Source organism: Silene latifolia, chromosome 9 (assembly GCF_048544455.1).
Source record: "Silene latifolia isolate original U9 population chromosome 9, ASM4854445v1, whole genome shotgun sequence".
NCBI lineage: Eukaryota > Viridiplantae > Streptophyta > Magnoliopsida > Caryophyllales > Caryophyllaceae > Silene > Silene latifolia.
In genome coordinates this window covers 47,576,071-47,637,018 of record NC_133534.1, presented here as the reverse complement: position 1 = coordinate 47,637,018, position 60,948 = coordinate 47,576,071, and the positions used below count along the sequence as shown (strand labels likewise).

General features: G+C 41.8%; 2 protein-coding genes across 2 annotated transcripts; one reads left to right on the top strand and one right to left on the bottom strand.

The window, feature by feature from the left end:
- Positions 1 to 7,188: 7,188 nt before the first annotated feature.
- Positions 7,189 to 7,727, bottom strand: LOC141601000 (uncharacterized). The gene is made up of 2 exons (XM_074421261.1): positions 7,713 to 7,727; positions 7,189 to 7,665 (listed from the first exon to the last, which is right to left on the bottom strand). The coding sequence occupies exons 1-2, from the start codon at positions 7,725 to 7,727 to the stop codon at positions 7,189 to 7,191; spliced, it is 492 nt and encodes a 163-aa protein (XP_074277362.1).
- A 21,047-nt stretch (positions 7,728 to 28,774) lies between these two features.
- LOC141600999 (uncharacterized) lies at positions 28,775 to 29,125 on the top strand. Its single transcript, XM_074421259.1, has one exon. The coding sequence runs from the start codon at positions 28,775 to 28,777 to the stop codon at positions 29,123 to 29,125; it is 351 nt and encodes a 116-aa protein (XP_074277360.1).
- Positions 29,126 to 60,948: the final 31,823 nt, after the last annotated feature.

Below are 60,948 nucleotides of genomic sequence, written 5' to 3'. Positions count from 1 at the left end.
TCTCGGATTGCATGGCTTCGAGCCATAGCTTTGAGTCGGAACAGGCCATAGCACCTTTATAGGTAGCGGGTTCATTACTCTCTAGGAGCAAAACATCATTCTCCTCGACCATACCAATGTATCTGTCCGGAGGATTAGAGACTCTACCCGACCTCCTAGGTTCCTCAGGAATATTAACCGTGTCATCAGTTGGAGGAACAACTTCCTCCATCTGTTCCTCGGTTGTTGGTTCTGGAATCTCCGACAGCTCGAAGGTTCTATTACTTGTCTTGTTCTCGAGAAATTTTTTCTCTAAGAACGTCGCACTAGCCGCAGCAAAAACTCGATGTTCGGTAGGCGAATAGAAGTAATGACCAAACGTTCCTTTTGGATAACCTATAAAGTATGTCTTGACCGATCGCGGGCTGAGCTTATCCTCGTGTCTCCACTTGACATAAGCCTTGCAGCCCCAAACCCGAATAAAGGACAAGTTAGGGACCGTTCCCTTCCACATTTCATATGGAGTCTTATCGACAGCTTTAGTCGGACTTCGGTTAAGTATAAGAGCAGCTGACAAAAGAGCAAAACCCCATAATGAATTAGGTACTACCGTGTGACTCATCATGGATCGAACCATATCAAGTAAGATTCGATTTCTCCGTTCGGACACACCATTCAATTGAGGTGTTCCAGGTGGAGTTAACTGCAAAACGATTCCACAGTCTTTAAGGTGTTGATCAAACTCATTTGAAAGATATTCGCCTCCCCGATCTGAACGGAGTGCTTTAACCTTTCTACCCAGTTGGTTTTCAACTCTGTTCTGGTATTCCTTGAATTTCTCAAAGGACTCACTTTTATGCTTCATTAAGTAGACATATCCGTATCTACTCAAATCGTCTGTGAAAGTGATAAAATATCTATAGCCATCTCTAGCGGTAATTGACATAGGTCCACAAACATCAGTATGTATGAGTCCTAATAGGTCACTAGCGTGCATTCCAACACCTTTGAAGGAAATTCGAGTCATTTTGCCAATGAGACATGATTCACACGTGCCATATGTAGAAAAATCGAATGCGGGAATAGTCCCATTATCGACGAGTTTCTTTACACGTTTCTCATTTATGTGTCCCATTCGGCAATGCCATAGATAGGTTTGATCTTTGTCACCAACCTTAAATTTCTTATTATTCACGTGTAATATTTCCGTGGTTTGATCTAAGATGTAAATTCCATTCATGGAAACCGCTTTGCCATAAATCATTTCATTGAAAGAGAAAATATAGCTATTATCCTTTATTAAAAATGAAAATCCGTCTTTATCAAGTACGGAAACTGAAATAATGTTCTTAGACAAACTGAGTACATAGTAACAGTTATTTAAAAATAACTCAAAACCACTAGGGAGTTGGATTACTTATGTTCCCTTCGAGACAGCAGCAACTCTAGCTCCATTCCCGACTCGCAGGTCCACATCACCCTTTCCGAGAGGTGTGATGTTTCTTAGGCCCTGCAAATGATTACACAGATGAGAACCACAACCAGTATCAAGTACCCAAGTTCCGAAACTTGCATGGTTAATCTCAATCATATGAATATAAGATGACATACCAACAGGAACAACGCGGCCTGCTTTAATGTCCTCACGGTACACGGGACAGTTCCTCCTCCAATGTCCAGTCTTGTGACAATGGTGGCACTCAATGTCACCGCCCTTGCTCTTTGCCTTGCCCTGTGAGCCACTAGTCTCACCAGGCCCACTCTTACCGTTTCCCGGCTTCTTGAACTTTGGCTTACCTACAGTTAGGTCGCCTGGAGCTTTGCCCTTACCTTTACCCTTGTTGGAAATCGTGAGAACATCCTGCTTCATGCTCCCACTCAATTTCATATCCTTCTCGGTCTGTACGAGAAGTGAGTGTAGCTCATGAGGACTTTTCTTTAAGTCAATCATGTAGTAGTTTGCCCTGGAAAGGGCAAAACCATCATGAAGAGAATGAAGCATTCGGTCAATGACAATGCTCTCACCGATTTTGCAATCAAGTGCCTCCAATTTCTCGACATTCTCAATCATGTTAAGAATGTGTGGGCTAACCGGTTGGCCCTTTTGGAGTTTCGCATCAAAGAAGCGACAGGTATGCTCATAAGTAACGATTCTCGGTGCTTTTGAGAACTCGTTAGTGAGCGTGGTGAAAATCTTGTTTGCACCATGGGCAATGAAGCGTCTCTGCAAATTGGTTTCCATTGCAAAGATGAGTACGTTCTTTATCGCACCCGCTTCCATGACGAAATCACTATAAGCAAGTGACTCGTTAACTCCCGCATTGGGGCCTGAGTTTACCGGTATTGGCTCAGTTAAGTACTTGAGCTTACCGTCGCAATGGCAAATTCCGTAGTCTTTGCCTCCCGATCCGCAAAGTTGGACCCATCATTCTTCAGTCGTGTGAACTGATTCATGTTGTCCATAAAAATCTTAAGCCAGGACTCGCGTCCAAGTGTGGCACTCGGCATTGGGATTTCGTTATTTCCAGCCATTTGTTGTAACAGTATTATCAAAATAAATGAATTCTACAATGCGAAAAGAAGAATAAAAATAATAAGCATGTGTATCGTTTTGATTTTAAGTCTTAATGCAAAACTGTTATAAGCGAAGACTCAAGCATTTATACAATTGACCTCCCTCAAGAATTATATAAGTGATCCCAAGACTCAATTATCTGTAAATTGATAAGCCAACCTTTTGGCTAATTCTACTGTTAGAATTCTTGGTCGATAAATTTCTGTAAATTCTATCTTTAGTCCATCATAATCACGAGAAACTCTTCGGACTATAATGTTGAGATAAACTAAGTCAACACAAACTACTTATCCAACGTAGAAGGGGTCATATTATGCCTACCGACGAAGAAGAGATTCATAGTTGTTTGCCCTTATAAAGACTAATCTCAATTTCCGTTTTAGAGGAAGATCCCATCAACTTTATTTTAATTCATTTTAAGTGAACTAATATTTAGCATGCATGAATGAATAAACTAAGGTGATGGCTTAATAAACATGTGACATCTGTATGTCTATGAAAACTAACATACAATCTATATGAGTCAATTTTCATGCATTTTAGTAGGTGGTTTGGTTTTAGGCGGAATATGATGCATTAACTAACATGTAAATGAAAAGCAATAAGAACAGTAAAATGTAAAACAAAATAAAGTCCTAGTGTGGCTTATCTACCAAAATGAACATTAAATACAATTTTGGAATCCATCCTTGGACCCGAGAAGCTTGTCTTGATGTTCCATCTTGGTCCATGTAGCGGGAGTGAGCTCCAATCTCCATCTTTAGTCTTCTTTGAAATTACAATAAATAAATTACAAAATAAACCTATTTACATTCTAATTTCAAAACCCAAAAACTAAAGAAAAAATAAAGGAGATTCGAGATCTCAAAGTTACATTAAAAATTATGTTTCCTTCATTACGAAAACATAATTTAACTAAGGCCACACTAGGTATTACAATTTACAACCGATTGCAAAAAAAACGTAAATTAAACCATTCAACGATTCATTCAACAACAAAAAAAATGCATCAACTAAATAAATTAAACATGCAATACATAATTCCTTAATTATGTAGATTAATTTCCACACCACCTATTTAGTTGATCAAATTAAGTGACAATTTCTCAATTATTCACATTAATTTTAATCTTAATTCACATTAAACTTGTAATATGAATTTAATCCAACATTATTTTAAACTTCTTTAAAATAATTAGGTATCTTAAAATTGTGAACTTCTTCACAATAATTAATTGGCCAAAATCAAAACAAAAATTTCCCCTCTCTTTTTTTTTTTTTTTTTTTCTTTTTTGGTATTTCAGCAAAACCGAATCAAAACAATTTTTTTTATACGGTATTTCTGGAAAAAAAAAACGAAACACAAAAAAAACAGAACCCCCTTTTTTTTTTCTTATGTACACGGCTGAAAAAAAACAGCCCTATATTTTTCATTTCTGCAAAATGCCCTAAATTGCAAAAACATGATATTGATGAACAAAATCGTTTATTGTTGCTATTAACAAGATTGGCATATTCACCTTATAATTTAAACATGTAAATTTATGAAACATGTTTCTAAACAACAATTTAGAACCATTTATGCCAAAAACAATATAGCAAAAAAACAATTTATCATCAACAACTAGACGATTTCCATTTACATTATAATTTAATCTTCATTAAATCAAACATCTACAAATTCATCATATAATCATTTTAACTGATTAAAACAACAATATGAAAAATAAAAATGGAAATCAAAATATCAAAAACGAAAAAAAAAAATTTCGGCTGAAACGAAAAAAAATTTTCACGGCTAATAATTTTTGACAGCCGAAACCCTAATTTTTTTCGAAACCAATTTTTTGTTTACATCATTTATGAAAATCATCAATAAATAAAATTCGTGACCTTGGCTCTGATACCACTTGTGGGAATTATCTGTATGCTTCCCTTTAAATTTAAGGATTATAACGAATTTATTATGATGAATACGAGTCATAAAATAAATTGCATAAACAAACTCGTAGATGAATAAGAAATAACCTTCGGTCCTAGCTAATAAGTAGACCCGGCAAACAGATCGGGTCGTGTCGGGTTCGTGTTCGTGTCACATATAAACGGGTCACAAACCCTCCAACCCAAACCCGACCCAATTAAATATCGTGTCGTGTTCGTGTCGACCCAGTTACATAAATGGGTCATCAAGTTTCAACCCTAACCCGTTAATTTTGTGTCGGGTTCGTGTCGTGTTTTCGTGTCATGTCCATATTTGGAAAGTTTAATATATTTATGTGAAAGAGGACCCAAAAAAAATTGGATTACTTTAGTAAACAGGTCATTCGTGTCGGGTTCGTGTTTAAAGAGGTCAACCCAAACCCAACCCAATTAAATATCGTGTCGTGTTCGTGTCGACCCACTTACATAAATGGGTCATTAAGTCTCAACCCAAACCTGTTAATTTCGTGTCGGGTTCGTGTCGTGTTTTCGTGTCGTGTCATTGTTTGCCAGCTCTACTAATAAGGCCTATGAACAATATCGCAATGATATTCTCCTATCAGTTGCACCCAAGATGATATGAGATATGCCCTTGTTCTTTTGCTAGAATCGATCCCCCAAATTAACTGATTAATTTTAGGTTTTGTGTTTTTCTTTGATGAGAAGAGGCTAGGTCAAAAATTAGGTTAGAAAAATTCTCCTCTTAATCTCCCTTTAACCGTGTATGTGGGAGTGATTAGGGTAGTTTTTATTTTTTTAATTTTTCGGCCCATATATCCGAAAATAAGAGGATATATTTCTTCTTATTTTCGGTTTTAGCAACAACCACAAATCAGGATAAAATCCTCTTATTTTTGGTTATTCTAAAATTATATATAATGTGTACATTTTATTAATTGTCATATATGTTGTCCCATTTTAATAAGTCCATACATAACTGATTGTAGTCGATTTATTAAATCCGGCCTGACAACATATATTATAACAATCTCGTGTAAAATATACTTTAACTATAAATATCGCATATTTATAATTAGCTAATTAAATATAACCGATTACATTTAATTACGAATTAACATTTTAATTCGTCCAAGCTAACATTATATACATTAATTAAATATAACATATTATATTCAATTTACGAATTGACAGTTAATTCATCTTAGCTAATATTATTTAATCGGCATTAAATAATCGTCTCATCAACACATTGACTAACTGTTTAGTCATATAAGGCATCAATGTGATTATATTTCCATAATCACATCTCTCAAACACAACCTTTAGGTGTGACTTTTAGGGACCAGTTGATCACCGCCATCTGTATGATAATAACGTCAAACTTTCTAGCAAGCCAACCGTTATTAGGTAATTGTTAATCAACTGATAAAATACGAAGTATACCCTTGTGAACCTATAAGAGATTTATAAATGTTATCACACTAATTTGTGGAGGACACAAGCTCCAACATTCCCATCCTCCTCCTCCTGCGTTCAAACCAATATCCCTGATTCAAGTAGATATTGACCATTAATTGTTACGGGTTATATGCAGAGTGACGATTTGATTTTTATCATGTTGAATTTAACATCACAAAAAAGAAGTCATAATATCATTTAAACAAGATATTATATAATTATATAATACCATAACAAAAGTAATAACGAAATCAAATTGAAATAAACGGAAAAAATGGAAATCAGAGAAAATACCTTAGGATTTTCAATTAGAGCTGCTAGGTTTTGTTGAGATAGTTGAATTGAGGAGTAAGAAGAGAGAAACGGATGACAATAAGTAGTTAGTTTAGAACAATATACAAAGAATGAGAAAGAAAAAAGGTGTGGCTGTGAGTGACGGAGAAATGGAGGGATATGATCAAAGGGGGAAATCCAACGGCAGAGAGAGAACCTGGTTGTGCACTATTCATAGTTACAGTGCGCACACGTTCCCTCTTTTTAAAGGGTAAGGATTGTAATAACATATGGGTTGTACTTTTTCACATACGAACTTTAATCTTTCACATACGCTTTTTACAAATTTACCTTTATCATTTTTTCTTATCTCCCTCACTCACAATCAATTTCTTATGTCTTCCCTCCCGATCACCGATCTACCATCCTTTCGATCACCAACCAGACCCACTGCACAATGCCACCATCACTACCCTCCCTCTCAAACCCCCTTCCTTTTTACGTGGTTGCATAGACTACATAAGCAACTGAAAAACCGAAAAGTATTATTCGAACAAACAGTTTTTAGATAGATTGTCTCATAATTGAAATGAATGATACCTACATATGACATATACAGATATACTGCAACAAAAATGTGTAGCATATGAGGGCATATGTAGTATCATAAATCTTAGAAATGGCATAAAAAGGAACACTTTCCAATCTCTCCAAGCCTCAATCAAGCCTGGGTGCACATATATCACCGTAAATAATTGATGCCGACAATCACCCCCGCATACGAGCTTCATCATGAAGATCTCATGCTACCTTCATTAATTTATGGATTATGATTGATTGTTCATGTTCTTTTTTGGTGAAATGTGAATCATATATTATAATAAATATAGAGTTGAAGTACAATCTCACACCAAATACAAGCTATTGTGCATCCACTACAACCAACATAGAAACATTTAAGATTATGGGACGCCTAATTGCATAGAGTTTCTCCTAACTTGAATATCCTCCTTCACCATAGCAATGACCGCGCTAGGCCTAGGGAGTCTCTGCTCAAGCCTGCAAATATTTCGAGCATACCATAAATGGTACACCAGACCCACCATAGCTGAGAGAACCATCTGCTTCCTCAGTAGGGACCTGCACCGCCATTTGATTCCCCATTCTAGAATGCCATTCTGAGGTAGTTTTACACCCAACCAATCCTGTAAGGAAAGCCAACATTGAGCACTGAAAACATAGTCATACAACAGGTGCTGATGATCTTCTTGTTGAGCCAAACACATATCACACTTAGCATCAGTGATAATACCAAATCTAAGAAGTCTGTATTTGGTCATTAAGCGCTTCTGTATAGCTAACCATCCAATAATTGAGTACTTAGGGACATTATAGCGATTCCAGATCAGAGGAACCCAAGACACCTTGAGCTGTACACCCTGTAACCAACGATACCCACTAGAAACAAAATAAATACCCTGGTCACTTTGCCAAACTCCATTACTGAACCCAACACTCAAATGATCCTTAACCTGACAAATCTTTCTCCAAGTCCAGCTGAAACTAGTAGTTGGATGATAGGTGAGCCAATCCTGACCTTTTATATATATATATATATATATATATATATATATATATATATATATATATATATATGATTAACCCACTTAATCCATAATAGAGCTGATCGTCTGCGGGCTTGGGCCGGACGCGGGTCGGGCCTACCGTAATAAAAAGTATCCAGCGGGCCTATTTTTTATGTCTATGTCCGTTATAACGAGCCTGTTGAAGTTGTCCATACCCGCCCAATATAAGTTGGCGGGCTTGTTGATATAGTGTTTAAATGCACCAATTTTCCTTTCTATTTTCATGTTTTCCGACTCAATTTGAGTCGGTTTTACGTGTCTTGCATTGCATTTTGAGGCCCGATTCCCTAGTCTATGATTTCGTGCCCGTCTCGCAGAATTTGGAGCGGAAATGGAAGAATCGGACCAAGCAAGGCCTTCGGATAGACTAAGCATGAAGAAGGAGGAGGAATTGCTGAGAAGGTACTCCCAGCCGTTAGGCCGGCAGCCGGTCAGCCGGCTGGGACTACCTATACACTCAACATTTTGGTAGTTTTTGGTGGAAAGTTACAGTGAACTCCCAGCCGATGCTAGCACCGGCAGCGGGGCACCCGGCTAGGAGAACAAGAGGAAGGAAGAAATTAATTAAGTTACAGAGAACTCCCAGCCGGTGCTAGCACCGGCAGCCGGCCACCCGGCTGGGAGCACATGCCAATCAAAGAAGTCAAACGAGGAGAGGAAAAAGTCAAGATGCACTCCTAGCCGGTGGACCACCAAATGGCCACCCTATCAAGACACTGATGATTGATTTCAATAAATTTCTTCCAAACTCCCAGTAGGGCTAAGCACCTAAGAAAACACCCGCTGGAGTACTATTCCGCATTTTGAAGCCTCTTTGTAATTTTCACCCTAATTGTATGCAACCTATAAATACCTCATTCCTTAATCATTTTAGACACAATACCCTAGATTTCAGAATTCTCTAATATTATGCAATATTTAAGCGAGTACTAATCTTTTCTTAATTACTCCTTAATTACATACTAAATTAATATAGATCTACTTAGTTTTAATTGTTTACATTTGGTTATTGGGTTGTATTTTGGAGATATTGAAGAATTTCTTCCTTAATTCAATCAAAGTATCAATCTTTCCCTATTGTTGGTATAATTCTCTTCTTATTTACTTTGTTTAAATCAATAGTTTACATTTCAATTCCTTACTTTCATTGTTATAATCTATACCATGCTTTCCATTATGTTTAGTTGTCTTTCTCAAATTGTTTGCATTTACTCTTTGATTATGTGTGAGTAGTGACCCCCTAGGGTTTAGGGGGATTCTAAGTGGGATTATAATGGAATGATTGGGTGATGAATATGTGGGTTGTGGGTAAATTGTTTAGTCCCCCTATACATGCATATAAGGTGTTTGATGATTTGCTTGAATGAAAGTTCATGGCTTTCTTCACTATTTGCTTAAATCCTTTGTTTATGAAAGTTTATGGGGGATTTTGATAGCATGATTAGGGGAGATTGTATGCTTGATGATAGTTAGGTGCAATCTTTAGAAAGGCCAAGACTTTGTGCCAATTTCCTTGACTAAGCCTTACCCTTGACTCCTTCATTCATCCATATTGATTTTCACCCACTTAGATGAACCCGAAAACTCTAGACTTTAAATCGATTGTTTACACCTCTGGCTAAGTACTTATTTTAGTCTATCATTAGTTTAGAACCAATCTCCCTCTATTTCCCGACTAGACTTGACTCGCACTAAACTAAATAGAAACCCCCACCATCCTCGTGGTTCGACCCCGATTACTACTACTTTTTAATTGGGTTTATAAATATTGTTGATAGTAAGAGTTGACGGCTTTGATGAAACAGGTTCTGGCTGCTGCACTTGCTCAATTGATGTATTTGATTTGGAATGTTAGAAATCGTTGTAGAGTGGAGTCTGTAATCTCTCTCCCTGTTGTCCTTATAAAACAAGTGAAGGTGTAATACCCCGTATTTTGTTATTAATAATTTATGAAATTTAATAATTAGTTAAAAGCATTTCTAATCATAATTACAAATAAAACGTTGGTTGAATAATAAATTAAGTAAAGCAAGTCGGGAATTTATAATATAATATGGAAATAATAAATATATAAAGATAATAATTATATTGATACTAATAATAAGTTATGGCGATAATAAATTAGTAAAGATAAAATAAGAGAATCCTACTTGTGGTAATAATAATAATAATAATAATAATAATAATAATAATAATAATAATAATAATAATAATAATAATAATAATAATAATAATAATAATAATAATAATAATAATAATATAATTGTAATAGCAATTTCTATACTAATTAGAATAAGGTAAGTCATAATAGTTTCCTAATTGACCTCATATATGTAATAATAATAATAATAATAATAATAATAATAATAATAATAATAATAATAATAATATAATTGTAATAGCAATTTCTATACTAATTAGAATAAGGTAAGTCATAATAGTTTCCTAATTGACCTCGTATTCTCTAAATCTTACACTATAAATACCACCTCAAATCTGAGAAATAATTCACAAATTAAAAAGAACAAGCTTTAGGAGACGGAAGAGGAAGGAATTAACATAAACCAATTAATCAACTCGAGGTAATTATCCGTCTTAAATCAATTTATATTCGTTTCATGTGAGCATCTTTAAGACAACCGTATGACTTATATAGAGCACCATAGGACTCGGGAATTGAACCTATAGCGACATTGGACTGCCAAGTTTATAACCTGACCATTGTTGACCGTCATTGACCGTGGTAGGGTGGTTTTTAGGGCAGCTAAAGGTGGCTGGTCAGGGGGATTTACGGGTTTGGTTGTGGGTGATTAGAATGGGTAATTAAACCCCTAATTGACCTTGCCTTGACCTGGGTATAAAGGGGTTGTGACGGGGGAAGGTGGTCGGCCAAGTTGGTGGTGTCGGAATGGTGGCAGGTGGCGGTTTGTGGCGGTGGTGGCGAAAACAGGGGATTAACCCGTGTTTGGGCAGACGGTTTTTGAGGGGGTTTTTGGTGGTTGTAGGAGGTCTGGGTTGGGGTGGTTTTTGGTGGCTTTTGTCGAGGGTGGATGGGTGAGTTGATTGGTGGTTGTAGGTGGCGGTGAAGGTGGCGTTAGCTGGTGGTTAGAGGCGTGTTTTATGGGGTGTCAGGTGGGTGTTGCGGTTGGTGTCGTGAGATAGGGCGTGGGTTTGTGGGTTGTTGGTGGTGGTGTAGCTGGCGGTTAAGGGTGAGTTGGGTGCGTGGGGTTGCAGGCTAGGGGTGTCGAGGTTGGGTGGTGGCTGTGGTGGCTTGTGGTGTCGGGTTTGGTGGGTTTTAAGAGAGGTGTTGGTCATGGTTTCTAAACCATGTTAAGGTGGTATGTGTTTGTAGTGTGACGGGTTTTAATTATATAATTAGCTCGGGTGAGTCGGGTTCGTAGTTAAATCGGGTTTTAATTATCATAAACCTTTAATAATAAATAATTAATTTGAATAATTAAATAAAAGGAGTAAATAGATAAATAAATGATAAATAAGTTAGTAATTATAATTGTTGTAATTCTTATTATTATATAGGTGACGGAAATTGTGAAGAGTTTATAATCGGATTTGTTCGCTTTAATTATTGGATTGCGTAATTGGAGTGCTTGCTTGCCAGGTAGGGATAATCCTACTCAACTTGACTTTTAATTATCTATGTTTGGTATGGTGGATTACTTACGTTAAAGTGAATTGATCGTATGTGAATTGTGTTGGTTGATATAATCGTAATTGTTGGAAGGGAGATTCATATTGTATATGTTGGTTGATAATATCGTCAAGGTTGGAAGGGTGTCTTATGTTGGTATGTGTCGGTTATATTGATGAGGTGAATTGGATTGTATCGTTGATTGGTATGTGGTTATTATAAAAGTCGTAAACGATCGGTTATGCGTTGTTGAGGGAGTTTGTACATTGGGGTGTTGGTAATATGTACGTTGTGAGGGAGGGGTACTATTACATTTTGCGGTACGTTGTTAAGGGAGGGGTACCAAAGTAATGTGAGCACGTTGTTAAGGGAGTTGTGCTAAGTAAAGAAAAAGGATGGGCACGTTGTCAGGGGGTTGTGCAATGAAAGTGAATTGAATTGGATTGATAATTGTATGTTCTTGTTGTTTAGTTTTATTCCTACTCAACCTCGCGGTTGACTGTGTATTCGTGAACACCTGCGGTGAACCGTTTTATGGGGAGCAGATTTGACAGGTACCAAAGATTAGCTGACTTGGGAGCTTATGGGAATGCGTGAGGACTTGGACAACCTACCTAGAAGTCTAGACCACATAGAATGTTTTATCACTTTATTTATTTCCATTTAATGAGATGTATTTATTTTTATATTAAGTTTTAGTTGATTAAAATTGTAAAACATATGTAATCATTAAAGTTTTTATTTAAAGTACTTTGGTGAGTTGGACTTTGTTATCTACTACCTCGGGAAACCGAGATGGTAACAGTCCTATTTATTTGGGAATGTCTAGCTAAAGGCTCCTAAATAAATGGGGGTGTTACAGAAGGAGACATTACAAATGAGAATAAGAGGAAGTTTAGTAATAGTTAGGCATAGATGTACTGAGGATTGGCTAAGTAGTGTTGGTCTGAGTTGTACTTAGCTAGAGAAGTGTTGTCTCGAGCTCACAAATATAAGTTGGGCTTTATTAATATATAACCTTACCTTTCCCAAAAAAGAAAGAGTTGACGGCTTTATATACTAAATTCATCTTACTCATCAAATGACGCCATTGACGGGGATGGCGTTAGGTTATATTTAGTTTATTAAGAGTTTTAGCTTTAGTTTTAGCTTAATTGTTTGTTTGCTTGAGTAGTTGTTTGTTCCCGTGTAGAGTGCGTAATTTCTGTCTTTCCCTAATGTGTAAAAACACTAGGAAACTAACGGTTCACCAAGTTGCATGCCTAGGAGAAATCACCACGCCTTGCTTTTCAATCCCGACCCCGAGAGGCTCTTTCGGACCTTAAGGAATAGGACCCTAGCAAGAGTTCGAAATTCTCCTCCACCAACTTTTGACCAAACAACTTGACCCACCCATCACACTATTGAAACACCAACCTTTCTCCAACCAACCATCACAATTGAGAGCCCTATAGAAAATCCCTTTCATAATTTTCCACTTCCAAGTCCACCTTAATACCACCCCCTCAAATACCAAACCCACCACCACCAATGGCGTTACGAGATCACAATCGCCCCAACCACAATGATTCTTGCAATCCAATTAATTTGGCACCTTGAATCCCAACAACTTCGAGATGCACCCCGCCCAAGTGGGGTTGATTGAAAAAGATTTGTTTGGGGGACACATTGAAGAGGATGCTCATGGCCACTTACGAAAATTCAAGAGGAAGGTTTCCATGATGAAGAAAAACGGGGTATCCGAAGATACTTTGAGGATGATGTTGTTCCCGTTCTCCTTAACGGGTAAAGCGGACCGTTGGTTGAACATTCACCCTCTGGACACCTTCACCACATGGGATGCCTTAGCCAAGGCGTTCATGGCAAAGTATTATCCCTCATCGAAGACCGCCATGCTACGCAATGAAATTCATACCTTTCAACAAGACGAGGGAGAATCTTTGGGTGAGGCATGGGATAGGTATCAAGACCTCATTGCAAGTTGCCCTCACCACGGGATTCCCGAGTGGTACGTCACCCAAACATTATTCCAAACTTTGCTACCTAGAACCAAAGAAATGGTGAATGCCTCCGCGGGAGGGGAATTCGACCATTTGAATGATGAAGAGGGGACGGCGTTGATCAAGAAAATGGTGGACTCGGAGGCCAACTATGGCTCTAGAGGAAATATTCTTAGGAGGAATGGCAAATATCCCAAGGAGAACTCCTCTAGTTCTACTGCCGAGACAAATGCTAAGCTCGACCTCCTCACAAAACAACTTGAAAAACTACAAAGAAACCAAGTTCACCAAGCCACCACCTCACATGGTCCACCTATGGAAGAAGTGGTTCAAGCTTCAAGTTGCGAGCTTTGTGGAGGGAGTGGTCATACTTTTGACATGTGTGGCAACAACTACAATGGAGGGCATAAGGAAAATGTCCAGGATGTCAATGCTTTTCAAAGCTATAACAACAGTATAAGACCACCGCGACCACCCTACAACAATCCTAATGTCTATAACCCAAACACCAACTTCTATCATCCGGGTTTGAGAAATCACCCAAACTTTAGCTACAAGAGTACCAATGTTCAAAACCCACAACATCTTCAACCCCAAGCCCCAAATAATCCACCCGGGTTCTCTCAACCTAGAGGTGGATATGAAAACCCAAGAAACACCAATCAAAACTTTGGCAACCAACCTCAAGGTTACCAAGATTTTAGAGGCAATCAAAACAACCAAGGGTTCTATCAAGGGAACCAAGTGAATCAAGCTAATCAAGGATTTGGGCAAGGGTATGCTCAAGGGTTTCAAGATCAAAGTCAAGGACCTAAATTCAACCACAATGGCCCTAGAGGAAATTACCAAGGGGGACAAGACACCAACACTCGGAATGACTATGGGTTTCCTTTGCCCATAGCCAACCAACCTTATCAAGAACCACAAGGTGACTGTTTTGGGTGTATTTTACGCAAGGCGAAATCAGGTCAGGATAGAGTCGTGTGCGGTTAACTAGCTCTAAATGGTCCGTTGGTCAGGTCGTCAGAGTTAAAATATAAAGCTGTAAGTATAATAACAACAATAATAATGAGACAAGGAATTTTGTACGTGGAAAACCCTTAAATGGGAAAAAACCACGGGCACCAAGCCAGGAGAGGATTTCACTATGTAATTGGGATAATAATTATATGATAACGACAATGTTTATATTTCTCTAAGTATTGTGTATGTGGATGTATGCTTCTTCTTGTGGGTTGCAATTGTCTTCAAATTATTCCTTATATAAGCTTCACTTGAACGACTGCCTGATGCTAGAATTAATGCGGATTATTCTCCATAATTGTCCATAATAATTGTCAATATTTCTCCCTTAATTACTGCATTTACTGCGAGATCTTTTCATTCAATGCTGCGCATATATTCCGTTTATAATATGAGCTTCTGGTCTGATATCGTCCTGATATTTTGACCGTTGTCCTCTCCATGGCCTGGCGCCTGTCTTCATGTGTCCTGATACCCTGATAGCCTAATAGTCAGGTCAAGATGAGATACTGATCAGGGACGTCTGCGGATTTCCAGGCCTAACAGTGACCCCTCTCAAAATGAACTTATGAAGTTGATAAAGAACATGCAAATGCAACATAGCCAAGACATGGCTAATTTCATGAAGGCTACTCAACAAGAAAATGCCAATCAACGATTTGCCTACCAAAAAGAAATGAGGGAATTGGAGGCTCGGTTGGCTTCTCATGCTCTTTCTAACCCTCTAAGACCGCCCGGTGGTTTGTTATCCCAAGGGCAAAGCTCCAAGGATGCCTCCACTAGCCATTAAGCTCATGTGGTAGTTTTGAGAAGCGGGATAGAGCTTGAAGATCCCTCCAAGCACCTTGAGGTGGAAGTTGACTCGGATCCCAAGAGGAAGCGCGTGGAAATTAATGGTGGAAGGGAAAGCCCACCAATGACATCATCGGCTCGGATGAGTGAAGCTAAGAAAGGGAAGATAACATGTGGAGAACCTTCAAGTGAGAAAACACAAGTGGAGAGGGATATCGATGGTTTGGTTGAGGATTTACCTTATGAAGAAGAAAGAGGTGAATATGCTACCGAGGAAGTTGTCCTACAACCCTCTACTAAGTTGTCCAGGCCTAACAAATGCCCCTTATCTCCTTATTTTCAGTCTGTCAGGATGAAAAAATGAGGAGATAACCTTATTCTCAGAAAGATTACCCAACGGTTAAGTTATGCCTAGTCAGTTCTTGTAACGGCTATTTTACTGCAGTTTATGATGCGTGTAGGCTTTACTGCAACTTCCTTAATGATTATCCATCTCTTTTGCGGTTGAAACTCTAATTTACTCCACTATAAATACCCGCTTGCTTCATTGAGTTAAACTTCATCAAAGTAATATTTCTTATTCCCCCCTTAATAATATTTTCTCTCTGGTTTCCTTAATTCCCAATTCTTCAATCTTCAATTAATCTTCATAATTCTTTCAACAATGGCCCCAAAAAAGAAGTCTACCAGGACAGCGACTCCTGCAACCCCTCCTTCCTAGAATCCAGAGGGAACTTCTTCTGAGAATTTGCCTTCTTCTTCTGCTGTTCAACCTTCCACGATCAGCAAGCCGAGTGATTCTCCGTTGGAGATGATCTCAATATTTCTTGGTGACTTCCAATTCAAGCCTACGAAGGCTTTGAATGAGGATCAGTCTCTTGCAAATCGTTTGAAGCCTGAGTTTGAGAAGGTGTTGAAGGATAAGGGGATCATCCCAGCTGATGCTGAAGTTTGGATCCCTGAGAATTCTCCTATCAGGGTCGACTGGGCTTGTCCTGGTTGGTTCTGCATTCATGACTGGGCTTTCAGGGCAGGTTGTAGGCTTCCTTTTTCTCCTCTTATGGTTGAGGTTATCAAGGAGATTGGTTTTCCATCTTATCAGCTGATGCCTATGGTGTGGAAGGTTGTGTGTTCCGTTGAGTATCTCTGTAAAAAGCACAATATTTCTTTTTCCCTTGACGATCTTAAGGCTTGTTATGCTGTCAAAACCAATAGTCCTGGCCGTATAAGTTTTAAGGTCAGAGCTTCTACTACTCCTCTTTTGAGCAATCTGGATAGCGGCCATGATAAAGGCTGGGCTGCTGGGTACATGTTTGTCAGGACCAATTCTGTGGGTCCTGACCTGGTGTATTTAAATCATGAAGCATGTGTTGCTGGGGAGTTTCTTAGCTTTTCTTCTGTCCTGCATGTTTTACTTGTTAGTGAAAAATAAAATGAAATTCATGCCTGAGTTATACCTTTTATGCGTGCAGTCGATGATTGGGTTACTGAAACTGAATATCCCACTGCCAATATTTCTGCTTTCCTTTCTATTCCTCCTTTGGAGAGGTCTTGGCCTCTATGTTGTGGGGTTGGCCATCTCCCTCGCTGTTTGAAGGCTGATGGTGCCGCTAGGGTGGCTAAACCTTCTGGGGCTGTTAGTGCCACTACTTCAGGCAATAAGTCTATCTTGATTTCTTTTTTCTTCTTGCTTTGGCTTCCTGGTGATGTTTAGTTTATATTGCTAATATAGTGTTTCGTGTTGTAGCCACCAGGTCATCTACTCGCCTTACCAGGTTTGGTATGGCCGACCTTTCAGCCAGGCTGGCTAAGATCAAGGAGGAAGGTTCCCAGGGAAGCGGAGATGCTGAACCTGTTATAGATTTGACTTAACAGCCTGATACTCCCAAGGTCACCGCTGTACCTGCTGAAACAAGTTCAGCAGCCCAAAAAAGGAAAATTGAAGATGTTGACATTTCTGCCCCAGTCAAGGAAGTGAAGGCCAGAGTGGACAATATGGAGGCTGCCAGGGTGAAAATCAGGGAATATCTTTGCGCTCCGATCGGATGTCATGCTCACCCTTGACCTGTTGAGACCGCTACTCGGGCGGTTGCTTGATGGATCATTCATCGACCTCTTGGCAGTGCCTTTCTTTGTAAGGGAGGTAGGCTGGAACAATTCTTATGTGTATTTTGTTTGGGTAGTTTTTATTATTGGGGTATATTATTCATACTCTTCTTCCTGTTTTTGGTCAGGGTGCTGCGACCTGTCTCCATAAAGCCTATCAGGCTACTTCTTTGGTAGCCAAGATTGATCTAATGAGATCAGATTATGATAGGCTGAAGTCTGAGCTGGATTTTGCACGAGCTGACCTGGCTGCTAAAGCTGCTGACTTGGTGAGGGCGCAGGCTGAGAGAGATGTTGTTAAGGCTGAGGCAGATTCAAGCAAGTGGCTTTTGCAGGAAGCTTTGGACAGAAATGAGGAGCTCACCCAGGAGAGGGATGACCTGGAGTTCAAGTTAGATGATGCTTCCCTCTATTTATATATTAAGGGGAGGGCTGCTGCTATGTCAGAGCCTGTCGAGGCCAGGGCGAAATGGAACCCTGAAGCTGAGATGGCTTTTGCTGCTTCAAAGTATCCTGACCTGCATAATATGGGAACTGAAAAAGAGGTGGACTCTCCAGGGGAGCAGGACGTTGATGTTGATCTGGCCAAGGGTGGAAGTAGTGGTACTGTTTCTAAGGAGAAGCAGTAATTTAATTTTTTAGTTGGTATTTGGCCCATCCAGGGGGGATGTCCCTGGACGAACAATTTTTCTTTTTTCTGTCTTTATCCAGGCCAGGGACACTATCCCTGGCCTTTATGAATATTTTGGTGCCTTTGCCCCAGGGGGTAAGGGCTTTATTAATGTAGGCATGGTGGCCTTTTTTGGCTGATTTTGCTTTTGACTTTGCTTGGGTCTGTGAGTTTCATCCTGTTGGGCCTGTTTAGACATCCTGCACATCATTTTTGTTTTATCTTGTTATTTTATGAGTAATTCAACCAAGTATAGTTTTTTGCTATAATGGTTGAAGGGGTGGGAAAACCAGCCTGTAAGGAGGGCTTATGTCCCCTGCCTAGCTGGAGGGCTTGGTATTCGGCCTGTCAGGAGGACATTTAGACTAAGTGGTTGGGAGAGAACACCCTTGTACCTGGCTTGCTGCGTCTAGCCGGTTGTAATCCGTGGTAGTAAATCTAGTCAGGTCAGGCAATTATTTCATGCCTGATTGGTCCTGACATTTACTGTATCTGGTGGTGGTTACCAACTCGTCAGGCACAGTCAAGTACAAAATTTTGTTTCAGAAATATATAGTAGAGTAGCCCTCAATCCTGAATATTTATGATATAATCACTTATCATGTATAATTGTTCAGGATTCAAGAATTAAAATAAATGGATTAGTTGAATATATAGATATGAGTTGCATACAAAGCATGTAAAACACGTAGTTTCTCAGGTAGCATGTCAGGTTGAGTAGTGATTGAATTTATACCTGATTATGGCCTGATCTGATCTTTACATATGGAATAATTTTAAATGGGTTACATTCCAGGATCTGGGGATCATCTCTCCTTCTAGTGTTTGGAGCATGTACGCTCCTTGTCCAACAATTGAGTCAATTAGGTAAGGGCATTCCAATGTGGGGGCCAGCTTGCCTGCTGATTTTTCTTTTTTATTTGGAAAAACTTTTCGTAAAACGAGGTGTTCTTCTTTAAAGACTCTGATTTTGACGTTTTTGTTGTAAGTCCTGGCAACTGCTTGTTGGTATGATGCCATCCTGATCTTGGCAACGTCTCTTAACTCTTCTGTTAGAACTAGGTTATCTTGCATTAGGTCTCTATTTGCCTCAACGTTATTCAAGCTGTATCTAGATGTTGGTACTCGTACTTCTGCGGGAATGACAGCTTGACAGTCGTACACCAGAGAGTAAGGTGTTTGGCCTGTTGATGTCTTTGGAGTTGCCCTGTCTGCCCATAGTACTAATGGAAGTTCTTCAGCCCATCTGCCTCGTCTTCTTTTTAGCTTCTTTTTTAGGCAGCTTATGACTACCTTATTGCTTGATTCAGCCTGGCCATTGGCTTTTGGATATCCAGGGGTTGACGTTACCAGGTTGATATTCCATTCTTGGCAAAATGCTTGGGTCCTTTTCCCCACAAATTGAGTTCCATTATCACATACTATTTCTGATTGGACTCCATATCTGCAAATGATGTTTGTCCTGATGAAGGATATTACTTCTTTTTCAGTTACTTGCCTGAAAGAGTCACCCTCAATCCATTTGGAGAAGTAATCAGTCATAGCCAACATGAATACTTTTTGTCCTGGAGCTACGGGCAGTTTTCCCACAATATCCATGCCCCACTTTACGAACGACCAGGGTGCGGAAATTGAATGGAGGAGTTCAGATGGCTGATGTATGATTGGTGCATGAATTTGGCAGGCTTCACATTTTGAAGAGTATTCCAGGCAGTCAGCCCTCAATGTAGGCCAGTAGTAGCCTGTCCTGAGAACTTTACTTGCCAGGCTCTTTCCTTCTTTGTGGTTGCCACAGTGTCCATCGTGTATTTCTTGAAGTACTAGTTTGGCTTCGTCAGGCTCCAAGCATCTCAGGTAGGGTCCAGCCTGCGATCTCTTGAACAAAGTTTTATTGATGATAGCATAAGTTGAAGCTCTAATTTTAAAGGCCCTTGCCTCATGTCTGCCCTGAGGCAGTATAACTCGGAGAAACCAATCATAATAGGGTTTAGTCCAAGAGTTATTATCATGATTGACAGGATTGACTTGTTCAGGTTTGGTGATGGCTGGCTCTAATAAATGAACAATTGGTATTTTGTCGAAGATTGTAGGGGTAAAATTTGAACCTAGGCTGGTCAAAGCATCAGCCTGGGTGTTCAGGTCTCTTGATATTTGATCTATGTCAAATAAAGCAAATTTAGCGGTAGGGTTTTTTGCATATTCTAAATACGAAATCATTTTTGCATCCTTAGCCGTATAAATTCCCTTTATTTAATTAGCCATTAGGAGTGAATCAGTTTTTACCTTTAGGTTTTGAACACCAAGGTCTAGACATACCTTTAAGCCTGCTATCAGGCCTTTATATTCTGCTTCGTTGTTCGTAGCTTTGAACTCACAGCTTACAGCCTGTGTTATCATATCTCCTTGTGGTGATTTGAGCACTAATCCTAATCTTGTCCCCCTGGCGTTGGATGCCCCATATATGAATAGGGTCCATTCTTGGTCTGGGGTTTTATTTTCTAGTTGGTTGACCTCTTTTATCAGGTCCGGTTCCAGGTTAGGGCTAAAGTCAGCCACAAAGTCTGCTAGGGCCTGCGATTTAATCGCTGCCCTGGGTTCAAAGGAGATATCGTATGTGCTAATCTGTACCGACCACTTGGCCATCCTGCCTGATAGTTCAGGCTTACGTAGGACAGACTTTATGGGTAAATTGGTCCTGACTATAATGGGGTGACTTTCAAAATAAGGTCGCAGTTTAGTACATGACATAATCAAAGCTAAAACATATTTTTCAAGCAATCCATACCTCAACTCAGCATCTAGCAGACTTTTACTTACATAGTAGACTGGATGTTGCTGACCATCATGTTCTTTTACTAGGATTGCGCTGACCGATGTGTCAGTGACAGACAAGTATACTGACAAGGGTTCTCCCTTCTCTGGCTTAGCCAGTAAGGGTGGAGATGATAAGTAGGATTTTAGATCCTGAAAGGCTGTCTCGTGTTCATCCGTCCACTAAAATTGTTTATTCTTTCTGAGGAGGTTATAAAATGTTTTGCACGTCTCGGAGGATCTTGATATGAAACGGTTCAGGGCAGCTACTCGTCCTATTAATTTTTGGATATCCTTGACAGATTTTGGTGACTGCAGTTCCAGGATAGCTTTTATCTGTTCAGGGCTGGCTTCTATGCCTCTCTTTGTGACCATATATCCAAGAAATTTACCTGCAGAAACTCCAAAGTGGCATTTTGCGGGGTTGAGTTTCATATTGTATTTTTCCAATATCTCGAATGCTATTTCGAGATGTTTTACATGATCTTCTGCATTTTTGGATTTCACCACCATGTCGTCTATGTACACCTCCATGATGTCACCTATTTGGTCTTTAAACATCATGTTGACCAGGCGTTGGTACGTTGCCCCTGCATTCTTCAGGCCGAAAGACATGGCAGTGTAATAGTATATTCCTCGGTTTGTAATGAATGCAGTACTCTCCTGGTCAGCAGGGTGCATCTTTATTTGATTGAATCCACTGGAAGCATCCATGAATGTCAGCATCTCATGACCTGCTGTGGCGTCTACCATGACGTCAATATGTGGCAAGGGGAATGGATCTTTGGAACAGGCTTTGTTCAGGTCAGTGTAGTCTACACAGACTCTCCATTTTCCATTCTTTTTCTACACAACAACTACGTTAGCCAGCCACTCAGGGTACATTACTTCCCTGATCATTCCCATATCCAAGAGTTTTTCTACTTCCTCGTTAATTATGGTCTTTCTTTCAGCATCAAATTTCCGCCTTTTCTATTATACAGGCTTAAAAGATGGGTCAACATTAAGTTTATGCGTAATTATATCAGCGCTAATTCCAGTCATATCAAAATGTGACCAAGAAAACCAAGATGATTTATTTTTAAGGAACTTTACCAGTTCAGGCCTGACGCTATCTGGGGTGTCAAATCCTACTAAAACATACCTGTCAGGGTACTCAGGGTCTAGGATTACCTGATCTGTTTCCATTCTGGGAGGTGCTACATAAGTGCTCCTGACAGGGTACTGTAATTGCTATGCAAGGGACTTACCGGCCTTGGAAGGCTTCAAGGCTGTTGTGTAGCATTCTTGGGATGTCTTGTGATCCCCTTTGATTGTGGCTATGCCCCAGTCTGTTGGTATCTTGATACACTAGTGATAGGTTGACGGTACGGCCTTGACAATATGAATCCAAGGCCTACCCAAGATCGCGTTGTAAGATGACAGGCAATCAAGGACTCCAAATTTCTCATAAGATGAGACTCCTTCCACGTAGGTTGGAAGGTGGGTTTCTCCTAGGGTGCTTCTGGTTTCTCCAATGAATACTACTAGGACACTGGATTTTTTGGTGATTTTGTCCTCGTTGATCTTCATGGCTTTCAGTACGTCTAGCATGATCAGGTTCACTGAGCTGCCTCCGTCTACCAGGATCCTTCTTACTGTGGCGGTTCCAATCTGTATAGAAATTACCAGGCCATCATGATGAACATCAGGGATGCCCACCAAGTCACAATCATTGAAAGTGATTGTTGGGATATGATCCGGCTTGCAGGGTGATACGGTCCTTGGCATCCTGGCTATCTTCTTTGCTGCTGAAGTTGTCAGGCCGCAAATTTATGATCCGCCAGATATGAATTTTACTTCATAGATTGGTGGTGGTGGAGGGAGACTACGATCCTGCTTATGCTCCTGATTCTCTTTATCCTGGTTTGCGTTCCTGCCTTTCGTCTTGATCAAGTCTTTCAAGTATCCAGATTTTAGCAGGTAAGCCACTTCTTTCCTCAGGGTGAAACAATCATTCGTGGTGTGTCCAATATCCATGTGGAATTCGCACCATTTAGAATTGTCCCTTCTGGGGTTGGGATTTTCTGACTTCCTGGGCCATCTGACAGTTGATCCCATGTTGTCAAGTCTCTGGATTAATCCTGCAATATCAACACTGAAGTTATGTTCGGAAATAGGTGGATAAACTTTAACCTTACCTTGATACTCATGAGCCAGTTTAACTTCTGATTGATTTGGCCTGGAATATGGAGTAGGCCTATAGTTGTTTCCTTTGTTGCTCTTCCTACTATTCCTTTTATGATCCTTTGGTCTACTGGGTGATCCAATTTTATAGCTTTTATCTTCCTCTAGCCCGATGAAGGAAAGAGTCTTGGCCTGAACGTCCTCGAAGGTGTGGCAGGGATATTTAGTGAGCTCGCTGTACAAGTCAGTATATGGTAGTAACCCCTGCCTGAATGCCTCCACTGCTGTTCCAACGTCACACCTGGGTATAGATACTTTTTTCTTGTTGAATCTTGAAAGGAATGTCCTGAGAGTTTCATCAGGCTTCTGTGTAACTCGGTAAAGGTCACTGGATCGTTTCTCCAACTCCCTGCTACTCGCAAACTGCTGGTTGAAACTGTGATCAGGTTGGCGAAAGAATGGATGCTCCCAGTTGGCAGGTTGATGTACCATTGCAGTGCAGGGCCGGTCAGGGTCATTCCAAATCCCTTACACATGCAGACTTGTCTAAATTCACTAGGGATAGATGCAACCAGTATTTTTTATTTATAAAGAGCCACGTGATTTTGTGGATCCGTGGTTCCATCATAGACCCTCATGGATGGAACTACTGGTAGATCTACTTTTTCTATTTCGTCTATGAAAGGCGAATCAGCATAGCTGTCAGGGGCAGCTTCTTCCATGTTGGCAGGTACTCCAGGTATCTTATCAAATTTTTCATTGAGTTTCTTGATCTCCTGAACCACTGCCATCATGATGGCTGATGCAGATTCATTGGGTTTTTCCTTGTCATTCTTTGGTTCACCATCACCATCACCATCAATAGATTTAGAACGACTCGGGCTCCCAAAACTGGAAAAATCGATATTTTTAATGATTGATGCAAATGGGGTTCCTGGTTGGAATCTAGAGCCTGCTCCTTAAGGTTTTTCTAATTTTTGTTTCAGGGCTGACTTAGATTCTCTTAATTGCAGGATTTCTGCTTCAGTTTGGGCTACTTTTTCTTTCAAGCTTTCCAACTCAGCGATTTGCTGGAGAGCTGTGTTTAATTGTTCTTCAACGGTGGGCTGGGCCATTTTTGTAGGATTTTTGAATTTTTGTAAGATAAGAAAAAAGGATTTAAAGAGCTAGATACCCCCACGGTGGGCGCCAATTGTTTTGGGTGTATTTTGCGCAAGGCGAAATCAGGTCAGGATAGAGTCGTGTGCGGTTAGCTAGCTCTAAATGGTCTATTGGTCAGGTCGCCAGGGTTAAAATATAAAGCTGTAAGTATAATAACAACAATAATAATGAGACAAGGAATTTTGTACGTGGAAAACCCTTAAATGGGAAAAAACCACGGGCACCAAGCCAGGAGAGGATTTCACTATGTAATTGGGAGAATAATTATATGATAACGACAATGTTTATATTTCTCTAAGTATTGTGTATGTGGATGTATGCTTCTTCTTGTGTAGATGATGTGTTGCAAATGTCTTCAAAGTATTCCTTATATAAGCTTCACTTGAACGGCTGCCTGATGCTAGAATTAATGCGGATTATTCTCCATAATTGTCCATAATAATTGTCAATATTTCTCCCTTAATTACTGCATTTACTGCGAGATCTTTTCATTCAATGCTGTGCATATATTCCATTAATAATATGAGCTCCTGGTCTGATACCATCCTGATATTTTAACCGTTGTCCTCTCCATGGCCTGGCGCCTGTCTTCATGTGTCCTGATACCCTGACAGCCTGATAGTCAGGTCAAGATGAGATACTGATCAGGGACGTCTGCGGATTTCCAGGCCTAACAGTGACCCCTCTCAAAATGAACTTATGAAGTTGATAAAGAACATGCAAATGCAACATAGCCAAGACATGGCTAATTTCATGAAGGCTACTTAACAAGAAAATGCCAATCAACGATTTGCCTACCAAAAAGAAATGAGGGAATTGGAGGCCCGGTTGGCTTCTCATGCTCTTTCTAACCCTCTAAGGCTGCCCGGTGGTTTGTTAGCCCAAGGGCAAAGCTCCAAGGATGCCTCCACTAGCCATCAAGCTCATGCGGTAGTTTTGAGAAGCGGGATAGAGCTTGAAGATCCCTACAGCACCTTAAGGTGGAACTTGACTCGGATCCCAAGAGGAAGCGCGTGGAAATTAATGGTGGAAGGGAAATCCCACCAATGACATCATCGGCTCGGATGAGTGAAGCCAAGAAAGGGAAGATAACATGTGGAGAACCTTCAAGTGAGAAAACAAAAGTGGAGAGGGATATCGATGGTTTGGTTGAGGATTTACCTTATGAAGAAGAAAGAGGTGAATATGCTACCGAGGAAGTTGTCCTACAACCCTCTACTAAGGTAACAAAGAATGCAAATCCCCCAAAGGTATCTCAAAACTCTCAACTTGTTTCTCATATTCCCTACCCCTCAAGAGCCATAAAGAGTAGGAAAAACTTCAAGTATGCCAAGTTTTGTGACATGCTTGAGAAACTGGAAGTCATCTTACCCTTTACGGAAGTGATATTGAACATGCCAACATATTCAAATTTTTTGAAAGATATCTTGACTAAGAAAAGGGTTTTGGGTGACCAAGAGATAGTGGCAATGGAAGAGGCATGTAGTGCTTATATCCTAAACAAGATGCCCACTAAACTTGGTGACCCGGGAAGCTTTTCAATCCCATGTGTAGTTGGTGGTGTTCCTATATCAAGAGCCCTTTGTGATTTGGGAGCAAGTGTGAGTGTCATTCCTTTAAAAGTTGCAAAGAAAATTGGCTTTCATAGTCTTGCTCCAACTACCATGACTCTCCAATTGGCGGATAGGTCCGTCAAGCACCCTTTGGGGGTGCTTGAAGACATACCCGTCAAGGTTGGAAAGCTTTTGATCCCAGCCGATTTTGTTGTCCTTGACATCCCAGAGGATGGTCATGCCCCCATCATCTTAGGTAGGCCATTTTTGGCTACCGGAGGAATACTTATTGATGTGAAGAATGGGTGGCTAACCTTCCGGGTTGAGGGCAATAATGTCGAATTTAACCTCCCACATTTGATGAAAGGACCCAAGATAAAAAGGTTGAGTACTATTGAGGTCATAGATGAGGTAGTTCAAGAAGTAACCCGAGAAGAGGCAGAAATGGAAGAAGTTTTCCAAATTTCTCTACATGACGAAGCAATGAAAGAGGATCATGATGTGGATGATAAACTATTGAAGAAGGTGGAGGACCTTCTCCCTCCAAAGGTACAACTAAAACCTTTGCCTCCCTCCCTCAAGTATGCTTTCCTTGCTGAGGGAGAGGCCTACCCCGTGATCATAAATGCTAACCTAAGTGAATCACAAGAAATGAAACTTTTACAAATTTTGAGAACCCACAAAGGTTCACTTGGGTATAGCATCAATGACATCAAGGGGCTAAGCCTGAGTTTGTGCATGCATAGGATTGTCTTGGAGGAGGGGAGTCAACCCAAAGTCTATGGTCTTAGGAGGATAAACCCTAAAATGGCGGAGGTGGTTAAAAATGAGGTCTTAAAATTACTAGAGGTCGGAATTATCTATCAAATAACGGATAGCAAATGGGTGAGCCCCATCCACGTGGTACCTAAGAAGGGAGGAGTGGCCATGGTGGAGCAAGAAGACGGGACTCACCTACCAACTAGGCCGTTTATGGGGTAGCAAATGTGTATTGACTATAGGAAACTTAACGCCGCCACCCTTAAAGACCATTTCTCCATCCCCTTTATAGACCAAATGCTTGAGAGACTTGCGGGACATGCATATTATTGCTTTCTAGATGGTTACTCCGGATTTTTCCAAATCCCAATTCACCCAGAGGACCAAGAGAAAACAACTTTCACATGTCCCATAAGAGTCTATGCATATCGTAGAATGCCATTCGGGCTTTGCAATGCGCCCGACACCTTTCAAAGGTGCACGATGGCAATATTTTCGGACTTCCTAGAAAAAAGCGTGGAGGTTTTCATGGACGATTTTAGCGTCCATGGAGACTCATTTGATCATGGTCTTGTCAATTTGACAAATGTGTTGAAGAGATGTGAGGAGCACAACCTTGTCCTAAATTGGGAAAAATGTCATTTCATGGTAGAGTAGGAGGTTGTACTCTGTCACATTGTCTCTCGAAGGGGTATTGGGGTTGATGGTGCTAAGGTTGTCGTGATAGAAAACTTGTCACCCCCTTCCAATATGAAGGGAGTGAGGAGTTTCCTAGGCCACTCCGGATTCTATAGGCGTTTCATTAAGGACTTTTCAAAAATAGCAAAGCCATTAACTTCATTACTCCTCAAAGATGTCCCTTTTGTATTTGATGAATCTTATCTTGAGGCTTTCCATAGGTTGAAGGAGGCATTGGTCACGGCTCCAATAATTCGAGCCCCGGATTGGAACCTCCCTTTCGAGATCATGTGAGACGCATCGGACTTCGCGGTGGGTGCGGTCCTAGGGCAAGTGGTTGACAAGAGACATCACGTCATCTATTACACAAGCGAGACCCTTGACCAAACGCAATGCAACTATTCAACAACCGAAAAGGAGATGTTAGCAATCGTACATGCCATTGAAAAGTTCCGACAATACTTGGTAGGCTCCGTTCGATTTGGAGATTAAGAACAAGGTCGGCTCGGAAAATGTTGTTGCCGACCACTTATCAAGATTGACCGTTGAAGACCATGGAATTCAAGACAAGAGTGCGCCGATTAATGAATGGCTAAGAGAAGATAGCCTAATGGAAGTTAGCTCCAAGACTCCTTGGTTTGCGGATCTTGCAAATTACCTTGTGAGTGGTTTCATACCGGATGAGATGGAACCAAGGGAAAGGAAGAAGTTAAGGCATGATGCCAAACGATATTTTTGGAATGATCCCCACTTATTTCGTAAGTGTGGGGATGGGATGTTCCGGAGGTGCATTTCTAGAGAGGAGGGCTTGAAGATTGTTGACCGAGTTCACAATTCCGCTTATGGAGGACACTTGGCCACTTCGAGAACAATTGCCAAGATTCTCCAAGGCGGATTTTATCGGCCCTCAATATTTAAGGACATCTACTACTTGGTGAAATCGTGTGATGCATGCCAAAGAGTTGGGAATATTGGAAAGAGGAGTGAGATGCCCCTCACCAACATATTAGAGATTGAGCTCTTTGATTGTTGGGGCATAGACTTTATGGGACCATTTTCCAACTCCTCTGGAAATGAATACATATTGGTGGCGGTGGACTACATGTCCAAATGAATTAAAGCGGTAGCCTCTCCTACCAATGATAGCAAGGTCGTCATGAAACTTTTCAAGGGAACAATTTTTCCAAGGTTTGGGACCCCGAAAGTGGTTATAAGTGATGGTGGATCCAATTTTCACAAGAGCACCTTCAAAGCATTACTAGAGTCACATGGAGTACGACATAAAACCGCACTTGCCTACCACCCTCAAACTAGTGGGCAAGTGGAGGTTTCTAACCGCCAAATCAAAGCTATCTTGGAAAAGGTGACTAGCAAGAGCCGAAAAGATTGGTCCCAAAAGCTACCGGATGTGTTCTGGGCATTGAGAACGGCATACAAGAAACCTCTTGGTACAACGCCCTACAAGCTTGTGTATGGCAAGGCATGTCATTTGCTCATTGAGCTAGAACACAAGGCTTGGTGGGCTCTAAAAGAAATGAATTTTGACTTTGATGCCGCCGGAGAGGTCCGATTTCTCCAAATGAATGAGCTTGAAGAATTGAGGTTGGAGGCTTATGAGTGCTCCAAAATCTACAAAGACCAAAAAAAGAAATGGCATGATGGCAAGATCATGAAGAAAGATATAAGTGTGGGAGACCTTGTTCTCCTTTTCAATTCCAAAGTTAAGGTGTTCCCAGGCAAGCTTAGATCGAGGTGGTCGGGACCCTTCAAGGCGACGAACGTATTTCCTTACGGTGCCTTTGAGCTTTGGAGTGAGGAAGGCGGGACCTTCAAAGTCAATGGGCAACGAATCAAATGCTACTATGAAGGAGATGACAAAGTCTGATTGAAGTGCTCTACCTTGGGGAACCCCTTTCCGAGGAGGAGACAACTTGAAAATCTTGAACAATGACTCGGTTTGGTGGAGTTCCTCAAGAACCACCGCTTGTATATAGCATGCATTTAGATAGATAATGAGAATTTTGGGACAATTGTACTTGACAATTTGGTTGATGACGGGATGTCGTCTTGAAGGAATTGGGATTTTGATGAAGAACAAGTGTATGACCTTCGATTGGCCTTTTCCCGACTTGATAAGTCGGCTTTGAAAGAGGAAAACACGCAATTGGAGGCCAATTGAAGAAGTGAAATGAAACAAGGGTCAAATTGAGGAAAATACGAGTGAGCGAACTCCCAGCCGGGGTACCGGCAGCCGGTCCCTGGACCGTCTGGGAGTTAGCTGTAATTTTTAGATGAAAATTGAGGAAAATGGAATTGACTATATTTCTAGCCGGGGCACCGGCAGCCGGTCCCCAGACCGGCTGGGAAGTCCCTGGAAAATTTTTGGAAAATTTTTGGAGAAATGAAGAGGTGTCTCCCAGCCGGCCCACCGGCTGGGAGTGCGTATACATGGGAAAATGGCGAAAAAGGAAGAAAAGAGGGATACCAGCCGGTAGGCCGGCAGCCGGTCCACCGGCTGGGAGCCTCTACTTGAGGAGAACTTCATGAAAAATAGAAGGAGAGGACTCCCAGCTGGCAGGCCGGCAGCCGGCCCACCTGATGGGACAACAATTGTAAGGAATTGAAGATGAGGGTGTACTCCCAGTCGGGGTACCGGTAGCCGGTCCATGGACCGGCTGGGAGTTCCCTGTAAGTTTTTAACATTTTTCGAAATTGGCTTGTACTCCCAGCCGGGGCATCGGCAGCCGGTCTTCGGGCCGGTTGGGAGTACCCTGACGGGTCATTTAACACAAAATTCATCACAATTTCTTTCACAATATCACACGACACCCTTACCATTCTCCCTCTAAACTCAAACCTTTCTTCCCCAAATCACCATCCAACACCTTCAAACACCAATCAAACACCGACAATTACTCACAAACTTCATTCCCTCCATTAACCCTCTCTCAAATACCACAATGGCACCCAAAAAGAGAGTTAGAAAGGGGGATTTGGCTTTGCAACAAGCTGAGTTGGTGGCGGCCGCGGCATCCGATATGAGTCCCGATTCGGCATTCCCGGATCTCAAGTTATCCTCCATCACAATGAAAGGTAAATTCCTGCTTTTCAAACAACGCCCCCTTACCCAACTCGTTTTATTTATAGACAATCTATGCGGGAGCTAGGGTTAGACCGAGTGACCCATGATTTATTTGAGGGTATTGGTATGAAGTTTATGTATGATATCCATGAGTAAACCTATTCTCGTCTCACTTGGGAATTTTTGAGCTCACTTAGAATTGACAAGCATCGCCAAAACCAAAAAGTCGCCTTTTTGCATTTCCGGTTAATGAATAAGGATTACTCCTTGACCCTACCGACTTTCACCTCTCATTTTGGGTTAGACCCAAGCCCCCCTCACAAAGCTCCCAAAACATTGATCATTGGGCTTTATGGAAGGCTATCATCGGCATTGACGATAACCCCCGCTTCAAAAGAGTGGCTAACACGGTCCACAATGCCGCCATTAGAATTTGGCACCGGTACATGGGGTGGACTATTTTCGGCCGTGAAGAGAATCACAACTTCCGAACGGAGAAGTTGGAAATTCTCGGGTCTTACCTTTGTTCCAACCCCACTACCTTCAAAATTGACATTGCTCACCATTTGGCCCTACACCTTCACCGACTAAGCAATTCCCGGGCCATACATCTCAAATTGTGGTGGGTGGACTCATCACCCACCTTGCCAAACGACTAATCCGCAAGCTAAATTTGAATAGGATGCGATTCATTATGGGGGATATGATGTTGACCAAGGATTACATCCATCACTCCCTAAATTGGATCAAGACCAACCCCAATGACCATTAAAAGTATTGGCAAATACGAGTGAGCGGGGTGGATAGAAACTCGATTTCACTCCCCAACCCCGAGAAGATGAGGTTGGTGCCAAATTCACCACATTATTTTCTTGAGATTGAAGATCTCGAAGACCCTATCGCCGCGCAACAACAAAACCCAAATCCTCTCTATGCGCGTGAGCGCCAACCCGTACCCGCTAGACCCACTTTGAGGTATGCTATGCCTTCCTCTCCTTTCTTTCCCAGTCCTTTCCAATAAGGGGAAGGGTCCTCTAGTCACCAACCGCAACAACCACCTCCCCTCCACATCGACCTCATCTCCTTCATGGAGGAGATGAATATTAATATGGCAACCGCCGCTAGTGAGCGGCTCGGGCTTCAACAACGCATGGACCGCATTTATTATGACCACTCTCTTGGTCAATTTTCGGTCTATGACGACTATATGAGGCGCCATTACAAGCATCCCTCAAACCTTCACCCCTCTTACTACCTAGCTTCGGATGGTGGACATCCAGAGGACGGGACCTTTCTCTACGGTGACATCAACTTGCGTCCCGATTACTATAGTGCCCCGGTCTTTCCCACCCCGCCTTCCACCCATGGGGAGGGACATGACAATAGGTGGTTCGGGGGTGCTCCTTCCATATTTGGTGAGGGAGGCACTAGTGGCTCAGGAGGGAACACGGGGGTGTTCATTGATATGACTACGGAGACGGGGGATTTAGGCTCGGACATGCCGATGAATGCGGATGATTTTATCCGTAAATCTGAGTTTGGAGCCAGGAATGATGAAGATGATGATAATGAAGACGGTGATGGCACCGATATTGAAGAGGCCTAGTAATGATGGCTCTCTTCTCTCCCTCTCAATCCAAAATGTCAAGTATGATTCCCTACCATCCAAACTTCTCATTCATATTTCAATTTCGTATACATTTAGTTAATTGTATAATATGTAGGATAGTCATTCATCTAGTCGCATTCATTTAGACTTGCATTAGATTTCAATTTTGTAAAATATTGTCACATATAGTAATTGCATCCATTTAGTTTCCCTTGCATCGTAATTTCAATACTGCATATAGAATAGTTCATGCATTGCATACCTATTTGAAAATCACAAAAAATTGAAAAAATACAAAAATACAAACATATGCAATTTTCTTTTCGAATCTCCTCCACACATTATGCAAATAAATAAGTGTGGGGAGGAAATTCAATAAACTAAGAAAAATTATGCAAAAACATGTTTTAAATTTTCATAATTTTGCCTCCTACACGCACTTCCTCCATCTCCGGATGATGTATATAACAAGTGTGGGGAGGAGGCCCAAAAAAATCACAAACATGTTATTTAATTTCGGAAAAAACCACAAAATACAAAAACACGTTATTTAATTTGAAAAAATAACAAAAATACAAAAAATATGTTTTCTCTTCTTTTTCTATTTCCTCCCTATATTTTGTTCCATCGAGGACGATGTAATTCTTAAGTGTGGCGAGGGAAATATCCACTTTGTGAGTATTGTTTATATTTGTACATATACTTATATACTTGTAAATTTAAGAAAATTCGAGAAAATGCCTAAAAATCGAAAAAAATTCTAAAATTTCCAAAAATATTGCATTGTATATATACTTGTTGTTGGCTAACCTTTGGCATAGACATCGACCATTTGAGGCATAAAGGAGCTAGAAGACCGCTTGGTAAACTCGTTCTAATCTCTTACTCCTTTACCGTTCTTTCTTTATATATTATATATCTCGTATATTTGAAAGAGGATGGGATTTTGTGCCATGTATGTTCCTTTGGGGAACTTTTGGATTGTTGGTATTGATATGCTGCTAGGTTTAGTCAAAATTATTGCATGTTTCCTTTACGTCATTTCCATTCCTTGCATGCATTGTCACATGTATATATATGTCATGTTTCCATCTTGTTGCACTTAGTTTGTATATAATGTTGTGCTTGAAATGTGGTCAAGGAAGGGAAGCATATACCCCAAGGATGAGATAAGTCCCAATCGTGCCTTCCCCCTCCCCGTGGCTTGCACCCGTGTCCTTAGGTTAGTCGTGGGAAATTTGGGACCCAAATAACGAGTCTAGGCCGCCCTGTGAGACCATTGACCGTAGGCTAGACCTAAGTCTCGACCTAGCTACTCATATGTAAGGATTAGAGCCTCCTAGGGTTGGCACATTCATACCCAACCCTCATTTAGGATTGTGAGCAGGTCTCCTCGCGGGACGTGTTATGTCTAGACGCATAAGTGTGTCATTCCGTCCATAGACCATGATTTGCATTTCATTTTTTGTGCACAAGTTAGGAAATAAAATTTGTTTTCACATGAATATGAACCTCACATAGCCAAATTTCCTTGTTTTGTCCCTTCCACTATCTCCATTTTTTATTCACCCCCTTTGAGCCTTAGCCTTTCCATTTGGCAAACCCACTAAAATAGCTACATTCCATATCCACCCTTCCTTGATCGAGAATTGGTCGGTATTGTAGTAGTGTTTTAGGAGGTGATTTGGGTCATAGTGGAGGATAGTGTACATATCCACTTGGGTCGAAATTTGGTATGCATTTGGCATTGTATATGAATAAGAGGTATTAATGTTGAAATGAAAAACGAAATAGAAAAGTGAAAAAGTTTTGAAAAATCCAAAAAGAGCTAGTTGTGTTGTATATATATGTGTTATGAAAAGAAAAAGGCAAGCAACACCCCTCCTCATCATTTAAAGGGGTAGAAAAAGCCGTTGCTAGAATAAGGGGCAATTTGATGTTTTTCCAAAGTGAGTCGGGTTTACACAATTTTTGCACGATTTTGGGAAACCGAACTCTTGTTAGGGTGTAGATGTTGCTCATTTGTTGAAATAAGAGGAGTATTTTCAAGTTTTTCTAATTTGATTTGGGTTTATGCAATTTTTGCATAGAGTTGGTTGTCAATTCTATGTTAGGGCATAGACGTGTCTCATGTGTTGCAATAAGAAGTGGGATGTGATGAGTCGACAATTCTTGATTTGAACTCCACATGTCCAAACGGTGCTTGCACTAATCCCATTTCACCCTACTCCCTAGCCCCGTTACAACCCCCATTTCATGACTTGTTGCATTGTTACATTTTGCATTTCATTTGGACGGTAGGACGGTCTTACACACTAGATTGCGGGCACGTTCTCACGAGTCGAAATAGGAGAGTGTTTTGGTTACTTTTTTTACAAAAACACTCTTAATTACTCCTTAATTACATACTAAACTAATATAGATCTACTTAGTTTCAATTGTTACATTTGGTTATTGGGTTGTATTTTGGAGATATTGAAGAATTTCTTCCTTAATTCAATCAAAGTATCGATCTTTCCCTATTGTTGGTATAATTCTCTTCTTATTTACTTTATTTAAATCAATAATTTATATTTCAATTCCTTACTTTCATTGTTATAGTCTATACCATGCTTTCCATTATGTTTAGTTGTCTTTCTCAAATTGTTTACATTTACTCTTTGATTATGTGTGAGTAGTGACCCCCTAGGGTTTAGGGGGATTCTAAGTGGGATTAGAATGGAATGATTGGGTGATGAATATGTGGATTGTGGGTAAATTGTTTAGTCCTTCTATACATGCATATAAGGTGTTTGATGAGTTGCTTGAATGAAAGTTCATGTCTTTCTTCACTATTTGCTTAAATCCTTTGTCTATGAAAGTTTATGGGGGATTTTGATAGCATGATTAGCGGAGGATTGTATGCTTGATGATAGTTAGGTGCAATCCTTAGAAAGGCCAAGACTTTGTGCCAATTTCCTAGACTAAGCCTTACCCTTGACTCCTTCATTCACCCATATTGACTTTCACCCACTTAGATGAACCCGAAAACCCTAAACTTTAAATCGATTGTTTACACCTCTTGCTAAGTACTTATTTTAGTCTTATCATTATTTTAGAACCAATCTCCCTCTATTTCCCGACTAGACTTGACTCGCACTAAACTAAATAGAAACCCCCACCATCCTCGTGGTTCGACCCCCGATTAATACTACTTTTTAATTGGATTTATAAATATTGTTGATAGTAAGAGTTGACGGCTTTATATACTAAATTCATCTTACTCATCACTTGTCCATGGGCTGACCAATTTTTAAAACATATAAGAGACCAAGTTAAAAAAAATGGTGTCTACGTGCAAAAACCAATCACTATAGTACCATTGTACATATTTATGCGATATAAATAGGATCTCATACCGAGAATCTCATACATCAAGTGTAGAATACGAAATAAGGTTGGGACTTGAAAAGTAGATTGCTTGCGTTTAAGATTAAAAGAATGAAAAAAATGGTTTAACGGCTAGTTTGAAGCATGGTGTAGATACCCAGTATCTGCTGAGAATCCAACAAACACCCGATGATTATCGGACTACAACATGTTTTGGAATCGCGGCGTTTGATCGACAGTTTGTGTACAACTTTACGTCGAAAAACTTAAAACGATTTCGAAACTAAAATATCTCAAAACATTTCAAAAATACCTGGAGTGTTTAATGCACGACGACAGGGTCGCAATGACACTAACTAGAGTCAAAACCGACACCGGACCAAAAACCGACTCAAAAATTCAAATCCCGACTCCAACAACGAGTCAAACTGAGTCAACCACCAAAAACAAAACATTTAAAATCTTCTACCTTAAGTTTTCCCGGATTCATGTTGGTCAAGTACCAAACATGTGACTACAAAACCTAGGATAGAACAAATCATGATTGCGTTTGTTGTGAAAGTGACAAGACAACTCGAAGAACCGCGATGTGGCTCGCGCCTCTTTGAGCAGCCCAAGTGGCCACGTCGCTCAAAACTCACACAACCACTCATTCTCCTATAAATACCCCTCAAATTCCACCCATTTAAGACTTACGCGAGTGTCCGCCCCCTCTTTTCTCCTTTAAAATTCTCGACTCGACTTCTTAAGTCACAATCCGACGCGTATTTACGACCTACCGATCGTAAATACAAGCCTTACACATTGTTTGGTACCGTCATCGTGCATTAAATAACTTGACCGACCATTTCGACCACTACACCATCACTAATATTAAAACACTCTTTTTACTTACCAAAACGGTTTTAAACCGAGTTTTTCCGATCAAACGAGTTGTTACACTTACGTCGGTCACTCGCCATAACCAAACATATAAGTATGAGGGTGTAAAAATCCTCTTTTATTATGTTTTCATTTGTTTCATGACTATAACATGCTAAAACGTGCATAACATGAACCAAAACATGGAATAAACGAGCCAAAACTGATTTTTGGCCTGAGACAGAAGCCCCTTAGGTCGCCAGCTTGCCCGCGCCTAAATGGGGTGTCCAGGTCAAAGATCAACCGTGTTTGTTCTCGTCATTTCCCTTTAATCCATTTTCATATTTGTAATCGGTTTTCACCATTTCAAATATTTTCGAACCCTTTTTTTTATTTCATGCTATTTGTTTTAACCATAAAACATTTTTCACCCTTGGTTCCTCATACCATGACTGTTAAATCCGTGTTCCGGTGATAATATTTGGTTAATAACATTTAAAAGGTATTTTAAAACCTTTTATTTCATTTCTTTACATTTCCAAAATAAACATATTAGTCACCAACACGAAGTCATCCTTGGTTCTACATACCAAGCCGGATTTTAACCCGGGTACGATGATGAGTATCGACTAATTACATTCAAATGGACTTAAAACAATTAGTCCATAATTATTTTCAAAACTATTCATGTCAAGTTTGTCAAATCGAACCCGACACCGAATATTATCAAAATAATGATGATTATTCGAGTCTAGTTCTTCAAATCAACAAATGCGGTCTAAACAACCCCTTCAAATCAAACCGGGTTCAAATACCCATTTTCAACACGTTTTATAACGTTTTCTAAAAAGTCAGAACACGGCACATAAACCGTGGGCTAACCCGCGCCTAAACAGGCCTTCCATTTCTCATTTTCAAAACCAGGGAGAGGCCCCTTATACCGCCGGCTGGCTTGCGCCTCATGTAGCCGTCTGGTACAGGGTTTGTTCCCTTCCAGCATTAGTCTAGGATGATCCCGACTCCGGTTAGCCCGGATACATGACCAATCAGATGACTATTACTCATTCAAAATCATGTTTGCAAAATACTAAGACAAATGGATTATGTTATGCACCATGAACCTAATACGGTAAATGGATGTTTAATTTCCGTCTTGCATGCGAATCAATCATTAATCCAACTCGACATATTATACTTGATACTTGGATTAAATCAACCGACTTTGAAAGCTCTCACATGTTAGGTTTAAATTATTGGATGCGCATTCATTCATTTAAACAGTTTTATCAACTTTTGCATTCAACCAACCAAGATCGATCAGTAGAGGTCGCTACCGCGGGCGGGATTGGGTGTCTGATTAAAGGGCTTCCCAATACGTACCTTCACCTCTTACTCAGAAACTTTGGATAGTGGACGACCTTATCTAGGGCCTACGAGAGTCATTCTAGAGATAGGATGCTAAAGAGGGACGATTTCCTTATCTTTAGTACCTATGTCAAACGCTTCTTTGTGCTTCGATTTGACCGAGGTATAAAGTGGATTTCGAACGGGTTCCAGGCATCCCACAAATGCTTGGTTGCGACTCCGAACATCTCTAATCGTTTCGAGACCCTTACCGAGACGAAACCGACCGATCTAAAACGATCCGGTCGAAAGCATTTTTACGCCGCCGAGCGTGGCTTTCAAAAGACCGCTATACGTCCACAGATTGGCTTGGCGTGTAGGTGGCCATGTCCACAGATTGGCGACTCCGCTGGGGAAAACTAGGACACTTACGTCTTTGTGATCCCTAGATGGTGAGACTTGAACGAGGTCTTGGTTGGAATGCATTAATTGATATTACAGTCACGGTCGGGTTCCTTGTCCGGGCCCATAACCTAACCCTTTTCGACCAATTGGCTCGTCTCGTCAGCGTGAGTTTTCTCATCCCCGCGTTTCGAATCCCGATTGAGTCAAGCATACCATTGACGTTACACATTTCTGTTTCGTCAAAAAGCTTTCATTACTTTCGAGCACGAGGCTAGGGCACCCTCCTTACACATTTTGTTTGGATTGGTATCCCTCTCGCAAATCGGGGTTTGATTACTTGGTGTGTAACACACCCTTTTAAGCCAAAACCCGTGTCAGCATAATGCATAATATAATGAACTATGAGTGCTTATGTGCTACTTGATCATAAGTCCTTCCGTGTCATTTTCAAACTTCCGAAAATCACCTTTTGCGCCGTTATAATGGCCATTTCAAACCTCGGTCTTTAGCCGACCGTTGCACGCCTTTTTAGGCCGTCGTAATGACGATTTTCAAACTCGGTTTTTATAACCATTTCAACATGCCTTTTTAGGCCGTCGTAATGACGATTTTCAAACTCGGTTGGTATAACCATTTCAACACGCCTTTCTAGGTCGTCGTAATGACGATTTTTAAACTCGTTTTTTATAACCATTTCAACACGCCTTTCTAGGCCGTCGTAATGACGATTTTCAAACCCGGTTTTCTACAACCATTTTAAATCACCTTTTTACGCCGTTATAATCGCCGCGTCTAGACACGGATTTTAACCTGTTTCGCGCCGACAATGGCTCTTTCAAAACCCGAGAAAAGAACACACCCTTTTCTCGAGACACTTTCGGGATCCCGAGGACCACGCACCGTCCCCGAGACCTCTTCAAACATTTCAAACCCGATTTTCAAAACATACAATTTTGAATATCAAAACCGTCTTGGGAAACAATGCACTGTTTTCCGAGACGACTCAAACTCAAACCGTCTTTTGCAAATAAACTTAAGACAACCCCTTTCAACTGACCGACTTGCGGAGATCTCTATCTTCGGAAGCCGTCCATAAAACGACGAATAAATCTTTTTGAAAATTTCTATTTTCGAAAACTTCAGTCCACCATTCCAATTCCGCCTCGTATCTATCGAGTCGAAGCAAACGTACTTATGGGTCTTTACTTATGAGTCGCCTCACCACGAGACCCGTCCAATGGCGTCGTGCCGTTATGTTGGACTCGTGTCAAAGGTTCGGTCAACACCGTCACGTTATAAATCGAGTCAGCACCGAGGAGCCACACACGGTCACCCTCGTCTTGTTGAGTCTGATCTTTGCCTCGTCCTTTGTGTTGTCTGCGTTCAGTCTTGGAACCGTGTCGGATGAGTTGTAATGTGAGCCGTTTTTCTGCCTCAGAGCCATGGCCCCGTCTTCAGCTTCATCCAACAACAATGATAACAATAGAGATGTCACGACTGATCAGCTAGCCAGCCTGCTTACCGCTCTTAAGGTCGCCCTAGATCGCGTCGAGACCCGTATCAATGCCCTGGAAAACAAGGAAACTGGAGAACATAATACTCCACCTCTGACTGAAACTGAGAAGAGGCTAAATCTCTTGGAAGAACAACTCCTAGCCCCGGGGTAACAATATCCATCTTGAGAACAACCGAAGGTTCGAACCTGTTGGGGATCAATTACCTGACAACTTCACCCTAACTGATGTGCCTAAGTTCAAAGGAGTGGAGGACCCGCTCAATCATATCCGTGCCTTCAAAGACTACATGGCCATTAAAGGGGTCAAACAGGAACTTTTCACCCGGATCTTTCCGTCCTCTTTGGAACCGATCCCTCGTCAATGGTACTACTCCCTTGATCCGAAAAACCTTACCACTTGGGACGAGGTCACAATAGAGTTCGCCAAACAATATGTCGACAATGTTGAAATCCAAGCCAATACCCGTACACTTGAGGTTCTAACCCAGAACGACAAGGAAGGGTTCACTGAATTCTTAACCCGTTGGAGGAGGGTGAGTACTCAACTGGTCAATAAGCCGAGTGAATCAACTTTGGTGGAAAAGTTCGTCAACAATCTCCGCCCAGTGTATGCCAACTTGCTAAGGTATCAGAATATTAAGACCTTCCAAGATCTGCAAATTCTGGGGACACGCATTGAAGATGACCTCCGGAAGGGTGTCTTAGCCAAGACTACTGGCAGAGGCTATCAAGGATCCACCTCAACCGGATCCAGTCCCTACGGCCAAACAAACAAGATCGATGAGGTTAACCTCGTTGAACCATCTGCTAAGAGAACTGAGCGCCCCCAGAGAGTGTTCACCAACATAGGGTCGACTTATGTAAGTGCTCTGAAGAGGCTCATGGACCAGGGAAAGTTACAATCGATCGAACCCATCCCGGATCCGACCGACGCTAAGAAGTCCCGCTTCTGGAACCCCAATGCCAACTGTCAGTACCATCAAGGGAAAGGGCATGATACCGAAACCTGCTTCAAACTCAAGCACATCATCCAAGACATGATTGAGAAAGGAGATTTGCCTTTACCCCCGCCAACTAAGCCAAATAACAAAACGAACCCTTTGGGAATCCATGCTATCTCCGACGATGAGCCAACTCTGGACTGCTCTCACCTCATCTTGCCAGTTGATGAGGAGGTGAATGCTTTAGAGAAAGATCCCTCAGACAGAGTGTTTGTGTTCAGTGCTGCCACTATGCTCACCATATTCCAACAGGTCGAGGAAGCCATAGCCAGTCTCTCCGAGAGGATTACCCGACTCGACGATGCCTACCGCCGACTTATCTTCAATCCTCCACCACCGCGCCCAAGGGAGAATTCTCCAAGCGTTCAAAACTACCCACACCAGGACGGATTGCTCCCGCGACCGTCCTGGCATGCACCTCACGAAAATCACCCTCACCATAACTACCCTCATAAAAATCACCCTCATAAAAATCACCCCCACAAAAATATCCCTCAGAAGAACTGCCCACCGAGGAATACCCCTCCAAGGTACCCTCGGGATCCTGAAATCACTGGCATTTGGAAAGATGATGTTGAGGATGTCTATATCATCCCAGGGAAAGAGAAACGGGCGAAAGAGATCGGACAACTCATGATACCGTCGTAGAGTACCAAAGATAAATTTATAATTTCCAAACTACTACTATAGATAGCGGCAGTCAGGGTCGAACCACAGGGAGGTAGGGAATTATTAGTTGCCTTTATTTAGTCTATAAATGACGGGGGGTGTTTGAATTGGATTAAATCTAATAACATAAGATAAATGAGCAAATAGTGAAAAAAATGCAAATGATAATTAAAGGAAATGCTAAGACGGTCGGTTCACTATAGCTGCGATGGCACATAATCCTAGGTAAGTCCGAAATACGGTCGTGTAGGATGGGTAAAACAAGTCCTCTCGGTCCAAGTTAACTAGTAGCTCCTTTCAGCCTATGCTACTAGTCCCTAAGTCACACTAATGCTAGCTCTCGCCCTGAAAAGTGATTCTTAATGTAGGGAAATATCCGTAAAATTCCCTTAAATTTAAGGATTATAACGTAAATATGACATGCGATTTATGGTCATAAACGAAATACAATAGAAAACGATAAAGATAAAGAATCAACCTCGGGTCCTTTGATGTGCGGCGTAAAGAACAGAAATCAACAGAGATTTCCTCCTAATCGTTGCACCCAAGACCGTCTGAGACTATGCCCTTGTGCTAGAAATGCTCTCTAATTGACTTGCAATATCGAGAGAGCTATTGTGAGGTTATTCGATGTGAGATCTATGTTTTTCAGAGAAAAATACTCCTCAAAACCCTAATTTTCATGTAAAAATGAATCCTTAGGTCAAAAGGAGAGGAGCCTCTCCTTTTGTTGTCTCGATCCGCGGTCATGAGAGGAGGGAGTGGGCTTTCCACTTTCTCCTCAGTTTTAACTTGTGGTCCGATCAATTCCGCTAAAATGTATATGACGGGTTTTATTATAAACTGTCATCGGTTATCGGTTATTAATACATCGACTAATAACACGGATTAGTTGAAATATTAATACATGTCCAACAAAGACAATATTGTATAATTAATTCAATATACATTAATCAAATATAAATCGTTTATATTCAATTTACGAATAAATCGCTTAATTGCGTCTTAGCCATTATTATTTAATCCGTATTAAATAATTGTCTCAACATCGCGTTTGACTAATTACTAGTCAATAACTCCGACTAACTGGTTAGTCAAATTTGGCATCAACATGATCGTATTTTCATACTTGTCACATCTCTCAAACGTATCCTATAGGTGTGACTTTTAGGGACCAGTTGATCACCGCTGCCGTATGACAATAACGTCAAACTTATCTAGCAAGCCAACCGTTATTGATAAACGTGGATCAACTGATAATCATACAAAAGTATACCCTTTGATCCTTTTAGAGATTTATAAGTCCTTGCACTAACTGTAAAGGACACCAGCCCCAACACTTAAAGCCTAAATTACCTATCTTTCGATCTTAGCAATTTAGTCGTTCTAATTCATTAATTATTTCCCTCCCCTATCTCTCGATCTTAATGGGTTGGTCAATACTAAGCATCTAACAAGTCTCCTCTCGGTCTCGTTGTCAAATATTGCACTTAATAAATTAAAAATGGTGCTAATCATACATGCGTCAGTCGATCGACCACTATAGGAAGTCGATCGACCAATGCCCTAATTCAGGTCACCTAATTCTACGCCATCTACTCTATAGGTCCCCTACATCTTAGCACGAAGGGTTTAGCTACACATATTAATGAAGATAACAACAACTAATTCGATAACCATGATGAACGAATGCATAATTGAAATTGAACGATTAAAAGCAATAATAAACTAAAGGTTTCGGGATTATTCTAACAATTCTAACTACTGCAAGAATTACTAAAACAAACTGGAACTATGAAGAAGGAATACCGTAACAAGGCAGGAACAAGAGAATCCGAAAGCGAAATAACGAATTTTATTGAGAGTAAAAACTACGAATAACTAATGTATTATAGGAACTGAATTCAACTAAGCTAATGAATGATGATTAATAAATAGAAAGGGGTTACGTTATATAGGAATGTCACGTAAAACCCTTATTCCTAAACCTAATTACAATGGGCTTACTCGTCTTTTAATTTGCGCATCAGCTCGTGGGGTGGTCGATCGACCACTGAGGCCAGTCGATCGACTGACTCTTGCTGAACAGTAGCTTCTGTTAGTCATGCTGTGGTCGATCGACCATGTATGTCAGTCGATCGACAAATGGTGCTGTACAGTAATGCATTCTGACGAATTCTACAGCGCGCAACGCTCTTAATAGAGCTGCCATTTCTTCGTAACTTGGTCAAATTGGGCGTTCTATGCGGCGTTGGAAAGCTAAGAGGATAAACTTTCACCTCTAATTGGAATCACTCAATTATCATCTCTAGAACTCGAGATATTGCCGTCTGAAGCAAGCTGCAATATTGTGAAGTGCTTCTTTGCTTGTTAAACTCGTACGCACCCATGCTTTTGCTATCTTTAGGCCTTGAAACGCGCACCAAGCTTATTCCTCGAGTCAATACCTCATGTCAAATCCTATGCTAAACACTCGGGAACGGATTCGGCTCATTTTCCGCTGGATTCTTCACATTTCTGCAATATTATACAAAAACACGAAAGTAGACGGAAATATGGAAAATAGTAGCATAAACTACATAATTGAGCTCTGAAATGCGTGTAAAATAAGGTGTAAAACATCATATAAATGACACGCATCAAACTTCCCCAAACCAAACCCTTGCTTGTCCCCAAGCAAGAACTCGACTCGATCCTAAGACCTAATGGAACGAGTTCAATCTCAGAGCGAAATGCAAACTGTAAAGCCTAAATTAGTTTAGTGCAACAACTAACAATCAACTAGCAATATGAATCATGCAAGCGAGTTATGTAGTCGTTAAAAATTGCTGAACCGCCAACTATAGAGACTTATCATTATGGACTTTCACGGGCCGCTCATATCACACATAAGCACAGGTGAATATATGTAAAAGATAGAAAGAAGTAATTTTGTGATGACTCTCACCTAACTACGACCTATAAGAACATGCCTGCAATCTAACATGAAAATAATCTCTACAACCATACATGTGCATTCCAACCAAACAAATGACCATGACACATGCCGAGGTAAATATGGATATGTGAGGTAATGGGTAAGAAGAGGCAAAACAATTATGGGAATGTGGAGGTATAGGTGATCAAGCTAGTACCTAAACAAAATCATATGACAACATCCAACTTCTTGCTCAAGATTAAATGATAGAACGGTGCTAATAGTAAGCACGAATCTCACATTCCAACAACATTGTCAACTCCCCATAAAATACAAATATAACATGGGAACAAAAAATCGCCATTTAACAAGACCTTGAATTATGCGATTTTGATTTTTTTTTTAAAGCAGCAAGCAGTCGATCGACCAAGTGGGACGGTCGACCGACTGAGTCTTCTTTTCGAATCTCTTTTTTTTTTTTCTTTTCTTGTCTTATCCTTTTCATTCTCCCATCATCATCTCAAAATGAGCATTAGCCACCAAAAACGAAATAACAATCCCGAGAACATAAACTACTAGCTTGACAAGGGCAGGCTAAATGTAGGATGTAGTTGACGGGACAAAAAGGCTATTTTTGGCACTGTGGAGCTTATGGGCAAAATGAATAAGGGGCGACCTCTTCCACATGTGTCAACTAACCACGAACCCGAATGCATACAGGTATTAAGCAGATTAAGTTCATATTTATGCATATTGATGTAACATGTCTCATAAGGAGTACTACTCACATCCTAAATGAACTGGACATGAATGTCACCAGTTATAGGCTCTAAATCTTAGAAAATGATGTAGTTTGCCATAAATCTAAGTCAAGTCTCAAGTTCAGCAAGATATTTAACGAAAAATCGTAGACTATGCATATATGATTCTACTAATAACATGTCAATTAGCAAGGCTTAGGCATAAACAGATGCAAATGCAATGTCATCATTGAAGTACTACCGTTCTGAATCAACCTATATGCTAAAAGAAACGTGCAAATTTGTATTTTTTTGAAATTTTTTTCAATTTTTTGAATTTTGATTTTTGTATATATAGGAGATAAAATAAACAATGTAAACTGAAATGCAATAAACGTGAAACAGAAATGCAATAAAACATGTGAATGCAATGCAAAACCCTTCCCCAAACCAAATCACACAATGTCCCCATTGTGCAAAATCATGTAATGAAAATAGCAAAGGAAATGGGATTTGCGGTAAATTAAGCAAACAAAACATGAAGCTAAACTCGGAATACTCATAAGATTTTAAGCGCTTTAAAGGAAACCTCCCCAAACCCGCGTGAGCTAGGAGGTTTCGGTAGCCAGCAGTGCTACCGTAAGTACCTGAAAAGACAGAATATACCGCGCATTATCCGAGAAAACAAAATTGAAGCGGAAATTACGTGCAAAGAATTTAAAATTGGATAGAGAACAACTCAGCATCGGGCCTTGGTCGATCGACCAATATAGCTAGTCGATCGACCATGGGAATTGAAACAGTAGCTTTTGTCTTTGAATAAGGCGATCGATCGACCACTATGGGCGTCGATCGATCATCATACCCGGCGAATAAAGAAAGATGTTGTTCTTCGACATAACTCAATAAATTGAGTTAATGTGGTCTTTATACCTGCAATTGCACATAATAACGCGCCCAAAATTTGCGCTAAACCCAAAATTATAGTCTATAGTCTTTAAAAACCAAGCACACGACTAAGAGTTTTTATTTCTAAACAACTATGAAGTTTATTCAAAACAAAAACAAAACACATCCGGGTTGCCTCCCGGCTAGCGCTGGTTTCAAACAGGTCCCGCTCGACCTCTTTTTTTTCAGCCAACTACTCGAATTGAGCCCAATCAAAGCAGCTCATAGCTCGCAGCAACCTGTCAAACTTCTGTGCATGTGCTACACAAAACTGTAAGTAGCACCATAAGACAACAATAACATAGGAAATTAAAATGCAAAATCGTTTTAAGTCTAACAAATTTCCTATGACAGCTCCCAAAATTGTCCACAAAGCTATTCTGTCCTCCAGCTAAGGGCGGAATATAAAAGCTCAAGTTAACCACAGGTGGAGAATTAACGAACTCAGGTGCATTTGACCCAATAATAACGCGAGTAGAATTAAAGTACTCTGACGGGTATGAAATGTGAGGTGGAGGAGTCTGATCAACTAAGGGAGAAGGTGGATAATCATCCCAAATGCATGGGATAGTAAAGTCAAATGGGTCAATGGGGTCTCTTAAAATACGCTCATCATCGATATCATCATAAGTATCCCATTTAACCTCTAGACTATCACTCTCCTCATCGCTAGACTCGTCAAAATGGAGGTTCTCAAAGAGAGCCTCCAAATCGTCCTCACTAACATTACAAGAATCATAAAGGGGTTCTAGACTATCCTCATAAAAGGAATTGTCAACCACGCTAATGGTCTCCTCTACGTCTCCGTCGGTATTTCCTAGATTGGTTTCTAAGGTCTGACCCACCCCCTCATCTGAGTCAACATGAAGAGAAAAAGTAGGTTTGAGAGATTCAGTAGCAAACCAATTAAAGAATTCTAATACCTCAATTACGGGGATTCCTTCGAAATCCCACTTACCTATAGACTCGAAGTATGCTCGCGTAAGGTCATTCATATGCCGGAAAATAGTGCAGCATATTTGGAGATCAGAAAAGGCATCTCGTCTGGGGCTCAATAAACTCCCAAAGTCTGGCTAAATAAGCACCAAAGATTTCATCCTCTTCCTGTGGAAAACTCAGAATATGAAACATGAGAACGGTCTCAAGGAACCGAAGTTCCCTGAGACTAAAGAAAGAAATACTAAAATTAAAAACAACTAAAACTAGCGCTGCCTCCCCGGCAACGCCGCCAAAATTTGATACCGTTGTAGAGTACCAAAGATAAATTTATAATTTCCAAACTACTACTATAGATAGCGGCAGTCAGGGTCGAACCACAGGGAGGTAGGGAATTATTAGTTGCCTTTATTTAGTCTATAAATGACGGGGGGTGTTTGAATTGGATTAAATCTAATAACATAAGATAAATGAGCAAATAGTGAAAAAAATGCAAATGATAATTAAAGGAAATGCTAAGACGGTCGGTTCACTATAGCTGTGATGGCACATAATCCTAGGTAAGTCCGAAATACGGTCGTGTAGGATGGGTAAAACAAGTCCTCTCGGTCCAAGTTAACTATTAGCTCCTTTCGGCCTATGTTACTAGTCCCTAAGTCTCACTAATGCTAGCTCTCGCCCTAAAAAGTGATTCTTAATGCCTAAATTACCTATATTTCGATCTTAGCAATTTAGTCGTTCTAATTCATTAATTATTTCCCTCCCCTATCTCTCGATCTTAATGGGTTGGTCAATACTAAGCATCTAACAAGTCTCCTCTCGGTCTCGTTGTCAAATATTGCACTTAATAAATTAAAAACGGTGCTAATCATACACGCGTCAGTCGATCGACCACTATAGGAAGTCGATCGACCAATGCCCTAATTCAGGTCGCCTAATTCTACGCCATCTACGTTATAGGTCCCCTACATCTTAGCACGAAGGGTTTAGCTACACATATTAATGAAGATAACAACAACTAATTCGATAACCATGATGAACAAATGCATAATTGAAATTGAACGATTAAAAGCAATAATAAACTAAAGGTTTCGGGATTATTCTAACAATTCTAACTACTGCAAGAATTACTAAAACAAACTGGAACTCTGAAGAAGGAATACCGTAACAAGGCAGGAACAAGAGAATCCGAAAGCGAAATAACGAATTTTATTAAGAGTAAAAACTACGAATAACTAATGTATTATAGGAACTGAATTCAACTAAGCTAATGAATGATGATTAATAAATAGAAAGGGGTTACGTTATATAGGAATGTCACGTAAAACACTTATTCCTAAACCTAATTACAATGGGCTTCCTCGTCTTTTAATTTGCGCATCAGCTCGTGGGGTGGTCGATCGACCACTGAGGCCAGTCGATCGACTGACTCTTGCTGAACAGTAGCTTCTGTTAGTCATGCTCTGGTCGATCGACGATCTTAATAGAGCTGCCATTTCTTCGTTACTTGGTAAAATCGGGCGTTCTATGCGGCGTTGGAAAGCTAAGAGGATAAGCTTTCACCTCCAATTAGAATCACTCGATTATCAGCTCTAGAACTCGAGATATTGCCGTCTGAAGCAGGCTGCAATATTGTGAAGTGCTTCTTTGCTTGTTAAACTCTTACGCACCCATGCTTTTGCTATCTTTAGGCCTTGAAACGCGCACCAAGCTCATTTCTCGAGTCAATACCTCATGTCAAATCCTATGCTAAATACTCGGGAACGGATTCGGCTCATTTTCCGCTGGATTCTTCACATTTCTGCAATATTATACAAAAACACGAAAGTAGACGGAAATATGGAAAATAGTAGCATAAACTACATAATTGAGCTCTGAAATGCGTGTAAAATAAGGTGTAAAACATCATATAAATGACACGCATCACCTCACCCGGTCCGGACGCCCCTATCAGAACCCAAACAATCCAACGGTCGTTCCAACAACGAATGACCAAGTCATTCTGGAGGTAGACACTCAACCAAGGGCCCCTGAAAATTTGATCCTCAAACCCCTCAGAAGGCAAAAGCCGAGATCTCGATCTGGCAACTGATCGCAATGTCCTTTGAATATCGACAGGCTTTGCTACAGGCCTTGGGAAAATTAACCGTGCCCTCCACCTCTTCCCCGGAAGAAATAGTGGCACATATGACGAGGGACGCCCCTGATCTGAACAACCCAGTCGTTTTCTCTGACGAGGATATTCCTTCGTTCGGAGCCAATCATAACCTGGCCCTGTATATCACCGTACAATGCCTCAACAAAAATGTACCCATGGTCCTCGTGGATGACGGATCCGCGGTGAATGTCATTCCTCTGAAGACTGCTCACAAGCTGGGTATTAAGGAAGCTGATTTGGTCCCGACAAACCAAGGAGTACGCGCCTACGACGGCACTCGTCGCAAGGTCGCCGGGCTTATCACTTTGACTGTCGCAACCGTACCACTGGAAAGACAAACCAGTTTTCAGGTGGTCGACATCGACGCCTCTTTCAATATGCTCTTGGGACGTCTCTGGATTCACGCCTTCAAGGCGGTTACCTCAACTCTCCACCAGAAAATCAGGGTCCCCTTCAACGGGAAAGCGATCACAATTCCTGCTTCCCCGATCAAAGTTGTCATGAGAAAGGGAATAGCCTCCCAAGCCATTGAGGAGGATGACAATGAAATGTAGGGTTTCCAAGCTGTGAATGCCATAACCGAGGAATCAACACCCTCTGATTGTGACCCGTTTGCCAACCTCACAATCAACCGTATCATGATTCGTCAGGGTTACTTCGCGGGTTTGCCGCTCAATCCACTGAAAGATACTATACCTCCCTTGAAACAGGCTAAGGTCCCCAACATCCCCTTTGGACTGGGATATGAACCTACTGATGAGGATATTCAGGAGATGAACCTCCTAGTTCGAAAGCGCAAGAAGCACGGAGTTATCCTCCGTCCCTATCATCTGACCCTCAATGGATACTTTATCCCCGAGGGAGAGTTCGAGCTCTACCATGGCTTTCCGGACCCAATCTATGACTCTGTGGCGAAGGCTAGGTACCCAGGAGTGGAAGTCTTCCAGGATGCTACTTTATCCCCGACAACACCGAAGCAGCATCAACCGAGTCTAAGCCGTCACCATGCCTCGACGGACAAGCTGTCACACTCCTCTTTGGGGAAGATAACATCAAGCGCCTCGACTATGAGGACATCATCAACATCGCCCTAAAGGATAATCAATTCGACCCAACCGCCTTGATCTCCGACACTGATCCGGAGAAAGCTACCCAAGGCTGGAGGAAGACCGTCAAGTGGACCGATCGCCAAGGCCGCATTCTCAAGATCACAACTGGAGAAGGCCCTATATTCAAGGAGGGAAGTGAAGAAGAATCTGAGTCGGAGTCTGAGTCGGAGTCAGAGTCTATCGTAGCTCCTAACACTCCTGATGTCCCAGTCAAGGTCCCCTTCCCACTGTTTTATCACAAGGTCGTGGCTGATACAGAGGCTGAGTCTACTAGGGTCACCCCCACTCCCATGAAAGGTGACAACCTGGAGCCTGTTCCAGGGGCCGCCTTCCCTGTTGTGTCGCCTCTGACTGACCATGAAATGACTGTCCTTTCCGAGCTTTTCGCTCGTGTCAACTTAATGAACGCTAAGTTTGCTTATGACTCGTCTCAATTTAACTGCAATGCAATTCTGAATGACTACGAGTAATTTGACTTGAGTGACTACCCACCTCACCTAGTCAAAGAACTTGACAAACGGGAAACCAGGACCCCCATCATTGAGGAGACCGAACCTATTAATGTAGGAACCGATAACACACCTCAAGAACTTAGGATAGGGACAACCCCGGACCCCTCGGAAAGACAACAGTTCGTTGACCTCCTCCACAAATACAAGGACGTGTTCGCCTGGTCTTACAGAGATATGCCCGGGATTGAGAGAGAAATTGCAGAGCACCGGATACCTATTAAACCCGGAGCTAAACCCGTGAAATAGAAGCTACACCGGATGCGTCCTGAATGGGCCCTAAAAATGAAGGAAGAAGAGGATAAACAGTTCAAGGCTGGTTTCATCAAAGTGTCTGAATACTCTGATTGGGTGGCCAACATTGTGCCCGTACCAAAGAAAGACGGAAGAATTCGGGTTTGCGTCGACTTCAGGGATCTGAACAAGGCGAGTCCAAAGGACGACTTCCCTTTGCCACATGTTGACATTCTGGTAGACAACACCGCTGAACATGCTTTCCTATCCTTCAAGAATGGGTATGCCGGGTACAACCAGATTAAAATGACCAAGGAAGACATGCACAAGACAGCATTCACTACACAGTGGGGTACATATTGCTACACGGTCATGCCCTTCGGCCTCATCAATGCCGGAGCAACCTACCAAAGAACCGCTACCACTCTCCTACATGATATGATGCACAAGGAGGTAGAGGTGTATGTCGACGATATGATTGTCAAATCCAGAGAACGGGACGGCCACATCAGCGCCCTTCGGAAATTCTTCGCTCGTCTGCGGAAATATAACATGAGACTAAATCCTCAGAAGTTTGCATTCGGGGTCACCTCAAGAAAACTCTGGGGACATGTCGTCAGCAAAAGAGGCATTGAGATTGACCCAACCAAGATCAAAGCCCTTCAACAAATGCCTCGGCCTAGAAACGAGAAGGAGATTCGGGGATTTCTCGGTCAGGTCCAATACATCAGCCGCTTCATTGCCAAGCTCACCATGATTTGTGAATCAATATTCAAGAAGCTTCGCGCCTCCGATCACACCGATTGGGAAGATGACTGTCAAAAGGCCTTCGACAGGATAAAGGAAATCCTATCCAAACCTCCTGTACTCATGCCACATCAACCGGGGATTCCTTTATCCCTATACCTGACTGTTACAAACACAGCCATGGGAGCGATGCTAGCACAGACAGTCGGCGGCGAAGAACGAGCCATCTACTACATCAGCAAAAAGTTCATTGAGTACGAGACGAGGTACATCCAATTGGAGAATACATGCCTTGCCCTAGTATGGTCAACAAAGAAGCTGCGGCATTACATGCTCTGTAATACTCCGTATTTATGTCTTGGGGGGTACTCTATCGAGTAGCCCTTACTCTGTCGAGTAAGGGTATGTTGCAGAATAAAATAGTTTCTGACCTGTTGGGCACTCGATCGAGTAGCTGGGGCACTCGATCGAGTAGGGGGGTACTCGATCGAGTACCTTGGGTACTCGATCGAGTGTCCGGTTTATCGGGGGTTTTTCTCGGGTTTTGTTAATTACGCGATTAAGGTATTTAAACATAATCGTCTTTATTCTAAATCACTTTTTACAAAACCTAAAACCTGTTTAAGAGAGAAAGCAACTTGTCTTCTTCCTAATCGCGTTCTTGACAATTCCCGGAGTTCAGACGGTCGGTTTGCATCGTAGTTTGTGTCGTTGGATTCCTTGCATCGGGGGTAAGCTTTTAATGTAATTTATATAATGTTTTGTTAAGATTAGTGAAACCCTAATTTAGGAATTGGGGGTTTTTATGAATAGTAATTGAATAGTAGTATCTATGTGTTGTATGGTAGGAGGAGAGTTCATAGAAGAGGCGTTTTGAGACAAATTGTAGATACCGTCTGCGTGTTGTGCTTTCCAGGTAGGATTTCCTACTCGGTATTAGTCCCATAATGGGATATTGGTGATGTCTTTGTAGTTAGTTGATTGATATGATGATTGTAATTGTAATTGTGTTTATGATTGTGGTTGTGTTTGTGATGGTTCTCGAGATACGTTCTCGGCTGAGTGGGGTCACTTGCGGGAGTGATCTCACGCCCTAGTTTCGCCCTTCGTGGAACCCGCCACGAAAGGGGATGTGCACATTAATGGACGGGGTTATCGCTCGTACGATGAGCGGGGCTTAGGTGGGAACGGCTGCGGTCCCCCATCGGCGTGGCCGGTCCAAAGGGACGATCGGATTGAGATGATGGGAGTTGGTGGTGTGTGTGTGTGTGTGACAGTTCAAATTGTCTATTTGTCTTATTATTGTTATCTATATTGATTGTGTGATTAGTACCGACCCCGTATTGTTTTGTAAAACTGCGGTGATCCATTCGGGGATGGTGAGCGAGATATTGAGCAGTATAGAGATGAGTACGGGATAGGCTGGGATGGCCACGACATGACGATAGAGTCTTCCGCTGTAGTTTAGCATTTATTTACATTTCAGTTGAGAACAGTTAGTTTTGGAATAATGTATTGTACTTTCAGTTTGGTTTCGAGGATTGTACTCATTCATTAAACTACTTATAATAAATGTTGTTTCTGTTTTGTCTATTTGATTATCATACCTCGGGCAACCGAGATGGTGATGTCTTCATACCTGAGTGGTCCTGGTAAGGCACTCGGAGTATGGGGTGTTACAAATGGTATCGTGAGCGACGATCCTGAAACCTGTAACCAATGAACTTAATGAACATAGGGAGTCAATTAAAATGAACCCGGGGTAAAAGTTGTAGGAGCTAGTGCAAAGGCTTGGGAGACGTCCTAAAGTCGCGGGGGTCGCCCTACAACTTTGAACCGGTCACATGGGAACGTGTTTGTTGAGTCGTCTGTGTGATTGTTTAACTTGTGCAACAAAGTGATGAAGTGTGTTGATTGTTTGGTGTTGAAGTAGGAGGTTGAGCATGTGAAAGAGAATGATTATATGTTGAACATGTTAATGGGTGATAACAAGTTGAATGATTTACGATGTGGCTTTTAATAGCGTAATGAGATGATTTCGTAGTTAGTAGAAGGATGCGTAACATGTTTATGATGATATAATATGATTTATAAATTTAACATGTTAGTATGTGACGTAATATGCGGGTATCTCTTACGTATTGGGGGTACTTGATCGAGTGAGGCTGACTCGATCGGGTAGGTTTTTGGCGATTTTGAGTCCGAATCGAGTTTTGGGGTACTCGATCGAGTAACTAGGGTACTCGATCGAGTAGAAATCACTCGATCGAGTAGCCTAGATACTCGATCGAGTGGGTTAGAGATCGAAGGTCTTTTGGTTCGGAGTTTGGGTGCTCGATCGAGTACATGGGGGCACTCAATCGAGTAGCCCGTTACTCGATCGAGTGGGTTTGGATACTCGATCGAGTAGGTCCTATGCGCGCGTTTCGTGTTTTGAGGTTTAGTACGCGTGTTTATGTTATCCCTTTCTTATATAGCTTCAAGATGCCGCCCAAGAGAAATGCTTTGTACGCGAGAGCAGAGCTTATGACCACGGATGACATCGTCAAGATGTTAGAGCACCAGGACGCTCTTACTGAGACCCTGAAGAGAGTGAATGACGACAAGGATAAGAGTAAGGAGAAGGAGGTTGACCATGCTAAAGTCAGCCTCTATATCGCGAGGTTTAACCCGAAGGAGTACAAGGGAGTTGAGGAGCCTAACCACCTTGATAGTTGGGGCGAGGGAGATGGAGAACATACTTTGGATTTAGTTCGTTGTCTGATGAGATGAGAGTGGATCGAGCCGCATTCTATCCGAGGGAGGCAAAATGGTGGCAAGTGGTGGGATTCCGTAAAAGTGAGTGCCAAGGAGATATATACCAACCAGGGGTTACCTGCTATACCTTGGGAGGAGTTTCGTAGGGCTGTGAGAAAGGAGTTCGTACCAGAACATGTGAGGAGCAAGTTGAGGGAGGAGTTCGACAAGTTTAAGATGACGGAGATGTCTCGTGGGTCCGAGTACTACAGGGCGGTTCAATGAGAAATCCAGATATGTTGAGGACATGGGTTTGAGTGAGGAGAATCTGGCTTTGAGGTTTGAGAGAGGGCTAACCACGAAGATTATGGATAAGTTACCCGTGGGAGTCCTTACTGATGTGAAGGAAGCATATGAGAGGGCTGGGAGAGCTGAGAGGCTAGTGGAGATGGCTCAGGAGAGGTCGGGTGGAGAGAAGAGGAAGTCGGAAAGCGAGGGTGGTGGCCAATCTAATTTCAAGAAAGGCAACCACAATCAATCTAAGGGATTTTCTTCCGTTCGGGTTTAGTCTTTGGAACTTCCTTTGGGCGAGGTCGTGGGAGTGTGAGCAACAATGGGAGTGACTGCTTTAGTTGTGGTGGCGTAGGCCACAAGAGATATGAGTGCACGAGCGCACCGGATCTTTTCGAGACCGCACGAGCTTTGCGAGCAACGGACCCACCGGATCATGGCCAAACCGGGAGGTCGAGCTATCGAGTGGAGGCAACCGCAACGGCGGTAATTCTTATCGAAGACACCGATGAACAACAACAACAATCAAGGGTCAGTGCTAAGCCGATCGCATCGGCTAATCTTGTCCGGGAGGTGGGCGAGAAGACCGGTGGCAAGTTGTTCATGATGGACAAGAAGGCAAACAGGAGGATGCGCACGTTATCACCGGTACATTCCTTGTTAATGGTATTCCTACGTTTGATTTGTTTGATTCGGGGGCTTCTCAATCGTTTGTGTCTTCGAGTCATGTAAAACAGTTGGGTTTGAGAGTATATGAGTCTGTTAGGGAGCAAGTTTTCATACCTTCAGGTGAGTCTGTATCGTGTGGGAGGTTGTTTAGAGATGTATCTTTGATAGTGGGGCAAGTCGATTTCCCAGTAGACTTGCTAGAATTTCCTTTTAATGGTTTTGAGATGATAGTTGGGATGGATTGGTTAGGAAAGTATAAGGCTAAGATAGACTGTCATCAAAAGAGAGTGTCCCTTAGAGGTCCTAAGGGTGTAAGTGTGTCTTATCGTGGGTTTCTAGTCAAACCCAAAGTTAAGTTGATTGCAGCTGTCACTTTGAAGTCGTATCTGAGGAAGGGATGTCCTCTGATTTTGTGCCATGTGAGAGATGACCGGATAGAGAGCCCTAGCGATTGAGGAGATACCGGTGGTGGGAGATTATGCGAGATGTCTTTCCGAGAGGAGATTCCGGGTTGCCACCGAAGAGGGAGATAGATTTCACCGTTGAGTTGAAGCCAGGGACGGGGCCAATCTCTAAGGCACCGTACCGTATGGGTCCTAAGGAGATGGAGGAGCTTAGGAAGCAGTTGGATTATTTGATAGAGAAGGGATACATTAGACCAAGTGTATCGCCTTGGGGAGCACCAGTTCTTTTCGTGAAGAAGAAGGATGGAACTTTGAGGTTATGCATAGATTACCGGGAGCTGAACCGTGTGACGATAAAGAACAAGTATCCTTTGCCAAGGATAGATGACCTGTTTGATCTGTTGAGTGGTGCAACGGTCTTTTCTAAGATCGATTTGAGGTCGGGATACCATCAGGTGAAGATCAGAGATGTGGACATACCGAAGACAGCTTTCACGTCGAGGTATGGCCATTATGAGTATGTGGTGATGCCATTTGGGTTGTCCAATGCGCCGGCAGTGTTTATGGATTTGATGAATAGGATCTTCAGACAGTTCTTGGATCAGTTCGTAGTAGTGTTTATCGATGACATCCTAGTCTACTCTAAGACTAAGGAGGAGCATGAGGAGCATCTGAGGATCGTGTTGCAGACGTTGAGAGATCATGAGTTGTATGCTAAGCTGTCCAAGTGTGAGTTCTGGTTAGAGAAAGTTGCTTTTCTGGGGCATGTAATCTCCAAAGATGGGGTAGCTGTGGATCCGGCGAAGATTGAGGCAGTGACAAAGTGGGAAGCACCGAAGAATGTTGCTGAGGTAAGAAGTTTCTTGGGTTTAGCTGGATATTACAGGCGGTTTGTGAAGGATTTCTCCAAGATAGCTAGACCGATGACAGCGTTGATGAGGAAAGAGAACAGGTTTCGTTGGGATGAGAGTTGTGAGAAGGCGTTCCAAACCTTAAAGGAGCGTTTGACCACAGCTCCTGTCTTGGCATTACCTGAAGGGAGCGAGAATTTCGAGGTCTATACAGATGCCTCGAAGAATGGGTTGGGGTGTGTGTTGATGCAGAATGGTAAAGTGATTGCCTATGCTTCTAGGCAGTTGAAGCCTTATGAGGAGAACTACCCTACTCATGATCTGGAGTTGGGTGCAGTGGTGTTTGCTCTCAAGATTTGGAGGCACTACCTTTATGGAGCAATCTTTAAGGTATTTTCTGATCACAAGAGTCTCAAGTACATCTTCACACAGAAGGAGTTGAACATGAGACAGAGGAGGTGGATGGAGCTGATTGGTGATTACGACATGGAAATCATCTACCATGAAGGAAAGGCCAACGTTGTTGCTGATGCTTTGAGTAGAAAGAGTGTACATTCCTTGTGTACGGCTCTCTATCTTTGATGAGGCCGAGGATGAGGTAGCGAGCTTTGGGATTCATATGATGCGAAAGGGGATGCCATGGGTGATATGACAAAGACACATGGAGTTTTATGATGATATTCGAGGTAAACAGGCTTTGGATCCTAAGATAGTGGAGTGGAGAGCTGGAGTAGAGAAAGGGACAGTGTCCCGGTTTTCCATTCATACAGATGGTAGCTTGAGGTTTGATGGTAGGTGGTGTGTTCCTAATGACGAGGAGTTGAAAAAGACAATCATGACAGAGGCACATTGCACACCATATTCAGTTCATCCGGGTGGAGACAAGCTTTACAAAGATCTGAAGAAAACGTTTTGGTGGCCTGGGATGAAGAAAGAGACAGCTGAGTTTGTGTCCCGTTGTTTGACATGCCAGAGAGTTAAAGGGGAACAGAGAAGACCACAAGGTAAGGTTCAGTCGTTGGAGGTGCCTGAGTGGAAGTGGGAATCCATTTCCATGGATTTCATTGTGGGTTTACCTAAGAGTCAACAAGGTAACAATATGATTTGGGTGATAGTGGATCGGTTGACCAAGTCAGCTCACTTTGTTCCAATGAAAGATACATGGACTAAGGCACAACTGGCTATGGCCTATCGAAAGAACGTGCTGAAGTTACATGGAGTCCCTAAGGACATAGTGTCTGACAGAGATGCGAGGTTTATATCGAGGTTTTGGAAGGAGTTGCAGGAATCGTTGGGAACAGCTTTGAAGATGAGTACAGCATTTCATCCTGCGACAGATGGACAGACTGAAAGAACAATCAAGACCCTTGAGGATATGTTGCGAGCTTGTGTGATGGATTTTGGTGGTAGCTGGGAGCAGAGGTTAGACTTAATAGAGTTTTCTTACAACAACAGCTATCACACTAGTATTGGTATGGCACCGTTTGAGGCTTTGTATGGGAGGAGATGTAGGAGTCCAATCTGTTGGGACGATAGTGCTGAGGCAGTGGTTTTAGGACCAGAGATGGTACATGAGATGGTGGAACAGATTAAGATGATCAGGGAACGGATGAGAGCAGCTCAGGATCGACAGAAGAGTTATGCAGATCTACATCGTCGGGACATAGAGTTTCAGGTTGGGGACAAGGTTCTTCTGAAAGTGTCTCCTATGCGCGGAGTTATGAGATTTGGGAAGAAAGGCAAGCTAAGTCAGAAGTTTATAGGGCCTTATGAGATCGTAGAGCGAGTTGGGGAAGTGGCTTATCGTTTGGCTTTACCGGCTGCTTTGGAGAGAGTGCATAATGTGTTTCATGTATCGCAGCTGCGGAAGTATGTGAGTGACCCGTCACATGTGCTGGAGGCAGAGAGCTTAGAACTGGATGAGTCTTTATCGTACCTCGAGGTGCCTAAGCAAATCCTAGACCGAAAAGTTAGAAAGACCAGGAGCGGTGAGACAGTTTTGCTTAAGATCCTTTGGTCTAACCATGAGACTGAGGAAGCTACATGGGAGGCAGAGGATATCATGAAAGAGCGTTACCCCTTTCTTTTTGATCAGGTATGTGTGGTTACGGGGACGTAACCTTGTTTCTTTTAGGGGGGTAGGAGATGATCGCGAGCAGTTTTTAAGAGTTTTATGCACCTTTTTGTATGTCGCGTCGGTAGGTTGTCGGGATGAGTTGGGTAAGTAGCGTGTTTTATGTTGAGTTTTGTTTTGGTTAATATTTTGGAGTACCTTTGTTTTGGTGGTGGTTTGAACTTCGGGGACGAAGTTCCTTTTAAGGAGGGAAGACTGTAATACTCCGTATTTATGTCTTGGGGGGTACTCTATCGAGTAGCCCTTACTCTGTCGAGTAAGGGTATGTTGCAGAATAAAATAGTTTCGACTGTTGGGCACTCGATCGAGTAGTCAGGGGCACTCGATCGAGTAGGGGGTACTCGATCGAGTACCTTGGGTACTCGATCGAGTGTCCCAGTTTATCGGGGGTTTTCTCGGGTTTTGTTAATTACGCGATTAAGGTATTTAAACATAATCGTCTTTATTCTAAATCACTTTTTACAAAACCTAAAACCTGTTTAAGAGAGAAAGCAACTTGTCTTCTCTTCCTAATCGCGTTCTTGACAATTCCGGAGTTCGGACGGTCGGTTTGCATCGTAGTTTGTGTCGTTGGATTCCTTGCATCGGGGGTAAGCTTTTAATGTAATTTATATAATGTTTTGTTAAGATTAGTGAAACCCTAATTTAGGAATTGGGGGTTTTTATGAATAGTAGTTGAATAGTAGTATCTATGTGTTGTATGGTAGGAGGAGAGTTCATAGAAGAGGCGTTTTTAGACAGCTGTAGATACCGTCTGCGTGTTGTGCTTTCCAGGTAGGATTTCCTACTCAGTATTAGTCCCATAATGGGATATTGGTGATGTGCTGTAGTTAGTTGATTGATATGATGATTGTAATTGTAATTGTGATTATGATTGTGGTTGTGTTTGTGATGGTTCTCGAGATGCGTTCTCGGCTGAGTGGGGTCACTTGCGGGAGTGATCTCACGCCCTAGTTTCGCCCTTCGTGGAACCCGCCACGAAAGGGGATGTGCACATTAATGGACAGGGTTATCGCTCGTACGATGAGCGGGGCTTAGGTGGGAACGGGCTGCGGTCCCCCATCGGCGGCTGGTCCAAAGTGGACGATCACTATTGAGATGATGGGAGTTGGTGGTGTGTGTGTGTGTGTGACATTCATTCAACTGTCTGTTTGTCTTATTATTGTTATCTATATTGATTGTGTGATTAGTACGACCCCGTGTTGTTTTGTAAAACTGCGGTGATCCATTCGGGGATGGTGAGCAGATATTGAGCAGGTATAGAGATGAGTACGGGGATAGCTGGGATGGCCACGACATGACGATAGAGTCTTCCGCTGTAGTTTAGCATTTATTTACATTTCAGTTGAGAACAGTTAGTTTTGGAATAATGTATTGTACTTTCAGTTTGGTTTCGAGGATTGTACTCATTCATTAAACTACTTATAATAAATGTTGTTTCTGTTTTGTCTATTTGATTATCATACCTCGGGCAACCGAGATGGTGATGTCTTCATACCTGAGTGGTCCTGGTAAGGCACTCGGAGTATGGGGGTGTTACATGCTCAGCTACACGGTCCACATCTACTCCAAGATGGACCCGGTTAAATACATCTTCGAAAAACCCGTACTAAACGGAAGGCTGTCTAGGTGAACACTCATGCTGTCCGAATTTGATCTCAAGTTTGTACCCCTCAAGATTATCAAGGGAAAGGCGGTTGCCGATTTCTTAGCAGAAAATTCCGTCAACGAGGATCCAACGACCGATACATGGTCACTTCATGACGAAGACATCCTTTGTGCCGATTCTGACGCATGGGACCTATACTTCGACGGTGCATCTAATCTGAGAGGCTTCGGGGTAGGAATCCTTCTAATATCACCAGAGGGAGAACATGTTCCGATCTCGGTCAAGATAGACTTTGTCGTCACCAACAATGCCGCCGAATATGAAGCATGTTTCATCGGCCTACAAGCAGCCATCACACTCGGCATCAAGAGACTGAGGGTCCACGGCGATTCCTCGCTCATCATCAACCAGGTGTCCGGATTATGGAAAATCCGATCTGACAGCTTAGCTCCCTACCAAGCAAAGATCAATCAAGAGGCCGAGTTCTTCGACCAAATTGACTACTTCCACTTGCCCCGAGAGGAAAACCAATTTGCTGATGCCCTGGCAAAACTTGCCGCACTCGTCAACATACTTGACGACATGACATAAATGCCCCTACGTGTCGAGAGAAGGAGCGAGCCAGCTCACATTTGTGCCATTATCGGCGACGAGGAAAGCCATGATGAACCTTTGTACCAAGCCATCCTCAATTACAAAACCAAAAACGAATTCCCTCCCAACTCTGATCAAAGAGGACAAAGAGCCATCCGTTTACTTGCATCACAATTCGTGATAAACCAAAATCAACTATACAAAAGAACACCCCAAGGACTTCTCCTCCTTTGCATTGACCATCACAAAGCCAAAAACGTCATGGG

Coding starts and splice junctions, on each gene's coding strand:
- LOC141600999 (XM_074421259.1), top strand. CDS start 28,775: ATGAATTTTGACTTTGATGCCGCCGGAGAGGTCCGATTTCTCCAAATG.